This window comes from Asterias rubens, chromosome 20, assembly GCF_902459465.1.
Source record: "Asterias rubens chromosome 20, eAstRub1.3, whole genome shotgun sequence".
NCBI lineage: Eukaryota > Metazoa > Echinodermata > Asteroidea > Forcipulatida > Asteriidae > Asterias > Asterias rubens.
In genome coordinates this window covers 3799955-3857627 of record NC_047081.1, presented here as the reverse complement: position 1 = coordinate 3857627, position 57673 = coordinate 3799955, and the positions used below count along the sequence as shown (strand labels likewise).

General features: G+C 37.9%; 2 protein-coding genes across 4 annotated transcripts; one reads left to right on the top strand and one right to left on the bottom strand.

The window, feature by feature from the left end:
• Positions 1–2770: 2770 nt before the first annotated feature.
• LOC117303890 (calcium-activated chloride channel regulator 4-like) lies at positions 2771–20133 on the top strand. Its single transcript, XM_033788331.1, has 16 exons — positions 2771–3010; positions 3350–3926; positions 7144–7426; positions 9188–9323; positions 10011–10191; positions 10724–10856; positions 11323–11438; positions 12260–12490; positions 13483–13669; positions 14144–14262; positions 14841–14961; positions 15384–15502; positions 16008–16287; positions 17062–17250; positions 18368–18613; positions 19025–20133. Exons 2-16 carry the CDS (start codon positions 3714–3716, stop codon positions 19705–19707), a joined length of 3237 nt encoding a protein of 1078 aa, XP_033644222.1. The 5' UTR covers positions 2771–3010; positions 3350–3713; the 3' UTR covers positions 19708–20133.
• A 10270-nt stretch (positions 20134–30403) lies between these two features.
• On the bottom strand, positions 30404–56215 carry LOC117303613. 3 transcript variants are annotated; one of them, XM_033787828.1, is made up of 7 exons: positions 55712–56215; positions 48313–48447; positions 47364–47393; positions 43768–43932; positions 33240–33404; positions 32112–32187; positions 30404–30995 (listed from the first exon to the last, which is right to left on the bottom strand). In XM_033787828.1, the coding sequence occupies exons 1-7, from the start codon at positions 56030–56032 to the stop codon at positions 30916–30918; spliced, it is 972 nt and encodes a 323-aa protein (XP_033643719.1). In that variant the 5' UTR covers positions 56033–56215; the 3' UTR covers positions 30404–30915. The 3 variants fall into 3 exon arrangements, with proteins under 3 accessions (XP_033643719.1, XP_033643720.1, XP_033643721.1); XM_033787829.1 differs by lacking the exon at positions 30404–30995 and having other exon boundaries at positions 31967–32187; XM_033787830.1 differs by lacking the exon at positions 30404–30995 and having other exon boundaries at positions 32102–32187; positions 33202–33404.
• Positions 56216–57673: the final 1458 nt, after the last annotated feature.

The following is a 57673-nucleotide window of genomic DNA, read 5'->3' as shown; positions in this document are numbered from 1 at the left end:
TTGAGGGCCTCAGTGAAATATATTTCGTATGTCAAAGAGGCATCAACTTAAAGGGAAAGATAGTAGCTCGTTTTTTTTAAACCGTTTGATTATTGTAATCGTAATTATGATATGCACAATAAAACTAGCCTGTGAACAATACATTTCAAAAGGTGGTCATGTTTTCACGAACAACAATGATTCTTAAAATAAGTTTTGTCTTATTAAAAACTGCTGACTTCTAACCGTGTAAGAATGTATTGCCATTTATTTGAACAGTGATTACCAAACGCGAATCTCTCCTTTAACTCAAAACTCGATTGCTTACTGTTTATTTCTGTGAAGGATTTTGAAATTCCAATAACTTTGTTCTTTGTTTGTTACGTTACTGTGGAAGAACTCCAAATAACCTCGAAAAATCAGTTGCATTTTGTCGTAAAGGCACAGACAGACGGTTTATGTCTTGTTTTAACCCTCGGGTCCCAATGTTTTCTTTCTGACGTTCACAATAATTGTTTACATTTTGTCAAACAAAGTAGAATATTTATAGGGCAAGTTTCTGTTTCACGTCGTGCTCGAGCACTCTGTTTAATAAATTACCAACTAGAATGATAAGCAGATGCTTGTGTATTGTTGACTAGTTTCACTGTTTGCTAAAGTATAAGGAACTGACAAAACAGGTATAGCCATTATACACTTTCGGTAAACAGTATTGTCCAAGGCCCACACTTCGTGTATCACAACTAATGTATAAAATAACAAACCTGTGAAAATTTAGGCTCAATCGGTCATCGGAGTCTGTAGAAAATAACGGGAAAACCCACTCTTGTTTCCGCACGTTTTGCCGTGTCATGACATGTGTGTAAAATAAATCCGTAATTCTCGCTATCGAGAATTTATATTGTTTTAATGTTTTCACAAAAAGTAAAGCATTTCAGGGAACAATGTTTCAAGAGAAGTCTTTCACCATTACCTTCTGTAAACCCTGTAAATTATTTGTAAATCTGTGAACTTTTTTGAACTTTCTGTACCGAAAGTGTATAATGGCTTTAATGTTAAGTGTAATCAGCCGAGTAAAAATGTAATTACAAACTTGTGGAGATTCGGGCCTAATCCGTTTTGTGCGTCAGAAGAAAAAAGTGAGGAAAAAAATTGCATTTTTGCAAAATGTCCCTTTTTTCGGTGAACGACCGGATTTTTTTTTTTTTTTTTTTTTTAATTTCTAGATACAGTTTTCTCGACATTACCTATTGTCAAAGGGAAATATTTCACATGAAAACTTCATAATCAGCAAGGTTTGCGACTTAAAGACAGTGGACACTATTGGTAATTGTCAAAGACCAGTCTTCTCACTTGGTGTATCTCAACATATGCATAAAATAACCAACCTGTAAAAAATTGGGCTCAATCGAAGTTGCGAGATAATAATGAAAGGAAAAACACCCTTGTCACACGAAGTTGTGTGCTTTTAGATGGTTGATTTCGAGACCTCAAATTCTAAACTTGAGGTCTCGAAATCAAATTCGTGGAAAAATACTTCATTCTTGAAAACTATGTCACTTCAGAGGGAGCCGTTTCTCACAATGTTTCTCACAATCAACCTCTCCCCATTACTCGTTACAAAGTAAGGTTTTATGCTAATAATTATTTGAGTAATTACCAATTGTCCACTGCCTTTAAATTAAACAATGATGACCTTAACCCTTAGATCAAATGAATTTCCGAAAGGCCGAAACGAATTTCCCAATCGAAATCAATATAATATTATTTAAGCTGTGAAGTTGGATTCTGGTTGCCCATAATAAGAGTGTTGTCCAACTTGCGTTCAAAATGGCTGCAAAACCAAAGGCGTAATTGCAAGAGTGTTTTCTAAAAACAAGCATCCGTACCCGAGCTTATGGTGTAAAATTTGAGTGAATAAAATTTAAAAAGAAAATTTAATTTCAGAGATAGTTTTAGTTTTAAAAAGTTTCCGTTTAAAAACATGACACAATTGGTAATTTGTCAGACCAGTCTTCTAACTTGATGTGTCTCAACATATGCATAAAATAACAAACCTTGAAATTTGGTTCTCAAAGTTGCGAGAGAATAATGGAAGCAAAAACGCCCGTGTCGCACAAGTTGTGTGCTTTCAGATGCTTGAATTCTTGATTTCGAGACCTCAAAATCTAATTCTGAGGTTTCGAAATCAAACTGAAATATTTTAGTGAGAAAATACTTCTTTCTCAAAATCTACGTTACTTCAGAGGGAGCCTTATCTCACAATGTTTTAAACTATCGACAGTTCTCCATTGCTGTGTAAGTTTTATGCAGTTATTTTGAGTGGTTACAATAGCGTCCAGTACCTCTAAGTTGTTTTCCCGTCGTCGATACCACTGGGTCTTTTTGTTAAATGGATTGTTCCGAGTGAAGATCAAGCCACTGTACCAACAGTTCATTTCCACACCACAACCTATTAATTGTAAAAACCAGTTGTGGTTTCCATCGTACACAAAAAATGGTTTTTGAACTTTGGAATTGTACCGACTTAATCTAAAACCACACTTCACGAACTTTTCACAAGTTGTAGTGTTTACTCTCGGGCGGAAATAATATGTCGATGTATTTTCCATTCAAGTAAAATGCCTCTGCAATGCTTACTGAAAGAAGTCACGGCAACCAGTGAAGTATATCACACTATTCCAATGTAACCACCACGTTTGATGTCAACGATTGGTGTATGAAATGTCAGCTCTACTCACCTTAACTTGTCAATCTCGATCTCTTCCCTCTAGCAGTCTGTGCTCTCGGTAGCTGGTGATCAGAACTATACATTTTCCAGATAGGTCTCCGTGTAGTTTTAGAATGTAATGCAATTATGTAGCTAGTACTGCAGAGTTGAAGTGTTGCGCGCTTGTTGAAGAAACTTCTGCCGTCGATGTCACCTAACTCTTCCTAACTTAGGATTTATCTTTGGACTTGGAACGAGTTTACAAGTTCCGTATCCATAGAAAGTTCTGCGGTCGATTTCACCTAACTCTTCCTAACTTAGGTATTATCTTTGGACTTAGAACGAGTTTACAAGTTCCGTATCCATAGAAAGTTCTGCGGTCGATTTCACCTAACTCTTCCTAACTTAGGATTTATCTTTGGACCTAGAACGAGTTTACAAGTTCCGTATCCATAGAAAGTTCTGCGGTCGATTTCACCTAACTCTTCCTAACTTAGGATTTATCTCTGCGCCTTGAACAAGTCTTATTATTATTATTATTATTATTATTATTATTATTATTATTATTATTATTATTATTATTATTATTATTATTATTATTATTATTATTACTATTATTAGAACGAGTTGGACGAGTTACTCGTCCTTTTCTCGAATCAGATAGGATTTATCCCAGCGTTTCGTGAAATTGGCTGCTTGTTCTGATTCTGGTATACACTTCATAATCTTCACATATCGGGATGTACATATGCGGAAACTGTCACTGATGTCCGAGTTTGTGCTGTCCAGGCCTCTATACTTTGGGGTCAGACGTTTGTGAAAACTGAACAAGTTGGCAGAGATTCTTATATGAGAAATACCGTCACGTGTACTTTTCAGTTACGGTACATGAAGAGAACAGCATTCTCTACGAAATGGAACAACAACATGGTGCTCACTCTATGGGCGATTCAGCACGTGGTACAGACTAGTGTTTGAATAATTCCCTGTGCAGATTGAACTATATCTATCTCAACGTTTCAAGATGGCGAAAGTCTCGAATTTACCGGTTGTATTTTGGGTGATGCTCGCATGGATCGTGGTGACGCCAAGACTCCAGTTTTTCCCTGGAGTTTTAGTGAAGGCGTCGTTGACCAAACCAGACAGGGTATCACTGCGGGATAACGGCTACAGTGGAGTGGTTGTTGCTATACATGAAGATGTACCTGAGAATGAGGAATTGGTGACAGAAATAAAGGTATGTTGATTACTTTAAAAGCACTAGACATTATTGAAATATACATAAAAGACATCAGATAATTGATCTTCAAAAAGAAGAAATTTCATTGCTCGCACATGTTTTGAAAAGCACCACAAATATCAACAGGCAGAAACAAAAATAGCCCAAGATACAACGCATAATGAAGAACAAAAACATAAACACCCAGTCAGACCACGTGTACGCATTAACATAAAAATATAAAGACCAATTTATAAAGTGGTTGTTACTCAAAACAGTTGTTACCATAAAAACGTATTTGGTATAACAAGTAATGAAAAGCTGTTGAGAGAAAAACATTGCGAGTAACGGCTCCCTCTGAAGTAACATGTTTTTTTTTTAGAAAGAGGTAATTTTTTACACGGGTTACTTGTCCTAATTCGAGATAGGATTAATCCTAGCATTTCATGAAACCGGCTGCAAATCGTACCTTTAATTATGTAAATACCACTCTGAAAACTCCCTGGTAAGAATTTACCCGATTCCAGGCTCCAAATATGCCCCAATCCGCGGCTGGTGAGGCTTGGTGTACTGAATAACTACTTCATGTTTTTCTAAATTCGGTTATTTACGGAAGCTTAAAGCCATTGGACCCTTTCGGTTCAGAAAAAGAAAAAAAAAATCACAGATTTACAAATAACTTACAGGGTTTACAGGAGGCAATGGTGAAAGACTTCTCTTGAAATATTATTCCATGAATTGCTTTACTTTTTGAGAAAACAGCAAAACAATATAAATTCTCGTTAACGAGAATTACGGATTTATTTTAAACACATGTCATGACACGGCGAAACGCGCGGAAACAAGGGTGGGTTTTTCCGTTGTTTTCTCCCGACTCTGATGACCGATTGAGCCTAAATTTCCACAGGATTGTTATTTTATATATAAGTTGTGATACACGAAGTGTGGGACTTGGACAACACTGTTTACCGAAAGGGTCCAATGGCTTTAAAGGAACACGTTGCCTTGGATCGGACGAGTTGGTCTATAAAAAGCGTTTGTAACCGTTTTTTTATAAAATGCATATGGTTGGAAAGATGTTTTAAAAGTAGAATACAATGATCCACACAAGTTTGCCTCGAAATTTTATGGGAGTCAACAATTTGACTCCTATAAATGGCCGACCGTGTCTAGTCGACGAGGTAAAAGGAAAGCCATTTCCTTTGTATATGGAGATGATGACACAATTCCTCCAATCGGAAGAAACCCTTCCTGAGGACCATACTGAAGGACTTCTGTACACCCGGCCATTGCTCCGGATGCAAGTTTCAAAGTCATTGAGGAGGCGTGCCATCTCTGGTCCACAGACCATCCAACTCTGGAGAGCAGCTGGGGGACTCTGTCAGGCCAAAAGCTCCGCCGTCATCTTTTACTACTGCATTGTTTTGCTCGTGGGCTTGGTCAACAGCCAGTCTTGAGAAAAGAGGGGTTGGTATTCTTGACTGTGAGTGTGAAGTGTCTCTGTATAGATAAGGGATGCCATTGAGATAGTGTCCCCACCATGTCACAGATGTGACACCTTGCATAGTGAAAGTGGTCAAGTGCAAATAACAGTGCTAAAAGGAACACGTTGCCTTGGATCGGTCGAGTTGGTCTTTGAAAGTCGTTTGTAACCGTTTGTTATAAAATGCATATGATTAGAAAGATATTTTAAAAGTAGAATATAATGATCCACACAAGTATCACTCGAAATTGCGTGGTTTTCCTTTACCTCGTCGACATACACGGTCGGCCATTTATGAGCGTCAAATTTTTGACTCCCATAAATGGCCGACCGTGTTAGTTCGCAAAGTAAAAGGAAAACCACGCAATTTCGAGGCAAATGTGTGCGGATCATTGTATTCTACTGTTAAAACATCTTTCAAACCATATGCATTTTATAACAAACGGTTATAAACGCTTTTCAAAGACCAACTCGACCGATCCAAGGCAACGTGTTCCTTTTAAGCTTTGTCAGTGATTCACTTAGACTTACAGCTGAAAGTCGCCAGTCAGGATGGATCGCACAGATACGAGTAGGTTAAGCTGTATATAGCTGAAGTGAACCAGAACTTGAACGTTGGCTGACTTTCCGGCTGTAATTTGCACATATCTTACAGGCTTCTGGTATCAGGGAAGTACGTCTTTCCGAGATAATTATACCAGGGAAAGACGTCTTTCCAAGATAAGGTATCAGGGAAAGACGTCTTTCCAAGATAAAGTATCAGGGAAAGACGTCTTTCCAAGATAAGGTATCACCGAAAGACGTCTTTCCAAGATAAGATATCAGGGAAAGACGTCTTTCCAAGATAAGGTATCACGGAAAGACGTCTTTCCAAGATAAGATATCATGGAAAGACGTCTTTCCAAGATAAGGTATCAGGGAAATACGTCTTTCCAAGATAAGACATCAGGGAAAGACGTCTTTCCAAGATAAGATATAAAAGAAAGACGTCTTTCCAAGATAAAATATCACGGAAAGACGTCTTATTATTAGGGAAACATGTCTTTCCGAGATAATTATCTCAGAAACTTGGAAACATGGATGGTCACTTTAAGCTTCCGTAGTTTCTTTAACAGAAAACTGTATCTGAAAAAGCAAAAGCTGATTTCGGTTGTTGAAGCCAATAATGCTTTAAATTTTGCATGGTTGTGTAGTAAATTCCTTTAAGAATAAATACATCTTTTTTGGTGCACAAAGAAGACGCACGCTTTTGTTCCCTTTTTTCTTTTGAAAACTGCTGAGGCGTAGCGACAATCAGGGGTAGACAGCAAAAGCTCGTCCACTTCACCGTCAGCTCTGGTCAGAGAAGGTTTTGGATTACGAAGACAGTTTTCTTCACTACTATACTATTAACTTCAGCCAATGTAGCAGGTTTGGACTTGGCTTGGTGGTGTTTGCCACTTACAGGGAAGAACCTGCTCATTGGTTAAAGTTGTAAGTCATAGATATTTACTATAATTATTAATTATTTCGCCTGGGCAGTTGCAGGAATGTTTTCATAATTTTAGGCCTCGGCATTTGCAGGCCAATCTAATTTAAATTGTTGGTAACGCCATAAAATTATCTAACTCTTACCACAAAAGTTGTTCACTATTTCCTACTGACTCACACTTTTGTTATTTCATATGCATGGTTGATTGCACAATAGTGTAAAGACTCTCTGCGACTAACAATCCAGTAACATTTCCCTTTTTCAAATTGTTTTCTCCTCAGACAATCTTCACTGTAGCCTCTGCATACATCTACAACGCTACCAGACGTCGAGCGTTCTTTCGAAATATAACAATCATCGTCCCTGAAACGTGGACACGACGTTCCCATTACAGGGTACCTGACTTTTATGAACATGACGTCATCATTGCGTCACCCAATCGTCACTGGGCACCAGATCCCTACACCAGTCAGTACCAGGGGTGCGGGGAGCAAGGGGTTGGTACCCGGATTGGGGTGGAGTTTGTTATGGACCCTCAAGTCGAGGAATTTTATGGGCCATTGGGTAAGAATGCTGATGTTTTTATCGAGGTCATAGTTGCTTGTAAAACATTTTTCTTATTGATACATATGTGGTTTGCGGTAACACCGTTAGACTTGTGGACAAGTCGTTAAATCGGCCCCACGCGCTGAGATAGTGCTCTCGCGAGATCACTGCTCTCGCGCGAACTGATGGCTCCCCGACTTCGACTCCTCATTAACGACTTGTACAAGCTGACAGCGGTACGTATTCAAGTACGAACGCGGTTTACATTACGGTTGCCGCGGAGACAATCGTGCAGACCACTCCATTTTTATAAGAGGGTAGTGATAGTTTCTAATACTGTAAAGCTTGAACCGGAGGGCACCTGTGAATCTTTTTTATTTTGATTAACTGCTTTATTAGTTGATTAGGGCCTAACTTACAAAGTCATCTTCAAATGCATTACTACATATCTGTTTAATATCCGTGAGTTGCCTTATGCAAATAAATAATGCCCACGGTCAATGGTAATGGTCCAATGCAGTCCTTTAACCCGATGTGTACTGCTCGGACTGTGTATAAATTAAACTTGCTATATAAGTCCCTGGACAGTACGTTATGTCAAATTACCAATCAAAATGTGTTTTAATTATGAAAGCTGGACAAGTTGCAACATAATATAGTTTTGTATTACTACCAGTCCCAAAATTCATTATTTGACTTCCCGAACCCATCCAATACAGGGTGTACTGTTTAATAGCTTATACATGTTGAATATTCATAGAATTATCGACATCGACCAATCAGATGCGTCCGTACGATTTCGGCTGAAGTGCCCATAGGCTGTGCACAAACTGCTGTCAGCTTGTACAAGTTGTTAATGAGGAGTCGAAATCGGGGAGCCATCAGTTCGCGCGAGAGCAGTGATCTTGCGAGAGCACTGTCTCAGCGCGTGGGGCCGATTTAACGACTTGTCCTAGATATTTTGACAACTTGTCTTGTTTTTCTTTCTACTACCGCGAAGTAGGTTTTATGGAATTTGGGAGACTTCTCAAAATATCATAATCTGCAAGTAGATATTTGTACACACAAGATGTTTACTGCAAACCAAATAATTGTGTTTATACCTCACCATACATTAACTCAGATCCCACGTAATGTGTTTCTCATTTTGCCACATTATTATATCCACTCTCTTGCGTAAAATGTTTCCAAATTTAGGAACACATTTTAAAGAGTTTGGAGGTTACTTTGTTCCCATTGTTTTTATCTTCATACTAAACTCATTGAGGCGAGGAAACGGTGTGAAACAACTAGACCGAAGACGATGTATTTGTATGAAATATCATCTTCTTTATTTTTCAGCAAAACTTAAAATTAAACAACTTGTCCTATTTTTGGTAATTTTCGAACTTATATGAAAATCAATTAAATGGGACTATCTAAAAAGATGGGGCTAAATTTTGTATTAAAAAAAAATAGTTATGCACTTTGCTGAGACAACTGTAGTACAGTGCTTCCCGAGGATTAACCATTTGAACGGCACTTACAGAGCGCTGAAAAGAACACCCAAACAATACTTACGTAGAAGAACAAAGAACACTGAACTTGATGGTGTGGTTTCCACCACTTCAGCACTTAGGACATTTCATGTGGTGTACCCCAAGGTACAATGCTGGGACCCATTTTGTTTCTTGTGTAAGTGAATTACTCATCACCTGGATGCTGTGGGTGGTGGAATATGTTGACGATGTTACTTTACGGTGAAGTTATTCAGTATTTTGATTGTATAAATACCCATAGGTCGACTGCTTGTTCATGAGTGGGGACACTATCGCTGGGGTCTCTTTGATGAACATCCCAGTGTGAACACTGAACCAAACACCAACCAAGAGGAGTTTTATTTCTCAAGTATAACAAACACATTTCATGGAATCAGGTAAATTACTTTTTGTGATTTTGCTCGTGAAGGGTGTGTAGACTGGTCCCCTGACTTTGTCCGCAAGATAAAGACAAATATTGGTTTTACAGACCCATTGGATACAATGATTTCATTGGATAAACGTGCAGTGACTGAAGCTTTGCAGCTGCACAAACGTCACCTCGGACAAATTAAAACACAAACACGGAAAGGTTAAGTTCTGTCATCAGCAAGTGGCGAGCATGCACGTGTTTTATGTACGTGTACTTGCATGTACATAGTGTTGTTTTATATGTACGTAGGACTTGCTTGCGAATCTCCATGCGAAATGGTAGGTCAAATTTGATTAAGGACGGGGATTGGCGTAGGCTCAAAGCAGATCTCTTGCGTTGGCCTAAGTTACGATCCTCGAAGTGTGACGTCGGATGTTCAGGCTAGTAACCTGGGGGAAAGACTTTTCAGACTACAGAGGGCGTCTCACTCATTGTACCTCAGAGCTCTGCGGTCTCTATGTTGTTCTTAAACGCTGAGCACAACAGACTCATTAATGGTGAGGGGAACGCCCTCTTTCGAGTCAAAAGATTCCAATTGTTGATGCTTTGTTTATGTAGTTTTCGTTACTTAATTGTTTAATTTCTTGTTTACCATGATGACGTGACACTTACTAATTAATAACTGATTGATTTTTGCAACTTTCTATTTTAGTTGCTCGTCTAGTTTTTCGTCGAAGGCTCTCAAGTTTGACCCCGACACCGGCAAATACTGGGCATGCGCAGGAAACGATACGGTCGGCTACGAGGAAGGGTGTGCGCATGTCACAGTGGATAACAGCGCGATGACCAATTCTACGGGGTCAATTATGTATTCACGCCAATTTTATGATAAGGTCAGATTTGATATTTAACTTTTCTGTGCTAAAATTGAAAAAGGTCCAATGGTGAAGTAATAGATGTAAAGCTTTACGGATTTTTATTTTTTATTTTTTTTAACAATCAGAGATCATTCCTGTTTTGCATTTTGTATTTTGTTCAGTTTGACCAAACCTTTCCCTACATCGTTACGGTACCCGCTGCCAAAACATAGGATTCGAACCGCCTCTAGCTACCGGGCAACCTCGGTAGTCTAGTTTGCAAGACACTGCTCTAGAATTGCAAGGGGTCGTGGGTTCGAATCCCACCCGAGCAACATGCCTGTGATATATTTTCACATGACTCGGGTAATAGTGCTAACATACATCGGTGTATGGGTAAAAAAACCAACATTAATATACAAACCTTTCCTAGTAGTAGTGTGTTTGTGTGGAGTTGTGTTTGTTTCATTGTGTGTTTTTCGGTGTAATTTAGACATAAAAATACATCTAGAACTTGATGAGGCGCTTGCATAAACCAATGAGTGCTCACCATTATTTATCTCAGCAGATTGTTAACTTTTGTGACGCAAACGACTCTTATTCTGAAAATCTACACGACAGGGAATCTCCATCTACGCACAACCGACTGTGTGCAAGTCTAAGTTGCTGGCAAATCATGCAACACCACCGGGACTTTAAAGGTTCGACTTCAATTTATTTGCAAGGTCTTCTATAAAAGAAAATAAATGCGCTAAACACCTTTGGTAATTGTCAAAGACCAGTCTTCTCACTTGGTGTATCTCATAAAATAAAAAATCTTTTAAAAATATTGGCTCAATTGATCATCAAAAATGCAACAAAATAATCAAAAAAGAAAAACACACATGTTATACAAATCTGTGTGCTTTTAGATGCCTAATAAAAGGTTTCAGGCCTGAAGTCTTTAAATATTTAAGCGAGAAATCAATCTTAAAACCGTAGGGAGCCGTTTCTCACAATTTGTTTTATTATCAACAGCTCCCCATTGCTCGTTACCAAGTAAGTTTTTATGCTAACCATTATTTTGAATAATTACCAATAGTGTCTTTAATAACAGTAGCCTAGTTCTTATTCATCAGCCTACAAATTAATCTTTGTTTTGTTTTTGTGTGACTGCATCCATCACAGATGGGTTGAATCCACCCCGTGACGTAGAAACGGCTGAGCTGGTGCCCGATTTCCATATAACCCAGGGACGTGCGAGACGGCTGGTACTCCTCATTGACACGTCACGCTCTATGAGGGTAAGTGGTACAACGGTGTGCGAAATCCCGTTAATACAAAGCTAAATGGCAGTTTTGGAACGCTAGGTGGCAGCAGCCATATTAGGTAATCTTCTATGCCCGCTTTTGATGCCACGGCTTGGACTTGTGGCCATAGTTTCACTGGTTCCCTTCTTCTCTTTACACACGATAGCATGGGTCAGGCTATCGGGACCACAGATAAAAACCATTGTCCAATAGACAACCGATGGTCGAAGAGCCCGGGCTCGAGTCAAAATAGTCGACCTTCAGTTAGCCATGGTGCAAACCCGAATTTGCTCAAGACTGAATCCCCAAAGAAACCCCACATTTTGGCAATAAACTGACAGGACTCGAGCCCAAGCCATAGTTTCGAATGCCTGCCTTTTGTTAGGCGTCATCACAATCAAATGTCTTTGGCTACGGCTACGTCCATTGGCTGCATCGATAACGTTGAAGAAAGGAAACTTTTAAGCTATCAAGCCATAGCCGATATCTGAATCCTTCAAACTGAGATACGGTGTCCCAGAGGAATCTGTCTAAAGGAGATTCGGTCCCACATCTGGGAAATTAACACGGGCTGGAGGAGAAGATTCAACAGAGGGCGCTACCAGAAGAAGTTTGTATACAGTTCGCCATATGGGGGCAGAATCTGCCACAACGGCATCATTCTGTGCAAGCACGGTCAATATTTTGAGAACGATTTCCAGTGGAGGGAGTCTCACTAACATTTTTGCCCTGTGGTTGACATCCTTTGATACACAATCATTGCTTTGTAATTGATTTTCTGTTTAATCAGATTGGAATGACATTGTATGTTACAGTATGACAATCGCTTCGAAAGACTGCTCAGCGCAGCCGCACATTTCATCCAATCAGTAGCCGAGAATGGCAGTCACGTGGGGATCGTCCACTTTAACCAGGCTGCGCATGTCTGCAGCTGGCTCGTTCAGATACAATCCCAAGAGGACAGAGACATCTTGTTATCATCTCTACCGGAAGTTTCCGACATATCAGGCTCTCATTACGGACTAGGGCTTCTGTCTTCACTACAGGCAAGCAAATACCTCAAATCTGTATTTGGAAATAAAATTGTATTTTTAAGTTTCTGTTAAAGGCAGTGGACACTATTGGTAATTACTCAAAATAATTATTAGCAGAAAACCTTACTTTGTAACGAGTAATGGGGAGAGGTTGCTAGTCTAAAACATTGTGAGAAACAGCTCCCTCTGAAGTGGAGTAGTTTTCGAAAGAAGTAATTTTCTACGAATTTGATTTCGAGACCTCAAGTTAAGAATTTGAGGTATCGAAATCAAGCATCTGAAAGCACACAACTTCGTGTGACAAGAGTGATTTTTTTCTTTCATAGTTATCTCGCAACTCCGACGACCAATCGAGCTCAAATTTTCACAGGTTTGTTATTTTATGCATATGTTGAGATACAGCAAGTAAGAAGACTGGTCTTTGACACTTACCAATAGTGTCCACTGGCTTTAAAACCACAAGCAAGAAATACCCACACATGTAGTTAGTACTGAGTGGTTGAAAACTTGAAGATTAAGCACACGATTTTGGGTCACTTTTGTAAAATTTTACAACCATACTGAAGTAAAGCAAGGGACCCTTGCTAAAGCTTTTTGGTGTGAAACGGCCGACAACACGTCAAATGTGCACCAACATTAATTATGTTAAAGCCCTGAGATTGGGTGAATAAGTTGCCCTTACTGTGACCACAAATAGTCGAACAATTTGTGTTCATCTACGGCCGCACAATAGTTTGCATTCGCTGTATTTTGTCTTTCTGCTTTCTGTGTCGGATCTTTCTGTCTCAATCAAAACTTTCGATCGTGGCTGTGCTCCGCGGTCATATGGGTTGATGTGGCTGGCAGCCAAAGGCGCCCTTGCATGCCTACTTCTCGAACACGTTGTAGCCACGTCCGTCGCAATTCAGCTTTCAGCTGCGAGTATGGATGATAAGCCCCTCAAATTATAGATACACAGGTTGTTAAACAAAATCCAATTTGATTAACTTTTATTCCTTTCAAAGGTTTTGTCATTAAATGAGAGCGACTCACCGGCAGGCGGAGTGATATTAATGTTCGCGGATGGATCTGATGCGGGTTCGGTTGTTACCCAGCAAGCCCTCCAACTCATCGTTAGCAACAGCGTGAGAGTTGACACCGTAGCGTGTACGCCAAACCCCAAAACCTTTCCTGCTATTGCAACAAAAACAGGTACTGCCACAATTCTTTACTGTGTTTCAAAAGTTCCTTGGTAAAAACACATGCACTTGAACAATCGGTGTTTATCTGCAAGGTATGTGGAACTACGTTTGAATTATGAGACCTACTCTTTTACAAAGCACCATGTAATGGTTTACACGGTGCTGTGGCGCACTATGCTGCCAATCAGACCATGAACACTGGGCAAACCTCCTCTCTTTTTAACAAGTGCACTAACCTAAGGTTTTTTACGTGCATTACACAACACACGGTGCCAACGCGTTAAAACGGCTTTACGTCCCTTCCGAAGGACAAAGCGTCATGGAAGTGTCTTGCTTTAGGGACACAACCGCTGAATACGTGTCTTTTTATAAGACTCTTGAGTTTCTATCTTCTGTCAAAATCCGTCAGGAGAAATTTACTTTGTCTCAGTCGGTGAAAATGGGGCGATTATAGATTTAAAGATGGAGTTATATTGTTTTCCAGGTGGGCGATCCTATAACATTCAGGCGAGAGAGATGAGTTTACTCCCAGTCTTGTACCACGCCTTCGCAGATGCAATGATCAGAGGGCAGGCAGACAGTGACAGGCACAGACGAACCATGGTAACCTTTCATTCTAAGTTAAAGTGGCAATAAGAAGTCAGGGGTCGATTTTACAAAGAGCTAAGATTGATCTCATCTGTAACTCAATCGTTTTCTTGCTTTGTTTTCCATGTTTCTTCCTTTTGCTCTTGTCTGTGTTTGTCTGTGTTTGATGATTCCTTTTCTTGTTAGTGTTTTTTCCGGGTTTTTTTAAGAACCCAACGGGAAAAAACCTAAAGATGTTGTGTTTTTTGTGGTAATCCTTGGATAATATTTGTGCAGTATTTTTGTCTTGTGTTCTTTTTTGGTTAATCTTATTTCATTGTCTTTTCTACCGTTGTTGTGTATGTATTTGTTGACATTGTGTTATCCGGGGAAAAAAGCATTCAATCAATCAAATCACAATGGTGTTACTGACCATTTTAAATATTGAGGTGAAGGTGAAATCGGCCCAGGACAGTTCAGACCAGTATCAGTGTTAATGAATGCCTCCGCTACTCCCTTTTTACTCATCCTTATAAATATTGTTTACTAAATTTTACGTGAAGGTTCGTTCAACGAGGAACCGTACTAAACAACTTCACCTTTTTACAATGCAGGTGTCCAGTTTTACGAAGACGCTAAATGCAAACATGGAATGGTCTTCTAGTTTTATCTTAGACGAGTCGATCGGGAGGAAAACGGAGATTGTACTGACATGGATAGACCGAAATACTATAGGTGCGGTATTTAAAGACACTGGCCACCTTTGGCAACTGTCAAAGACCAGTGTTCTCACTGGGTGTTCCCAACATAACGCATAAAATAACAAAGCTGTGAAAATTTTGATCGAAGTTACAAGAGACCAATGAACGAAAACAACTCCATTGTTGCACAACCTTATGAACTTTCAGAGGCCTAAAAAGGTTTCAAGCCTCAAGTCTTAAGTTAGATTCAATTATTTGAGTGGGATATTACCTATTTCTCAAAAACTAAGTTACTCCAGAGGGAGTCGTTTCTCACAGTGTTGTACAATCAACAACTCTCAATTGCTAATTAGACCTACCAAGTATTTTGTTTATGCCTACAATTATTTTGAATAATAACAAATAGTGTCCAGGGCCTTTAACTCATTATTTGAGTTGTCTTATTTACTTTATCAGATATTGAAGTGAATTTGACATCACCGAGCGGCGAGACCATCAGCAACAGCACATACCCTGGTTATCAATTCATGACAGAGTTTAAGTTAGTCATTATTAGTGTGCAGAACACCGCTGAAGTAAGTAAGGGGCTTATTTTCAAAATTCAGAGAAAAGTGTTTTGGGGCCATTTTGCAGAAAACTCTTGTTTTGGGTTTCCAAAAAAACTTGTTTAAAGATATTTTTATGTAAAGGCAGTGGACACTCGGCAATTACTAAAAATAATTATTAGCATAAAACCAAACTTGGTAACGAATAATGGGGAGAGGTTGATAGTATAAAACATTCTTGGAAACGGTTCCCTCTGAAGTAACGTAGTTTACGAGAAAGAAGTAGTTTTCCACGCGCGCTCAAATTTTCACAGGTTTGAAATTTTATGCATATGTTGAGATACACCAAGTGAAAAGCATGGCCTTTGACAATTACCAATATTGTCTACTCTCTTGAAAAAAAGAAGCTTCATTCATGAATGCAAGTGACCATCAAAAATCATTTCCAGTCGTCCACATATTTGAATGTTGGTTTTATGTTGCCTTCTAATTGCACTTATTAATAACCTTCTCAATTACCAAATTACCAAAATAGGTTGGTGAATGGGAGCTGCGCATGCGTAATCTAGCACCTGCCAGGGTGTCTATCACGTGTTTAGTGACGTCATACGCAAGATCTGATGACGTAGAACCGGTCATCGTCACACCAATGTTGAGTAGCTACGAGATCGACGCGAGTTCGGGAGAGCAACTTCGCATATACACCGCGATCCGACAGGGCTTACGTCCAGTCATTGGGGCTAGGGTCATGGCTTCCATATACCGGCCAGGGGGGTATCCACAGATTGACCTTCCGTTGTTTGATAACGGGGCAGGTAAAATTAAAATGTAGCAATAAAAACAGCCTGCCGTCGATTTCACCAAACTCATCCTAACTTAGGATTAATCCTAGGACTTAGGACGAGTTAAGTTCCGTATCCTTATACGTTAGGACACAATGTGCCCGTCCTAAGTTAAGACGGGTTACCCGTCCTAACTCGAGATAGGACTCTTAATCCTAGCGTTTCGTGAAATTGGCTGCTGGTCTTATAAAGTGTACGTTTCCATAAATAGGCTCTTCCTCAAGGCCCATGAACACAGGTAAAATCTTTTTAAGACAGGTTTTGAAGTCGTTGTAATTATAGGAACGATTTATGTAGCACCAAAGGGTATACAATGTGTACCAGTGCATCACGCAAGACACGGGACCAATGGCTTTACGTCCCATCCGAAGGACAAAGCAACAATAGTTAATTGCCTTGCTTGAGGACACGTCAAGGGAATCTGTTCCCGGAAGTTCTGTTCCCAAAATGGGAAGTTAACAAGGGCTGCAGGAGGGTGTTTCAAAAGAGGGCGCTATTTAATAGTAGTAGCTTGTAAAAAATTCGCTTCATGGGGTAGGGCGGAAATCTCATTAGTTTAGTAATTATTTGTGCCGACCTTCTTGTATTGCTCTTGGTTCGTCCTCAGAGCAAGTGGCATCATCAACAAGAGTTTACCAATTTTATCTCAAAAGCAAAGAGGTAGGCCCTACCAAAGTTAGGGTTTTTCTTCGGAAGGTGAACGTTCGTCCAGAAGATTCCCCTACACAAAAATCTATTCTCTTGCAGGGGCAGACACAATACAGAACGATGGTGTGTATTCTAGGTACTACGTCAATCAGGCCGATGCTCAAGGATTCAACACTATACAGATTACAGTAATGAGTAATGAAAATACAACTGTGTTGAATAGAACATCGCAACCCAGAGCGGTACCGAACCTCCCACCCAGCAAATATGCGGAATACCCCCAGATAGGTGAGGAGTCTGTAAAGAGCACCATGTTAATGCAAAAATACACCCCATCTGCAACAACTGCTGGAGTGTTGAGATTTACTTCATGGGTGTTGTCATTTATAGATACCGAAAAGATAATCAAAATGTACACCACAAGGTGTTTAAATAACACTTATGACTGCCGAAACAATTGCATTGGTGTTAATTTAACACCATGCGATGTTAGTTTTGATTCTTTTTTATACGTGACAACACCCATTGTGTAGTTTTAACACTCCAATTTTTGCAGTACAGGCACTGTGACACCTTTGGTAATTGCCATACCCCAAGTATTCTCACTTGGTGTCTCCCAACACATGCATAAAATAACAAATTTGTGAATATTTTGCCTCAATCGGTCATCGAAATTGCAAGAGAATAAAAGAAGATAAACCCACCCTCGTAGCACAATTAATTTGTGTGCTTCCAGGATGCATAATTAATTACTTCAGGCCTGAAGTATTTTATCATTGAGTGGGAAATTACCTCTTTCTCAAAATAATTGCCTCAGAGGGATCCAATTCTCACGATGTTTTATACTATCAACAGTTCTCCAGCAATTACCTCGTTCTCAAAAAGTATATTTCCTCAGAGGGAGTCGTTTCTCACATTTTTGTTATACTATCAACAGCTTTCCATTGCTCGTTTCCAAGTAAAGTTTTTTTGCTGACAAGCATTTGAGTGTCCAGTGACTTTAAAGGCAGTGGACACTATAGGTAACTACTCAAAATAATTATTAGCATAAAACCTGACTTTGTAACGAGTAATGGGGAGAGGTTGATAGTATAAAACATTGTGAGAAACGGCTCCCTCTGAAGTGCAATAGTTTTCCAGAAAGAAGTAATTTTCCACGAATTTGATTTCAAGACCTCAGATATAGAATTTCAGGTCTCGAAATCAACCATCTAATCGCACACAACTTCGTGTGACAATGGTGTTTTTTCTTTCATTATTTTCTCGCAACTTCGACGACCAATTGAGCTAAAAATTTCACAGGTTTGTTATTTAATGATTATGTTGAGATACACCAAGTGAAAAGACTGGTCTTTGACAATTACCAACAGTGTCCACTGTCTTTAATACCTTGGCTTCGTTTCAGGTGGCTTCCCTATCTTTCCCCCGAACTCACAGCAGGGATATCCTGTGGGAAATAAAGTGACCAACCTAAGGCGTCTTGCATCAGGATTCACAAGTTACTATGACAACTTCCCTTCTTCACCGAGTAACGTTACGCCGCCGTGTCGTGTCCACGATCTTCACGTGAATGACGTCACGAAGTTAGAAGACGAAGGAACTATTGTCTTATCGTGGACTGCACCTGGGAACGACGCTGATATGGGAAGTGGTATGTTGGTTCTGGTTGTGATTGGTCTTAATTAGCGACGTTCGTTTTTTTATTGATGGATGAGGCCGAGTGGAATAAGAGCATCGATTTCAAGTTCTGGTGGTTCGAATCCCGGACGTAACGCTTGTGTCCCTCAAAATTAAAATCTCATTAAAAAGATGCAAGGGTCCTGTGTCGACATTAAACCATTTTTGTTACATGCTGGGCAAAAGGCTTATTTGAAAACGTCACAAGAATTGGTGCCCGGTGTCATGGAAATCGCTTCCCCGAAGATGCTGTCCCTATTATGGTAATTGACTTTGGCTGGCGAACGAGGATTCAAAAAGAAGGCGCTGTAAATGCGTATTATCCCCTGCCACAATGGCTGAAGTCAAATAATTTACACATTGTGTTGTCTTTTAAACCCAACAGCTTATTTGTACGACATCCGGTTTGCCCAGAATGTCTCGACACTAGTCGACAATTTCGAGGATGCACCATCCATAACAGATCTTGAAATCATCCAAGGAAATCTAACTACTCCACAGCCTGCAATGAGCAAAGAGGTATTCATCATACGTGTTCCGCTGAACCAACTAAAAATGACGTCATGCATGACCTTTGCCCTTAGGGCTGCTGATGGCGGGAATAGATTCGGAGTCATTTCGAATGTGGCCCGTGCGACTTTTCGTACGTTCATACCGCCGTCTGCACCGCCGGAACCGAGCATGTCAATCTCAGTCACGCCAACACAAACTGAGCCTAAAACAGCACCGACGACAGGTGGCGCTATTACCCCCAGTTGTCCAACCAGTACAGGGTCATCAACTCAACCGGGAATAAATCTGGGTAAACCAACAGTCGACACATGCCATATTCCAAAAGGTGAAGAACGGAGTGTTCTTGAGTGGTACGAAATTCTACTCATAGCTGTTTGTGGATCGGGTGTTTTTGTCAGCGTAGGATGCTTCTGTAGGAAAATATATGGAAAAAATCCCTCGGCGAGAGACGTTCACCGCAGATGGGGGGACATTCCGAAGTTGAGAGGAAAAACTTCAGCCAGGCTCAAGCCTTCCGCTCACGTAGTAATAGCTGACATTGAAGACTCGTTTTGATATTAAGGCATTTCGTTCAATTACGTATCAATTGCATAATCAATAACAAACCACATAATGTACAGTTTGTTTTACTACCGTATATGCATTGTAAATTTGCAAGATTTGTAAACGTTGAAAGATTCTGTGTTTTGGTGCAAAGAAACGAAAGAGGTATGCTTACCCTCCCCCGGACGGTTAAAACCCATGCACACCTCTTCAATGTAGCTGTTTCTCGTACTACACATAATACTGGACCTATATATTTTTATTTTTTTTAATATACAGGTTTTTTTTACATCGGGATGCGCTTGTAATTATGAGGCAATTAGGTCTGTTGGGGTGGTCCAATGGTAAATCCCACTCTAAAGACCATGTTACTATCTTGATAATAAATAAAAAAGGTTTTGTGGCTTCAGACCGTATCTATAAATAAATTTCAAGGTTCGTTTACAAATGTACCGGTGAAAATGCCTAGTTTATCCATAGATGCTCCAGGTTGACCGTCTAGTGGTGCACCTAGCATTTATATCGCCCTCTCGTGGCGAGTGGTTAGTGGAGCGATATCGGCTTATATCGATCAAAAGTTTCGTGATTACATCTGGAGCGTCTTGGAACCAAGACTACCACGTAGATTGCGTTCATATTTCGTCTGATTCATTGACATTGCAATAGCGCCCTCTTTTAGAGTAGGGCATTAGGGGGCGGAGTCTACCTACAAAAATACTCTCGGCACATGTACACCCATTTGAAGTTCACTGTGAAATTAATATCTGCACAGGTAAAACAAAAATAGAGTGATGTCGGAAGAGTGCATGCAGCAAAGAAACAATTTAGCCGGTTAAAACGCGGCCCTTGACTTCCAGTCACAAATACTCATCGAATACCCCCAAACATCATGCATTTAGTATCATCCTGTATTGTGCCTTATATTGGGCCCATCTTGGACAGTTTCGTGGATAGTTCGAAAGCAACCGAGATTTTCCCAATTCGATTGAATTTTCTTCTGAAATCTTATTGAATTCAAACTATTGTTCATTACAAGTCAATTTGACCAGGTGACAGTGTAGACAACACAAATTAAGTTTTTGTTCAGACCAGATAAGCATAACTCTAGACCCAGGAACTGGGGCGCTGTACTCTTTTTTCCCCGAAATTTTGACATTCTCGGTCGCCACAGAGAATGTCAAAATTTCGAAAAAAGGAGTACAGCGCCCCAGTTGCTCAGTCTAGCATACACTCAGCCTTGTATGCTTCGTCTTTAAAAGGACAAGGGCATCTCTCATAGCACCTTCTCTTCAAGGGCATCCAGGCAATAACCAAAGGGCATGTGGAGTCAATTGCCCTTGTTGCCTCCGTGAAGTGTCAGGCCTGACAACGTTTTAAAATGGCAAGTTTGCCGCATCAAAGACAATAGTGTGCTCCACTCAAAAATCTCCACTTCACATGAACCACCAAAGAAATAAAACAAGTCGCATAGAAAAAAAAGAAACTTCACCGATGTTCCTTTAATTTAAAGGCAGTGGACACTATTGGTAATTGTCAAAGACTAGCCTTCACAGTGAGTGTATCTCAACATATGCATAAAATAACAAACCTGTGAAAATTTGAGCTCAATCGGTCATCGAACTTGCGAAATAATAATGAAAGAAAAAAACACCCTTGTCACACAAAGTTGTGTTCGTTTAGATGGTTGATTTCAAGACCTCAAGTTCTAAATCTGAGGTCTCGAAATTAAATTCGTGGAAAATGATACATTACTTCTTTCTCGAAAACTATGGCACTTCAGAGGGAGCCGTTTCTTGCGATGTTTTATACCGTCAACCTCTCCCCATTACTTGTCACCAAGTAAGGTTTTATGCTAAAAAATATTTTGAGTAATTACCAGTAGTGTCCACTGCCTTTAAGAAATTGAATCAAGTATCGACCCCTGACCAGTGATCCAAAAACTAGGTCAGGAGTAATCTTCTATCCATCAAAGAGTTTTATACCCACTCTGCCATCGCGTCTGCACTCTACAACTACGACCAAGCCACGAGGGCTCCAGAAATAATAAACGACACATGTGTGTCAGACGGAGGTTGTACACCGACTGGTAAACTCATCGAGTGTTACGCTACCACAGTAGACGGTTGGGTACCAATCGGTTAGGTTAGTTTTCAATGCCCGTATTTGGAAAGGAATGCTTGCCGTTGCGTCAAGAGAACGCACTTGTGTCTTGGTTATGTCTTACACAACCACAGACCACTCGTGTACCAAGAGAATAAAATGTAAGCGCTCAGAACTGCTTATCTGAAGATAAGTGATGTTTGGTGCCCCTCTCTTGATCTGTATCTTGTTTAAAGGCACTGGACACTATTGGTAATTACTCGAAATATATGAGAGTCGAGCAATTAAGGCCTGTTGGGAGTATACAACATTGTCAGAAACGGCTCCCTCTGAAGTACTTAGTTTTTGAGAAAGAAGTAATTTCTTACCAGAGTATTTGAATTAAATTCGAGACCTTAGCTGAGGTATCGAATTCAAGCATCTGAAAGTACACAACTTGTGCGACAAGGGTGTTTATGTTCCATTGTTCTCTCGAAACTTTGACAACCAATTTCAAATTTATACAGGTTAAATAGTGGTCTGACCAAACAAGTACCAAACGTGTCCAGTGCCTCTAAAGTCAATTTGTCGGTTATATATTTGTTTGTCGTCTGCATTTATAGGAACACGTTGCCTTGGATAGGACGAGTTGGTCTATAAAAAGCGTTTGTAACCGTTTTTTATAAAATGCTCATAAATGGCCGACCGTGTTTGTTCGCGACGTAAAAGGAAAACCGTGCAATTGTGAGTGATACTTGTGTGGAACATTATATTCTACTTTTAAAACATCTTTCATTATAGCTCCATGATCTTTCTAACCATATGCATTTCATAAAACGGTTTCAAACGCTTTTTGTAGACCAACTCGTCCGATCCAAGGCAACGTGTTACTTTTAATGATAGCAGTACTCCCCAACAAAACTAATGCCCACAATCAGCACTGCAGCCGTTTGTAATGAACATGTAAGTAGACCTTCAAAGTGGTGTGGTTTAGGAGAAAGAGGGGGTTCAAAAACATTTCTATCTTCACAAAATGGTTTTCAGATTATGTATTCCCACTACGGATTATTCTTCCTGCGTGGACATAACCACTCCATACCTTCAGTGATATCTCACAAACGCTTTATCTACCACAATTTGCAAAGAAATTCACTAGACTGAGAAGTTACCTTTTTACTACTTCTAGAAACTTGAGGCTCACATGGAGGAGCCTTATAGTTTCTAGAAGTACCTTTTTACCAAATGTTCTGTACATTTTGTATGATTAAAACAATAGAACAGATCCAAAAAAAAATGCTTTGAAAGTCAATGGCTTCATTATTGAGATTTCTGTGACTTTTGTTCCATGACAAACCAATAAAATAAACTCGTCAATTTCCAGAATAAGAAAGCTTTATTCAATTTACTCGCAAAAATGATCTACGTGGCTTTTGTACAGAGACTCAAGTTAAAAACTTATACAGCACATAGTATGGTATGATTAATAGCTGGTTACCATTTACTATATACACCATACACGTATATTATATCATTACTACGTCTTGCGAACCAGTGGGCTATCAATCACCGACCAACATCATCAATTTGGCCAGTCAAAAAGACTGTTTTGTTTCTCGTATAATAAAAACTACAGCAGCCCTTGTGAAACTGCATAATTGCCATCCAGCGTCAAATTACACAAAATATAAACAGGCAGTACCCACATTGGCTTAATAATAATGTACTATCAAGTGTGTTAATTAACCCAAATGAATTGTGAACCTTGAGCTATGCTGGAAAAAGGACCAATCTTTTAAATGTTTAATTTAATTAGTTGGTTTCACTTTCGCCAGCTGGCGATTCGCTCATAACCCAATTTAACCTTTAAAGCCTTTCTCCAAAAGGGCAAGTCGCTTCAGACATCAGAGATTCTTAAAACATTTGCAACCAATCTCTAAACATTTTCAAGTTGTTACTTTTTTTGGTGACCATTTTTGGATTTGTTAATTTGTCCTATTGTTTTTGTGACTGGACGACCAGATATGGGCTTGACTTAAGAAAAACACTTAGACTCTTTGGAACAGCGTCCAACTTCAAACTCAGTGCACTAGAAATGTTCAACATTATTATTAATATGATTGTTGTTAACTTTATAACGTTACATGTAGTAGCTAAAGTTGGTCCTTCGATAGCTCAAAATATCCATATTCTGGCAAGCTAGATGATGGCGCTTTACAACATGGTCATCCTTTTTCATCAGGCTTACTTTTAAAACACTTTCTAGCGAGCATACAACCTCAAACTACATAGTAGCTTCAATTGGTTAATCCTACACAACACTATAAAAGCACTCCCAAGTTCCGCTTATACACCTGGGTGAAGAGAAGCAATTATGGTTACCTGCTTGCTCAAGGACACAGGTGTTGTAACTGGGAATCAAACCCACGCTCTGATATTCAGCCACATACCATTTTGCTTAGCAAATAATTTTGATTCGCACTTGACATCAGTGCAGTCCAGTAGTTAGACTGCACAACTTGCCATAACAAGGTTATGGGTTTGAATCCTACCCAGCTAACCGCTGAGTTCAAAATGACTAGAATAAGTATTGTCGTCTAGTTACTGAATCACAATTTCTTGATATGTGCAACTCAATCATAGGCGTGAAATCAATGCTCATTGAGATTGGCTGTTGCCAGCTTGGTGTTTATATCCCCTTGTGGGAGGTTGCCAAGTTCCCTTGACAGGAAGATCATCTCAACAAACAATCAAGCAAACATCAATCTTTGTTCTTTGGGAAATCAAGCTCTATATGTTGTGTACAGGTGTGTTCTATACATGCGTGGTTTGAAGTGAAACACATTGGAGTGCATTCAAATCGCAAATACAATAAGCATATTCTGAATACCTCTTATACATTGGAAACAAATACATTCCAATGTAATGTACTTTTTGGTTAACAAGGCTCACAGTTCATCTGGTCTAAACAGTAATGAGTTACATTTATTTCACAAATAATGTTGTTGTCTTTAAAGACAATGTTTGGGTACTTCATAGACTTGAGTGCAATACCACCAACAAGTACTCGTGTAGGCATACTTGGGTACGTATCAAACAAAACAAAACCCTCCCCAATTTGTATCATACTTTGCATGTATTGCTTGAACATTGCAAATTTATGTGGAAGACCTAGGAATGTTTAACATAATGTGAAACATATGACGAGTTCCAGCCTGAAAACTGAAACAATTTTAATGAACAAAATCTGGCCAAATATATTCAGTTGCTACGGATAGATTTAATGGGTTTAGGTACGTTTTGAAGGACACAAAACACAATGTCCACCAATTTATAATAAACTTAAACGGTTTGAAGATAATGGTGGTAGAAAGCTTCCCTTAAAATATTACTTGCTGATGAAAACGAAACTAATTCTTGACTCGGCGAGAGGAAAATTATTTTAGCATGTGCAGCGTACTTACCAGGATTGGTATTTAAAAGCACTGGTTAATACAGTGCACATGCTAAAATAACTTTTGTGACATTGTTTTTACTCATTTCTCAAAAAATACAGCACCACAGCAAGTAACATAAGGAAAGCTTTCTACCACTCTTCAAACTATGCAAGTTTAATGTAAATCTGTTCAAAATATGTTTTGTAATTCAATATAGTACCCAAACCCAAAGGATTGGTCAAGTTGGTCTTTAAAAAGCGTTTGTAACCGTTAGTTACAAAATGCATATAAGAAATTCATTTTAAAAGTAGTAGAATATAATGATCCACACAAGTATCACTCGAGATTGCTTGGTTTTCCTTTTACCTCGTAGACAAATATGGCCAGCCATTTATGGAGTCACATTTTTGACTCTGATAAATTACCAACCGTGTTAGTTCGCAAAGTAAAAGGAAAACCCGGCAATTTTGAGGCAAATGTGTGTGGATCATAGTATTCTACTTTTAAAACATCAATCTACCCATATGCATTTTATAACAAAGGACTACAAACGCTTTTCAAAGACCAACTCGACCGATCAACGTGTTCCTTTAATCAGAGAAATTTCAATCCACTAACAGGGAAGTATACAGTATAACAACCTGAACTACTTATAACAAGTCAACATCTTTGTTCCACCATGATAAACTTCCATGCAAAAATACTGATAATTTAGAAGAACTCTCTGCCTTACAAAGCGATAAAAATTTCCATCAGAGTATAGTGAGAGACGCAACAAAATATATATATTAACACTGCAATCCTTCACATTAACATGGCAAGACTTATTATTATCCAATATCGTGTATTAAGAAACCCAAAGCTGTTTACTATTCAAACAGCATGTTAACATCAAACTCCTCACATTAATAACTTTTTCCTTCTTCATTTTTTCTCATTTTTTTGGTTGGATTAACAAAACAATAATCATGAACATTTAATTGTAATCAACGCTTAATTTTATTAAACCAGTCCTCACAATGGCAGTTTCTCGGAACTAACGCAACCAATTGAGTATACCTCCCCTTACAAACAAATGGAACATCTCAAACGTTAAGATAACATCACTGTTCTAGGACGAACCAAATGAAAACAGGGGGGATTTTCCTTTTCCCCTCAAAATGAGAGATGCAAGAATACAGTAAGAATGTACACTACGCACACAAATTAAATGTAATTTAAGATACAGAATAATATAAACAACAGTGTTATATCAAAGCTCTTACTAAATGTACAGACGGTAAACTTCTCTTAAAATTCCACTATATCAAGATTTATCCAATAACTAAACTGCGACAAAAAACTACAACTTTACATTGAAATCTTAACATTTTGCAGAGTTGATTATTATTCAGTACGAATTTTTAAGATTTAGGTGTAATTCCATATTGGCAATTAATTGGCATACACTGGTGATTGCATGTGTTCACACATGACAATGCAACAATTTTAACACAAGCAATAGGCGATTAAAAACATACTTTCACAAAATATAGACTATGTTTTTTAACTCTCTAAAACCAACCCCTTTATTGTGTATGTCAGCCTAGCAAACTGCATCATTGATGTACTATAAGATGCAGGGTGAACATAAGAAAAAATAGTTAAATATGTTTTCTTATGAAAGTCAAAATAGTATAATGTGTTTTTTTATGGCAGCTGGATTGTCACTATGTACCTCAATCACACTATTATTACCATTTCATTGTACTAAAACTATATTTCCTAAAAAGGCAAATCAGAGTTATCAATGTTTTAAAATGTTGATAATTTTTCTAATACTTTTGAGCCACCGACCCAAAATTTGGACTTTACAATCTGAACCATACTGAAACAGACCACCGACCATTTTCAACCATAAGTTTTTGTATGTGACGTTCTATGATTCCGTATATAAATTGAAACTGAATTTCAACGATCAGGTTTTGGGTGATTTTTATTATCCAACCCACAATTACGAAAAAATATAGAATTTTTTAACATTGATTGTTCTGAATGGCTCTAAAGAGCACAAATGTTAATCACAGCGGGAACAGATTATCCTCAATTTTTACTCTGCCTAAACATTTGGTAGCCTTTGACTAAGTTTTGGACAGAAATGGTTCACCTCAATTTAACAATTTTTTAAGGAAATTTCATCATGTCTGCTGAATTCCCATCATGTCATACTTTTTATACAAAATAACATATAAAAACACCCTGTCTTACTGGAATATGATATTCATCTCTGCCCTGTTTCTCAGTATTCAGCCTTTTTAGAAAAATAAAACCAGATTCAAATATACTGAACTCATTTGTGATACAAAAGGTGACAAACATTCCACTATAAAAACAAAGGGAGTTTCTACTTTTCTACAAACTACCAAGAAAACTGCCAACAATGGGTACTTTTTGTAGGACACAAACAAAATGTCCAAAGATTTACACTAAACTTACAGTTTGAAGATAATGATATGATGGTAGGAAGTTTCCCTGAAAACATAACACCAGTACTGGTTAATACTTTGTACATGCTAAAATAGTTTTTTTTCACCCCAGAAATTATTTCCATTGCATTGTTTTAATAATTTCTCAAAAACTACATTACCTCGGCAAGAATAATTTGAAGGGAAGCTTTCTACCATCATTATCTTCAAACCATGTAAGTTTTAATTAAATCTGTGGACATTGTGTTTTGTGTCCTACAAAAAGTAGCCAAACCCTTATGTTCAAGGTATACACTTTGTTCATTAGTCATTGAAAACATGTACTTATATGAAGGAAAGCAACTAACCACTAACTATTTATACATATATCACTCAGTCTTCAGCTCCTCCACTGGGAGAAAAAATATCCATAAATCTTGTCATTTGTTTGACTAACAATGAGCTAAATACACACATTATTTTATCCTAAAGAAATGAGGACACAACCCTCGCAACACTCTATAATATACACACATAACCCAACAAGATATTAAATAGTGTAAAATTCCGACTGTATATAGATAGAAGCCAATTCTTCAAAATCTTTCGGGGAAAAAATAAAAAGGAGTTTTTAAAAACAAACCTAGTAAAAATAAAAACCTTAATAAAACTAGGTTTTTCAAGTACAACTGTTTAACAAGAAAGAATTAGGAAAGAAATTATGGTGAGTTTTGTACTATTAAAGGCATACCTTCTTCCGTTCAAATATATGCATACAAGTCACTTAAATTGTCATTGACAGTGTTACGTTAGCCCTTTATATTAATACGGATATATAAAAACTTACAACTTAAAAATTAGTCAAAGCGAATACTTAAAAGCATGAATAGTAAATGGCAAAGAACCAATCAAAGACAAATTGCCTAAGAACCTTACAGATGACGGCTGGATTTTGTGGTTTCTTTCAAGAATGACATGTTTCCTGTTATTTCAGGGGCTTTAGGGTTGAGCCACCATGATCAAAGCTGTACATCAAGTAATTAAATCTCACCCAGTTCCTGCACATGCATGCTCTCCACCTGGGCCCATTTTCATAGAGCTGCTAAGCACAAAAATTTCACCTCGGTAGTCTAGTTGGTAAGACACTGCTCTAGAATTGCAAGGGTCGTGGGTTAAAAACCCATCCGAGTACCCGGGTAACATGCCTGTGTAACATGCCTGTGATATTTTTTCACAGGACTCAGGAAAGTTTACAGTGCTAACACACATCGGTGTTTGGGTAAAAACCAAAATTAATACACAAATTTGCTTAGCAAAAAAATAAAAAAGGTTAACCAACCAAACTTCCAGGTGATTTTCAAGATAAGCAAACAACAGCTGAACACCACTTACAAGCAATATGCAACAAACGAAAAATCTGGTTGGTAATCTTGTTTTTTTACCAAGGAAGAAATTTCATGCTAAGCAAACTTTAGTGCTTAGCAGCTCTAGTCAATTGGCCCTGATATTTTGGGGAGGATGCGCACATGCATTAACTGAGTGAAAGTTTGTCATTCTATGTACACCCCCAGGTTTCTAATGATCCTGAAGAACCCCTTTAATACTATGATCATGAAAAACCTCTTTAATAGAAAATAGCCATCTTTATAACTGCAGTTGAAAACTATGCAATCAAATTGATGACATGTCATAAATTGCCAAACACATCATCGCAAACCAACATGAAATAATTCAACTTGAAAGTCACCTATTTCAATTTTAACCAGTATATAAACAAACACTGGATTCTGAAGGTAATGTTTCCGTCAATATTTCAGCATAATGTCCACCAGCCAATGTGCTTTGAATCAATTCATTGCCAAATTAATTACACCTCGTAATAACAACATATCCTTAAAACAATACAGTACATATACATCGTTAACAAATTTACACTTTAACAACTGAACACTATATAACCTTATCCTATTCTAAAACTAATTTCCTAATGAACATGATTATATATTCAAATCAAAATGATCCCAAAATTGATCACTTTTCTCGTGTCAGTCACTTGTTTTGTTTTTAAGGACTAACTATTATACTAGTTAACTTGATTTGTCTACACTTATTCCTTGGCAATTTTTCTTATAAGTCCAACCCTGAATCTTGACATGATCTTGAAATTCTTTTGTGTTGGGCTTTCACACAATTACTCGAAAACCTATAGTGTATGTACAGGTATATACATTTAAGGCAAGAAGCAAAGGGCAGAACAATTCACAAAAGAAAATACTATACTTCACCGCCGATATGATTAAAAGATCTTTAAGGAAATTCTTCCGATCAGGTCAAGAATTCAGTACCAGTGTATACTAAATAGGTAAGGCATGGTTTTCTCACGTATCACTTTATGGTAGTTGCTATACACAGTTTCTCACTTCGACCTGAAATGTAACTTGCTTCACTGTCAGGGAATTAGCCATTTGCGTGTTAGAACAGTGACATACTTGATCACAATTTTGTATTTCTCCGAAAATTGTCAAATTTTTTATTTTTTAACACACCAGGCCACATGGCCACTTCAAGGTGTGGGCTACAACTATTGTATTCCAGAGGCCGTTGCCACCTACTCCTAGGGCTGGATGGAACAGGGTTACCCCCTTTACAGTCCATAAGGATGTAGGCTTGGATATCATCAGTCCGAAGCCTGGCCGGTAGAGCAGAAAGCACTACCTCCCCAATTCTACGTGGCAAGTGTCACGACCGAGATTCGAACCCACACTCTACTGATCAACCACCAAAGCTTGAATCTGGTGCTCTTAACCTCTCGGCCATGACACGCCAAATGAAACAGGTAATCGTTTACAAAGCTACAAAAGAGACAGTGAACACCCCTCTACAATTGAATGAATGTGTATGGCACAGTGGTACTGGGGTTAGCTCATCCGAAGGTAAATGTACAGGAACTAAAATGTTTGGTATAAATCTCTACATTTGTGGCCAATACTTTCAACAAAAGATGTGAGAAAAGGGATAAACATAAACCATGCCTTCCCAAAACAGAATTTTTAGCAAAAATGGTTACACCCCTATGTTTTGACATCCCTATGTTCCGACACCCCCTGGTGTTTTTTTTTTCTTTTTTTCCTTAATCTGAATCCTACCCCTAAATGTGTAAATCATCAGGGATTTCTGGGAACATAAGGTTGTCAAAACATAGGGGTGTCAGAATATAAAGCAGTCACCTTCTAAACAAAATATATCCTGGCTGACCAATCTGACTAGTATTCGTCGACGAAATAATTTCTGGAAGACTTGTTTCTGAGAGGAGGGAATAATGAGCTTCGGATCTCGGAGGAATCTAGTAGGATTGAAGAACATGGTCCAAGGGGATTGATTGTAAGTTTTGGTTGATAACCATACATATATATATATATACAATTCTACAACAAAGTAAGGGTATACCTTTGGTAATTACCCTTAAAACTTACTTGGTAAAGAGCACAGGTGATTAGGGCCCAATTTCATAGAGCTGCTAAGCACAAAAATTTGTTTAGCATGAAATTTCATCCTTGATAAAAATGGGATTACCAACAAAATTTCCTGTTGTTTTATGTTGCTTGTTACTGGTATTCAGCTGTTGTTTGCTTATCCTAAAAAATCACGTGGAAAATTGGTTGGTAATACTGTTTTTATCAAGGGAGAAATGTCATGCTAAGCAAAGTTTTGTGCTTAGCAGTGCTATGAAATTGGGCCCAGGCTGTTGGTATTAAACTTCATTAAGAAACAACAACCTTTGAAGTAATGTATTTTTTTGAAACATGAAAATTTTTCACTAGCAAATTTTAATCTGAGACGGACTTCAGGCATCTGAAAGCTCACAAATCTATTTAAAAAAAGGTTTTTTTGTTTTCCATTCCTTTTTTTCAACTTCAATGACCTCCAAAATGATTCCAAATTTGTACATGATTTTATTTAAGGCATGTTTTGGGATACACCAAGTGAAGCTATTGGTCTTTGACAACTACCAAAAGTATACACTGCCTTTAACAAAAAATAACAACAAATAACTAGTTAAAAAGTTAACTAGTTACGTTCTTTAAAGAAAGAAATGGTTATCAGCGGCTAGTTTTAGATATTATTCTCCAAAACATTGAATGATGAGGAATAGCAACAACTACTATGCAATTTTTTCATGACTTTTTTCCCCAAAATGTCTTTTATCAGCTCAATTATCTGCTCTCACATGATGTGTTACCTCCTTGTCATTCTGAGCCCCCCCCCCCCCCCCCCCCCCAATTTAACAAAAAATAAATATATGCATATATTTATGCTATGTTTTATTGAACTTCATGAAGGGACCATGTTTAAACGAATTGCAACTGAAATGGGCAAGACACACTTCCAAAGTGTTTTCAGTGTGTTAGTTTTTTTATTTTTTATTGAACTCGGCGGCAATAGTAACCCAGGGCCTTACATTTCTCGCAAAGGTGCTGTGGATGCTCCTTGCTTTGGTCAGAGACGTCCAAACCGTCCGGTTTCTCCAGAGGGCGCTGTTTGGTGAAACAAAACAAATTAGTTTATCACCTGAATTGCAAAATTAACGCCGACATATGCGTTAGCACCAACAATCGGATGGCATTTTAAGGCACTGGACACTATTGATTATTACTCAAATTAATTGTTAGCATAACAAATTTCTTGGTAACAAGCAATGGAGAGCTGTTGATGGTATAAACCGTTGTGAGAAACGGCTCCCTCTGAAGTAATATAGTTTTTGAGAAAGAAGTTATTTCTCACTAAAATATTTGAATTGAAATCGAGACCTCAGCTGAGTTCAGGAAGCATCTGAAAGCACACAACTTGTAAGGGTGTTTTTTTCTTCCATTGTTCTCTCGCAACTTTGATGACCAATTGAGTTTAAAGTTTCACAGGTTTGTTATTTTATGCTTCTGATATAAATCTGGGCGGAACTAAGATAATTTTAAATGCCCGTCACATAATAACAACCTGCTCTAACAAAATACATCTTTTTCCACACAGAATTTTTCACACGTAACAACACACACACACCTAGGTAGGCACCAAGGCAATTTGTGAGTTTTCCGACGCATTTATGTTATAGTTGAAAATTATGAAGCAGGCAGCAAGGAATGTTTTGGGTAAAAAAGTTGCTTTCAGTAAAATTCATCGGTGAGTTCTTGCAAAACTAGTCGCTTTGAAACTTGTGGGTTGCGTGAAATCGCATCTATGGCATGAACAATGCATAACCAATGCATAGCATAGCATTGCAAATGCATAGCATAGCGTTGCAAACAAAATCACAGTGTTTGTAAAACAATTGATATTGTTTCTACATACTCAACATTGAGTGTCTTACTTGAACTCAGGTTTTCCTGACTTGGTGGTAGTGCATGAGGTATCATGGTTGATCTAGCATCAAATCACCTTCTTTTTCTGAATTTCTGATCCAGTTTGTAAAAAAACTTGTCTTGATTAAAAAAACTTGTCTTGATTATTAAGGCTGCATGGTGTTTTGCGTAACGGTGGTCAATGCTATGCCTCACCTAGAATGTTAGAAGCGGTCTTTCCAACTCAAACGCACCTGCTTGTGTGGGTAGACATTGATATGGCATTTGATGCACTCCTGCCCCATGTTAGCCCAGCTGTTTCCGCTCATCCACTTCCGTTTGCATTTGGGACATTTGTACTCCCCAAAGCACCTCTTCTTACCCTGGTAGGGTGTCAGGCCCTCTCCTTTTGGACGTGCCTGTATTCAAAAGAAAGTTTAATTTAGATATATTTTTGTTTTACCCTTGCACCAATGTGTGTTGGCACAGCTTACTCAGTACTTTCCCCGAGTTCTCGATATCACAAGCGTTTATTACTGGATTGGAACCGTCTCCTGACGATGACTAGAGCAAGCTAGTCGAAACGTTGAGACCAATTTAAGAACTGACTCCGTGGAAGTGCAGTTAATCACGATCCTATAAGTTTAAGTAGTAGTCCCAGCCTTTTTTCTATACCATCCGCCCTGGTAATAGTTTTTAAAAAAAACAGGACAGTTCATTTCAGAAATGAGAAATCTCCCGAACCCCCGAACATCTACTTCGAGGGAGTACAATAAAGAAAGATTGTTCTCTAATAAGAACAAACTCTATATGGAAAGTAGATACAAACATGGTTTTACCGCAAACCAAATATATATGGATTCAAACCCTTCAAATTCTAGAGCAGATGTCACTATTTACCAAGTAGACTAAAAGTTATTCATAACTCATGGGTTTTTAAGTATCTGCTTCATTTGAGGTGTTATGTTCTTCATTGTAAGCTACAGTAGTCTAATAATTGTTATAGGCCAAGTGAATAATTTTGGTTGGTTGGGTGGCTCAAGACAATTTCGAAAAAGATTGAGGTGTCTGAACATGATTGCTCTGAAATGGATACTTTGAAACACTAGGTGGCAGCAGACATACCAGTCAAACTTCTATTGTTTACGTAGTTCTGAGCCTGCGCACTTACCGATGGTTGCCAGGTAAGTCTGCTGCCACCTAGCGTTTCAAAAGTCACCTATTGGCCCCTTAGGGAGCATGGTTTCAGTATGATTTAAAGGTAGCCTCTAATGTGGTCTATATAAAATGGCAATAGGCTTACTTGAGTTACATAAGCAACAATTAGGCCAAGTGGCCAAATGGCCTATATGGTGTGTTCAATAGTCTTGCAAAATTTAAATATCAAAATTTGTGGTAAATTAGGTTGGTCAAATAACATTTGAGGGACAAAATAGAAGTGTTTACACCATTGATTATCCAGATTGGCCCCCTATACCAATGAAAGTATGAAATACAATGCTAAGATAACTTCAATGTCACTTCGCCCATACAAAAGGTTTAAATTTATCTTGGTCAGTTGTTATTGAAATATGATAGAATTAATGGCTGCATGCTGTAATAGAATGTAGTTGGATACAATTCCATAGTATCCTTGTGACAGCAAAAAGAGACTTTTCAACTCTATTAGAATGTTGAACTTTTCTAGCATTTTGATTAGTGACGTTAATTAAAAGATCTTGCAGACTTGACTTGTGTGAACTGTGAAAGGCAAAGTCATTACTTTGGATCCCTTGCTAAGGATATTGAAGCTACAGTCGTTGCAACATTTTTGCTAGTTCAGAAGAATTTCTTAGGCTGCTCAGGTGTTGGAAAGTGCACCAATTGCACAGAAGAGTTTGAAAATTATTTACTTAAATAAAATACTCGTCGATTAAAAAACCAAGGTCATGTAAACACAAATCCTGCAGAAATATTACTGTCGAAGTCTTGAAGAAGGCAAAACCAAGAAAACAATTCTTTTAAATAGACAAGGATTTTTCCCCCACAAAAATAGGAAGATCAATTTGAAGTATTTACAGTCTGGCCATCCCTTGGTGTAGATTGGTAATTTAACATCCTTGTAAAATTGTCTACCAAAAAACATATGTAGTTTCCCTTTGAAGGCACTGAACACTATTGGTAATTGTCAAAGACCAGTCTTCTCACTTTGGTGTACCTCAACATATGCATAAAATAACAAACACTGGAACATTTTAGCTCAGTTGGTCATCAAAGTTGCGACATAATAATGGAAGAAAAAACACCCTTGTCACACGAAGTTGTGTGCTTTCAGATGCTTGATTTCGAGACCTCAAATTCTCATTATGAGGTACCAAAATCAAATTCGTGGAAAATTACTTCTTTCTCGAAAACTACGTTACTTTAAGAGGGAGCCGTCTCTCAGAATGTTTAATACTATCAACAGCTCCCCTTTACTTGTAACCAAGTAACCAATAATTATTGTGAGTAATTACCAATAGTGTCCACTGCCTTTAAAGATGAATAAATTGTGTTTGTTTTTAGAATGACTTATGGATATGCCCCTATTGAACTATGCTCCAGTGTGCGGGGGATGAAGTGAACTTTTTGGGTTTGGGTTGTGTGGGGGGGGGGGGGGGGGGGGGGGGGTAGTGATCTAGGATTTACAAAACCCCAGAGGAAGTTTTGAGGATCTGAAAAGCACATACAAATAAACAGTTTACAGGGCTCCTACAGTAGGTGTGAGCATGGAACCTTCCTCCATGGTGTGAGGCCCCTTCAAGGTTGTCTTTTTATAGCAGTCAAATAATCCACTGGGGGGTTCAAATACTCTCATTGTTTTGCTACTTTATTCAAAGTTTTTGATTCAAAGATGAAATGAAAAGGGTTAGTGCTTAGTTACGAAAACTAATCCCAGCGCTCGTCAATACAATTTTAAGCAGTGATAATTGTTCAAGTGAATGCCAAGTAAAGTGGTCTGCATAAGTTGCAACAGTAATTCAACAGGATCACCAGGGGGAAATCTCAAAGCTCCTTTTGCTGAAGCGGCACAACAGCGATCTATTTTCCATATGGGGATACAGTTGTACAGACCATTTACAATTTAACATCTATTCCTGCAAGGCCTGTGATACTTCACAGAGTCGATGAAGGCAATTGCCTTCATTGTCCCCTAGTCATTGCCTTGGTGACCTTAAAATGCTACAGTCAAAAATTCACAACTTCCCTGATAGGGTGCCCTTTACCAAGGACAAACATGCCTTGGTGCCCTTGCCCTTTCTAAGACGACGCACACAGGCCTGACAAACCATTTACAATTTAACTTGTATTCCTGTTTAAGTGTTAGTATATTTTGAAGTTGCAACAGTAACTCTCCGGAATCATGAGGGGAAAATTTCCTAGCTCTATTTGCTGAAGCAGCACAACAGCGATCTGGTTTCCATATGGGGATACCATTGTAAAGGACCAACAAACTAACATGACCTTTAAATGACTTTCTTGAATCTCTCCCTCTATTAAATGCTACCACAGCCTGAGGGGCTGGTGGTGGGGGAGGGGAGACCCAGGCCAGATTCAAGGAGACTTACAAAACACAAACTTCTTGGGACCAGACTTCCATCAATCTACCATCTGGCGCTGGATGCTGAGAACTATCAGCTGTGGGGGAAAATTCCTGTAACCCTTGGCAACAAACCTAAATACCAGCAGTAAGTCCCAAACCCTGTGGAGTCAGCCATCTATCTATGTCCAACTGCTGTTTTATGTTCCATTTATTTGGGAAAAGGGGTAATCTTGGTGCTAATGAAATTACCTTTGTTCAGTTTAACAGTTAAGTTGAAGACATAACAACAATGCAAATATTAATGCCTCTTTTCGGAAAATGTGTTTTATATGTTATAACTGATTCAATCTTTCTGAGATATGTGTGTGTTGCTACAATTTAAAAACTTTTTTAAAGAACTTAAACAGATATGATTATGAATGAAAACAGAACATTGGAGCCTAACATAACACAATCATCTTTTAAATATTAACAACTTTTCTGTTGAAATTTCACAACAATAAAACATAATTATGAGAAAATTATGAGAAAACTGCACTGCGGTTAAATAACAAATTTTGGGGAACAAAATGCAAGTACAATTCCTCACAAGTTGTTTTGTCAAGTACATGCCAATTTTTTTTTTATAAAGAAAGTTGATATGCCCATTCATCAAATTAAATCAAAAATTAATCACAATCAATTTCACAGTCAATGGTTTTTCTCCCTTATCAAATTTGGGTGCAGACAACAAATAGCCAATGGCTAATTTTCAGCATACCAAAATGACCTCCACAAGTGACCCCTTGGTCTGGTTACTACTTGAGGGTTTTTAGGGGGTGGGGCTTACCAAGTAAAGCTCATGTTTTGATGACTTTCTGGTAAACAACAAAGGTTGCCACATAATCAAGATGGAACTTTAAAGGGTTTGTATAATGTTTGGTTTTCAGAACCCTTTGAATGTTTCATTCCTACATACGATAAAACTAACCCCAGAAAAATTTACTTCAAAAGGTGGATGTATTTGTGAGATATCGCTGTAAATCCAGAGTGAATAAAGGAGTGAACTAAGTCACTGCATGAAGAATAATCCTGAATAAGTAATACACATAAACTTAGAAACAATTATATATCAAGGATTGCTTTACTTGTCATAACCCATCTCGCCCTAATCTTCGCTCTTCTCCAGACCCATTTTTGCTTACCATTCCTAGGACCCATAGCAAATCTGGCGATCGCACATTCACTGTTACTGCATCCACAGAATGGAACAACATCCCTTCTTTCATTAAAGCCGCTAAATCCACTGACCAATTAAAAAAAGTTCTGAAAACACATCTCTTCCCTGTTTAGGCTTTTCTCTTTTTCTCATGCATGCTTTTCAAACATTGTGTATGTAGCTTTTTTGATAAGTTTTTGTAATTGCTTAATTGTGCTTTTATTTTTCAGTTTTTGTAAGCGCTGTGATATAGTTTTCTATGGGGAGCGTTTCTAAATACCTGTTGTTATTATTATTAAACAATACCAGTAATGCTTTGAAGTGAAAGAATTCTCAAATTGCATTTATACTGTCCTAAGCTGCTGTACTTCTCACCAAGTTAAAGGAACACGTTGCCTCGAAATTGCATGGTTTTCCTTCTACTTTGCGAAATAACACGGTCGGCCATTTATGGGAGTCAAAAATTTGACTCCCATAAATGGCCGACTGTGTTTGTCGTCGAGGTAAAAGGAAAACCACGCAAACTCGAGGCATCTTTGTGTAGATCATTGTATTCTACTTTTACAACATCTTTCTAACCACATACATTTTATGCCAAGGCATTGTGTTCCTGTAAGTTCTTGACAATAATGTTCAGTAATTACTAAAAAAGTATTCATGATCTTTAAGTTTGCAAAATTGGGTGAAAGAACATCCAAATCCTATCAACTCAAAGGGAATCAATCCTTTCTCAAAAAATGTTATCATTCAACAACTTCAGTGCATGCAAGTAAGATTTTATGGTCCTTTACCTTTGCTTTGAGACAGCTAATCAGCTGTGAAGTCGCATGCCTACTTCCTGGAGTCTAAAGAAGTCAACATTTGTTTTTACTCATAACAAATTACCTGACTTCTTTATAGCCATTTCCACTTCATGTTCTCCCAACCACACAAACAGTTTTTTGTCTTCCCACCGAATCTCATTTGATGCCAACCAGAGATAAGTACAACAATATTTTACCTCTTCAAATGTAAAATCTAGAGGGATCCCCAGTGGGAAAACCTTTAGGGATCCTGGATCATGAGCTTGATTGATGCCAGATCCCATCAGACCTCTCAAAGCATTCTCTTACAACCCAACAATAGACCCATTGTTATACACTTTAATGTGGATGTTATTGTCACTTGAATAATTAAAGATGATTTACTAGTCTGGATTAGACATTTAGACAGGCCACCCTTGTTGACAAGTCCTCTCTGCAGCTCCTCTGAGGGCCCTCTTCCTGTCTGCCCCCCTGTTTCACTAATCCAATTAAACATAGGGTCACCTGTAGGTACCTGCCTAATGATCAGAAGGCTTTGTAGTTGTGTTAGGGCTTTAATTGGTTCCAAATGAACAACTCTTGCACTGTGGTTAATACCAGATGGTGTTAATGTGGCTAGTGTACATCACAGTCTGTCAATTTGGGGAGAGAAAGACCAAAGGAAATCCTGAGTGATAGGAGCTACAAAATAATATGAACTGAAGAATGTCTCACTGGTCCTAGCTCTATGGTCTCACCAATAATCAAAATTCAAACCATACTCCAATCTTGCAAAGTATCTTGGGAATACATTCAGTTTCATTGAGTTTTAAGAAAGACCTGATGTTTGAGGGAAAAAACCTTTAATTTATCTACATTGTACATGTACATAGGGATGTTGTACATGGGGGAGGAATATTTGTACACTTCAATTTCACAATCAATTATTTTCTGAAACATTTGAACAAAAGTGAATCAATAGGCGGAGATAAAGTTATTGTCTTAGAGGAACACGTTGCCTTGGATCGGACGAGTTGGTCTATAAAAAAAGCGTTTGTAACCGTTTGGTATGGTATGTAATAAATATGGTCGGAAAGATGTTTTAAAAGTAGAATACAATGAATGATCCACACAAATTTGCCTCAAATTTGCGTGGTTTTCCTTTTACTTTGCGAACTAAAATGGTCGGCCATGACTCCCATAAATGGCTATCCATGTTAGTTGACAAGGTAAAAGGAAAACCGTGCAATTTCGAGGCATGTTTGTGTGGATCATTGCATTCTACTTTTACAGCATCTTTCTACCCATATGCATTTTATAACAAACAGTTACAAACGCTTTTCAAGGACCAACTAAACCGATCCAAGGCAACGTGTTCCTCTAACCCAGACCAGGCAGACCAGGCCTACAGTTTTCACTTTCCTCTTCTCCTATAACCATCATACCAAGTGAGACAAAGACACCCTTACCTGACAATTCATTTTCTTTTTCTGTGCTCTAGAGATCTGTATCCCCCTTCCTTTTTTATTTTACCAACCCAACCCTTTTAAGGGTAAGTTTCCAGTCAATCATCATCTGGAATAAACAATCCCTTCCAACCAGCAGAGTGTGAGGTGTGAGGGACCCAACCTTTCACACCAATCACAAACTGCTGTGAAGCTGTTTTTCTCAGCCAATTAAGGCATTATCTTGGATTGCCAGTTCATTAGGGGCCCAGCTAATGAACCATATCCAAACATCTGATAAAGACTAAGGTTAGGATTGGGTGTAGAGGTGAGAGCGAACACGTTTATTGCCACTGACATAAATAACCACTAAACCCCAAAAAGGAAGTTCAATAAACTTAGCTTCAAACAATAAGAAGAATTTGTAAGTAAACTTAGAATTTCTTTTTTTTGAGAGGGCAAGGCCATTTCCATTTTTGTAAAGGTCACTCATGTTGGATTTTTGTTAAAAGGCAGTGAACACTATTGGTAATTACTCAAACTAATTATTAGCATAAAACCTTACTTGGTAACGAGTAATGGGGAAAGGTTGAGTATAAAACATTGTGCAAACGGCTCCCTTGTCACACAAAGTTGTGTGCTTTCTGAAGCTTGGTTTCGAGACCTCAAATTCTAAACTTCGTGGTAAATTACTTCTTTCTCGAAAACTACGTCACTTCAGAGGGAGCTGTTTCTCACAATGTTTTATACCATCAACCTCTCCCCTTTACCCGTAATCAAGAAAGATTTTATGATGATAGTAACCAATAGTGTCCACTACCTTTAAGCTGCTCAATGAAACTGAGCCCAACCTACATTAATTTTCATGAACAAAGATTTAGACACCTTTATAATGGTGCATATGTTTATAACATGAGAATGCCTGTATAATACGTATTAGTTGTTTAAAATAACTTCACAGTGTCACTATTCTTAAATAAAAGCTATTTGTTGTTTTTGGTGACTCTGATTTAAAGGGTCTATGTACTTTTTGTAGGACAAAAAAACACAATGTCCACAGAACTACACTAAACTTACACAGTTAGAAGATAATAGAAAGCTTCCTTGAAAATATTATATGCTAAGGTGCTGTAGTTTTTGAGAAATGAGTAAACAATGTTATGAAAATAATTTGTGTCTCAGTGAATGGAGACAAATTATCTTAGCATGTAAAAACGTATTTTCATGACATTGTTTTACTCGTTTCTCAAAAGCTACAGCACCTCAGCAACAAATATTTTCAGGGAAGCTTTCTACTATCATTATCTTCAAACTGTGTAAGTTTAATGTAAATCTGTGGACATTGTGTTTTGTGTTACAAAAAGTACCCAAATCCTTTAAGGGTGTAATGTATGTTGTCAGTACACATGACCATGTGGCACATACAGAGGAACCTGTCAATTAAACAACACACTAAACGTTGTCACCATTTCTTTTTGTAAACGGATGTTCTTTAAAAGTTTTTAATTTTAAGCATGTATCACGAAGCAGAACAACTAACAGGTGGAGGCTAAAAAATAGTGATTTTTTTTAAATAGGTATGAATAAATAAATGATTATTTCATGGTCCACTTTTATAGAGCTGTTTTTTCAAGTTAAACAAAATCAATTGCTCAAACCACAAAACGCTTTATCTGAGCAGTTTTTTGACTGGTAACTGTAAAGCTCTTGTAACTGTCTGTTTCATGAAACAATATTAGTGAATGCCTACCAGCAAACATTTTTAGTGTTATCCAACCCTGTTATTAGTGTTAGTCATCATGCAGGTCCTCATGCAACTAATAAATAAGTTTGCGGTTGATTCAAAGTGAAGAATTGGTGGCCTGTTTAATTTGAAATACTTAGTGGCCATGTTGAAAAAAATAGTAAGTAGTAAAAAGTATTTAAGTACATATTTAAGATCTGTATAAATATACTGAAACTTCTGAAAGCATGTGCACACTTTTTAAACGCTCAGAAGGATATAAGCTAAAAGCGCATGGCCTGGCAGGATTGCCAGTTTTGCGGCAAAACTTTGCCAGCTTCTAAACGGATGCAGACATATTGTTTTGGTTACGGTTTCATGATGCAAAGCTTCCTAAGTTTATTCAATGCAATGTATTTATGGGTTCTTGTTGATGCATAGCTTTCAGACAGTTCAAGGGCATGACTAGTAGAACGCCCTTCCTTCAAAACTGTATCAACTATCATGATTAAAAGTTGGTGTCAATGTTATACAAGGTAGCGATAAAATATCCAGTCAAAATACTACACACTTTGTACAGACACTGTGTATGTCTTATGGTCAATCATCTAAACATCTTCACTTAAAGGCACTACAACTACACTACTCAAAATAACTATATTATAAGCATAAAACCTTACTTCCGGTACTGAGTAATGGGGAGCTGTTGATAGTATAAAACATTGTGAGAAACGGCTGCCTCTGAAATAGCGTAGATTTCGAGAAAGAAGTAACTTTCCACGAAATATTTGAGACCTCAAAATTTAGAATTTGAGGTTTCGAAATCAAGCATCTGAAAGATTTTTTTCTTTCATTATCTTGCAACTTCGATGACCGCTTGAGCTCAAATTTTCACACGTTGGTTATTTTAAGCATATGTTGAGATACAGCAAGTGATTAGACTGGTTGTTAACGATTACCAATAGTGTCCAGTGTCTTTAAAGGCACTGGACATTATTGGTAATTACTCAAAATAATACCTCATTTCTTAAGATTAAAAAAGAGCAAGAAATAAACAGATTTCGAACATGTTAATACACACATCCTCCCATGGTTGGACTGTCATTTTTGTAAGGATTGAACAGGATTTTAACCTCGGCCAATGAATTGATACAAACACAGTTAATACTTGAATCAGCTGTTGAGGATAACTTACTGTGTAGCCCTATTTGGGAATACAGGCAGTGTCACTGATGTTAAATATACTACATGTATAGCATGCATTCTGCATGACTCAGTCCCTCGAATTAAGCTCAGATAGGAAATCATTATTCAGTGATCTCCGGAAAGTAAAGGCATCCGGCAGCCAGTCAAACGGGGAGGGAACTCCTTCCCAGGAGCTGCCACAACCAGGGTACATTGGTGGGATAGAGGATATTTGTTATTTTTAATGACAGACTGGCATTATGGGTATTCCCCTGTCTGCCCCATTAGGAAATGCCTGTTTCCATTTGGCTGGCTGTAAGTAGATGGGTCATTGTTTTGACAAATGGCGATGGAGCCATTCATGCCTCATGTTCTTCCTCTGTCAGGAACCAACTAATTTTCAGAGGATCCGTTCTATAATCCTTCATAAAACTGTTGAATTTTCCGCTTACTCGAGAGATTATTGGCCTTTTGGTCGAATTGGTGTGCTTTTCTATTCTTTACATCTCTTAAATACAGACCGGATGTTTTCTAAGAAACACTTGTGATCACCTAATGTGTTTTGAAAAAGTATTGCTCAGTGATCACCTAACGTGTTTTGAAAAAGAATTGCTCAGTTAATTTCACTGATGATATTTTGTTTAGTGATGGCCTACTGAGTCAGAAACACCCTACAGAATAACTTACCTAATGATCAAAGCTACCAAAACCTCATTTAAGTCTTACAAAATGGATTGTGAGAAGATGCTACCCTAGTTTTGGTGCTGGCAAGGAATGGTTTGGGAAAGATCATAGCGTTTAATTTATATTTTGGTTGAAAAACAAAGCAAGTTATAAAAGAAGACAGTAGGTCAGTTGAATCGACGCCCATGTTTTTGGAACCTTACCTGTGGACAGTCCTTGATGTAGTGGCCCTTGTTGAAGCAGAGATGGCAAAGGTAAGTTGGGGGCGGTCTTCTTCCCATCTTACGATCGATTGGTGAGAGTGATAGATCACTGAATTGATCTGCAATATCGCCAATACTGCCATATGGGGAGGTCATCATCTTTGTCTGTAGAAACCAAAATAAATACTTCATCATCATCATGGCTCATATGATACATCAGCAGGGCTAGTTTAGTCCTATATTGGACTAGCCAATTTGGCCAATGGTTTCACAGTGCCGGGGCCAGTAAACTTAAAACAACAGGACAAGTCCGGTAATCATGTAATTTGTTTTCTTCAATTCTACATCTTGTTCTCAAAAGTATCTTCAAATGTTGAGTTTGAGTCTTAAAGATATCTTTCAATTTGTTTCATCACCCATCAAAGGCAGTGGACACTATTGGTAATTACTCAAAATAATAATTAGCATAAAACCTTACTTGGTAACGAGTAATGGGGAGAGGTTGATGGTATAAAACATTGTTAGAAACGGCTCCCTCTGAAGTGCCATAGTTTTTGAGAAAGAAGTAATTTTCCACGAATTTGATTTCGAGACCTCAGATTTAGAACTTGAGGTCTCGAAATCAACCATCTAAACGCACACAACTTCGTGTGACAAGGGTGTTTTCTTCTTTCATTATTATCTCGCAAGTTCGATGGCCGATTGAGCTCAAATTTTCAAAGGTTTGTTACTTTATGCATTTGTTGAGATACACCAACTGTGAAGGCTAGTCTTTGACAATTACCGATAGTGTCCACTACCTTTAAACAGAAGAGATCATCTTCTCTTCGTGCATGTCTGATACTTCACGGAGGCAACATAGGCGATTGCCTCCATGCCCTTGTTTTTAAAAGGGCAAGGGCATCAAGGCATTTTTTACTATGACAAAATTTTTAATTTCTACTGGAGCATTTCAAGGGCACCACGGCAATGACCAGGAGGCATGGAGGCAATCGCCTCATCTATCAAGCTTTCATGTACTCTCTATTCCTTCTACTTCTACTGAGTTGCGTTTCTGTATGCAAACAATGAGGCAAAAAAAGAAAATACCAGTTGATCGTCCCCTCCCTCATCCTTTTTTGAGGCCGCATCCTTTTTTGTGTGATTTTTTATTTTACTTTTTTTTTTCAAAAGGACCAGTTTTCTGTGTAAAGGACTTACTAATCTTTTAAGAACTTGTAACTACATAAAGTTGGTGGTGACTCTAAACTGAACAATTGGTGGCCAATTTGAAATAAAATTCTCGGCAGCCACCTTTGAAAGCAAAAAATAATAAAAAGGCCCTCATCCTCCTCTTTTTGGAAAAAAACCCGGACAATCAACTGATTTTGTTTTCAAGTAGATACTTGGCCTGACTAGTTACTCCAGTGTAAAATGCTTAGTGTATGGGTCAGATAAAAAAAACTCAAGCCAACAAACTCCTTCATAAAAATTTTTTTAAGTTGATGCAGAAAGATCATTACACAAAAAATCTTAATATATTCGTTGAACCATTCCTTCCCTGTAGCCTATCCAAACATGCATCCTCAGGAAAGACAACTAACCTGCCCATTAAAATCAACAGAATAAAATCCTGAGCATGAAATCTATACTTGTTTCCAACCAGTTATCCCATCTGTAATTCAACACTTTCAAAATATCCTGGTTGACGGAGTGGAAGCAGCGAATCCACCACCCCTGTTTTATCAGCTAATTGCCACAAGAATATTTGTCAGAAAAACTTTAGTAAGAAAATTCCTTGGGTTCACCCAATCATAAGAGGTTTTAACAAATGCAGCTGGCTAGCTGGGCAGTGTTTTTAAATTTCTTAAGTGGTCTTTTTCCCCACCATGTGTTGTTTAAAAGTGTGAAATTGCCTATACCAAGCTTAACAGCCAATTCAGTTTGTTTACAGTTTGGAATCACAGCTGGTTTTCAAAGGAAACTGTTGGGCTAGTCGATGGGAATAATGCCAGTAGCTTGTATGGGTTTTTGGGGCAGTAATTCATGGTTAATTCCTGTGGGGCACAACCAGTATCTAGTTTTGGAATGCCACCAAATCACAAATTAGTCTTATGTTTCAAATATCTTGCATTTTCAAGTAGGTTTCAGTTGTGGCACTGGCAGATGCATTGGGTTTGGTTTAATCATAGAGCAAGGGTTTAAATATGGTCTGCTTTGAAGCACTTCTTTAACTAGGAAAATTTGAATTTGTATTGGAACTTTTCAAAGGGCGCCCTGGCAAAAACAAAGGGCAGCAGGGCAATTGCTGTGGGTGCCAAAGATCATTTTGAGCACTGTACATTCATTGCCAACCATTGATAATAAGCACAGTGTAAACCAAACAACCTTGCAAAAAACCATCAAATTCAGAAGTCAACTAAATATATTTGAGAAGACTTTGTAATCATAAGAGTGTAAGCAGATGATATTTAAGTTGTTCTTTGGCATCAAGCTGCCAAATGGATATCTCTCGGAATACCAATCCAATCAATGTGCAGCCAAACTTACGCGTCGAGGAAGGAAATACAACAATTTTTAAGTATTCCTGTTTAAACAGATAGCAAGAAACTGATTGCGTTTCAACCCCATGGAGTTGGCAGCGCGGCAATTGCAAACTCGATAAGGAAACACGCTGAACACTTAGACAACCAAGACCTTCATTTGGCCATTGCTTCCTATAAGTTGCAAGATCACTCTGCAAAAAAAATAATTTCATATTTTCATGTAGGCCTACATGTCCACTGATTTTGTATAAGATCATTTTATTTTATTGGAAAATTATATTTACCAACCCCTGCTGTTTGTAATTGTACAAGTTTAGTCACCTTGTTTTGCTCTACCCCGACTCTTTTGAAATTTACCCAGTCAGTTTCCCTTGCGGTTTATTACTTAACTTTACAACTACTCCGGGTTCGCCCATCAATTTTTGTTCAGTGCCTATCCAGCATGACCAGTTTTGTGTCCACTGATTTACATTAAACTCACACCATTAGAGGATAAAGGTAAAAAGCTCCCCTTAAAATAATACTTGCTGAGGTGCTGTAGTTTTTGAGAAATGAGTAAAACATGCCACGAAACTAATTTTTGGTGCTGTAGTTTTTGAGAAATAAGTAAAACATGCCACAAAAATATCTTTCCTCTCACGATTTAAAACGTGTTTTCATGGCATTGTTTTACTTGTTTCTCAAAACCTACAGCACTTCAGCTAGTAATATTTTAAGGTAAGCTTTACTACTATTATTTTCTACAAACGGTTTATTGTAAATCTGTGGACATTGTGTTTTGTTACCAAAAAGTACCCACAACCTTTATGGGAGAATGCTGATACAAAGTTTCTAGTTAAAATTTTAATTAGGGGCTCCACTTTTCAATTGAACAAACAGAATAAATGGAAAGAAAATGATTGAGAGACATTTGGGGGAAAGCAATTTCTATTTCCTCATTTAAGTTCATCACGTCTTAATTTCGGTATTGAAAGACATTTGGGGGAAAGCAATTTCTATTTCCTCATTTAAATTCATCACATCTTAACTTCGGAATAATATTTAGCAAATAAGAAATGTAATTCAACTTACCATGGTTTGCTGCAGCGGGGTCATTTGGTTCTGAAAAGAAAAAAGAAAGGCAAAGTGGTTTTTGGTTGATTGGTTTAACTCTATATAAATGTAGATATTATATACAACAACAACAAATTAAAAAAGAGCTGATTTTTCCAATAGCATAGAAAAATAAGGGTTGCTTTTCAAAAAGATCCCAATTTCAGAGACACTTCTTATTAATTTAATGTTTAAAGACACTGGACACCTTTGGTAGTCGTCAAAGACCAGTCTTCTTAACATATGCACACAAAAAACAAATCTGTGAAAATTTGAGCTAAATTGCTTGTCAAAGTTGCGAGATGATAATGGAAGAAAAAAACGCCCTTGTTGCACAAATTGTGTGTTTTCTTAATTTAATGTTTAAAGACATTGGACACCTTTGGTAGTCGTCAAAGACCAGTCTTCTTAACATATGCACACAAAAAACAAATCTGTGAAAATTTGAGCTAAATTGCTTGTCAAAGTTGCGAGATGATAATGGAAGAAAAAAACGCCCTTGTTGCACAAATTGTGTGTTTTCTTAATTTAATGTTTGAAGACACTGGACACCTTTGGTAGTCGTCAAAGACCAGTCTTCTTAACATATGCACACAAAAAACAAATCTGTGAAAATTTGAGCTAAATTGCTCGTCAAAGTTGCGAGATGATAATGGAAGAAAAAACGCCCTTGTTGCACAAATTGTGTGTTTTCAGATGCTTGATTACAAAACCACAAAATCAAACTCTGAGGTCTCGAAATCAAATTCAAATATTTTTGTGCAAGAAACAATTTCAGTTTCAAAAACTACGTTACTTCAGAGGGAGCCGTTTCTCACAAAAATTGTGTTATACTATCAAAAGCTCTCCATTGCTCATTACCAAGAAAGCTTCATGCCAACAATTATTTTGAGTAATTACCAATAGTGTCCAGTGCCTTTAAACTCACCTTATTGTTTCTGAAGTTAAAGTTGGCCACTTCTTCGAGCCTCTGCGAGTGTCTGGCTGTGTTCTTTTGGAAGTATGGATGTTCTCCATTCTGCATCATCAGGAAATCGGAAAGCTGACTGGAGAGGTCAGGATTCTGTTGGGGAAAAAAACATTAACATCAGAAATGTTTGAAATGATTTAAAACAAAACATCCCTGTATTACAGGTCAATTTCAGTTCAGAAAAGTTTGACATTTACACTCCAATTTTCTCCAGTAGTCCTAGTCTGCAAGATTTGGCACTATCACCACAACAAAATGTGTTTTATAGGATTTGAGGAATTGCATGGTGAGGTATCTATGTATATTTTGTTTGCGGTAACACCATGTGTGTATCTACTTGCCAGGTAGAGTTGTTCTTAGGTAACTGTCTTGCTTTATTCTACTGCCGCGGAGTAGATAATCGGAGGTTAGGGAGACTTCTCAGTTCTGAAAAGAACTGTCCTGCTTTTTAACAAAATGTGTTTTGCAGCTATATATGAAAAAAGCATTGCCATGCCATTCCTATACCAAGTAGCCCTTCTATACAGGACTGACATATATACCACAAGGAAAAAACAACAATTCAAGATTTGCATTATTTACACAAATTAACTTTCATAATAGAATGAGGTTACCAGCCAAAATACCATTTCACAAGAACCATTTGTGATTAGTATCCTTCAAAGTTTAAGCAATATTTTCTGATTAAGCAGGTGATGTGAAAGAGTATTAAATTATTATATAATTTCCATTCTAAAAGACTTTTGAGTAAAACCTTCAACATTTGGGGGCATAACACACAAACAAAACAATGAGAACCAAAAGTGAACTTCCAGGCACTTACCCTTTCATAAATTATCACTTTAAATTTTTTAATTTTTCAAGTTTTTTTTAGCGGAAGGTGTTTTACTGTTTCCCAGACATATATCATAAAATATTGACCCTGTTTCACCTTCCCTTGGGATAGTGGAACTAAAAATACTTTTGTTCTACCACTGAAGCAGTCACGGTAATATTCATGTCCATCAAATCTTTCCCAAGTTGCTATGGAAAGGAACTTATAATGTATACAACTGATGACAGGGGTCACTAGGGTTAGAGATTTAATGACCTGGGTACAAATTGTTGTGATGGGATCCCCTTGACAAAGTTTGAGCCTTATCTTTCCTTTGTTTATACGACTCTCTCTATTCAAAAGTCATTCTAATTTTTAAATGGATCGCGTTTCCTTTTCCTCTTCATCAAAACGAAGATAAAGGGGTTATGTTGCCTTGGATTTAATGTGTTTGTTATGAAATGAATATGTCAGACAGATGTTTTATAAGTAGAATATACAATGATCCACAGTAGCTTAAAAATTGTGGTTTTCCTTCATTTTGTGAACTAACAAGGTCCACCATTTTATGGAACCACATTTTTTTCTCTACAAAAAGGCAGACCCTGGTTAGGTAAAGCAGGCTTAAACCTTAGGTTTTTGGAAGAATTCGTTTGTGTTAATCATATAGGCCTATACTGTAAATGAAAATATACAATAAAACTATTCCTCTGAAAATTTCATTTTAAAAGGTGACAGCATATCTGCCAGAAACCTGGAATGGTTATTCCTTGCATGTAGAGTAATCCGTAGGTGGAACACAACCTGAGAAACGTTTTTTATGCAGAAATGTTCTCAGTTTAAAAAAATTTGAATCCCTCTCTGTAAAACTAAAATCCTTTGAATTTGAAATTCAGTAGGCTATACATTAAAGCCATTGGACACTTTCGGTACAGAAAAACAAAAAAAGTTCACAGATTTTCAAATAATTTACAGGGTTTACAGAAGGTAATGGTGAAAGACTTCTCCTGAAATATTATTCCATGAAATGCTTTTCTTTTTGAGAAAACATTAAAACAATATCAATTCTCGATAGCAAGAATTGCAAATTTATTTTAAACACATGTCATAACAGGGCGGAACGTGCGGAAACAAGAGTGGGTTTTCCCGTTATTTTCTCCCGTCTCCGATAACCAATTGAGCCAAAATTTTCACAGGTTTGTTATTTTATATTTTTAGTTGTGATAAACGAAGTGTGGGACTTCATTAGTGTGCATTCTTTACAACAAGCTGCCGTGCTTCTTGCCAAGTATGTTTTTCAGGAGGTAAATAATTTTTGGAGTAATTACCAGTAGTCTCCCTTTCATTAGTTACCTTAGTTTAATTATGAATAAAATGTAGGGACAAATTCAGTAAACATCATGAGCATTTCTTCGACATGAATTTCCTTTAAAAAAAACAAGTTGATAATTGAACATATGAAAATGTGATACTAAACATATGTAGCCTATATGAATTTTAACGCATACAGATCAACACCATGCAAGCAACATTCAGGAACATGATCAACAAAACTACCTTCACTGATTACATGGAATTGTATAAATTCTATAAATAAGACTTTCAAAGGATCTTCTAGTTTTCATTGAACATAAAAGTAGCTCCGATTCTGCCTAAAAAGTGTTTAATTGGATAGTTTTATTATTTTCTTCCTTGATTTAGCAGTGTCAGTCTCATTTCATTGACGCCAAATCCTGCATGTACATGTATGACTTCAACCTGCATTGATATGAGGTAATCCAAGATGGCCACCACAGAGCTGAAGGCTGGCCTGTAGTCTACAGTGTACAGACCTCGCTGTGATCGGGATAGTGATCCCACTGACTGACAGTAATGCAACTCCTCTGAGTCACACAAACATTTATGATTACTCCTCCCAAAATAGACTACAGTTTTAATTTTGAAATGTCAGACAATGTTTGCATCTTCTTTGCTAACATATCAAGGCCTACGTAGATGTTCATTACAAAAGAATATAAAGAGCCTTACAACATAATAATTAATGGCTTGATTGTATTTTAAAAATAACACTTAAAAATGTTGGCTCATTAAGGCCATTATACACTTTCGGTACAGAAAAAAAAAAAATCATAGATTTACAAATCATTTACAGGGTTTACAGAAGGTAATGGTGAAAGACTTCTCTTGAAATATTGTTCCATGAAATGCTTTACTTTTTGAGAAAACATTAAAACAATATACATTCTCGATAGCGAGAATTACAGATTTATTTTAAACACATGTCATGACACGGCGAAACGTGTAGAAACAAGAGTGGGTTTTCCCGTTATTTTCTCCCGACTCTGATGACCGATTGAGCCTAAATTTTCACAGGTTTGTTATTTTATATATAAGTTGTGATATACGAAGTGTGGAACTTGGCCAATACTGTTTACCGAAAGTGTATAATGGCTTAGAAAGTGCATAATTTGCTCGAAAACTACGTAACTTCCTGTTTTATACTATCAACAGCTCCCAATTACTCTCTACAAGTAAGGTTTTATGCTTATAATTATTTTGAGTAAGTACCAACAGTGTCCAGTGCCTTTAAAGCCATTGTACACTTTTGGTAAACAGTATTCTCTAGTCCCACACTTCCTGCATCCTAACTTATAAATATAAAATAACAAACCTGTGAAAATTTAGGCTAAATCGGTCATCGGAGTCGGGAGAAAATAACGGAAATAACTCTTCTTTCCGCCTGTTTCACCGTGTCATTATCTTAGTCATGACATGTGTTTAAAACAAATCCGTAATTCTCGCTATCGAAAATTGATATTGTTTTAATGTTTTCTCAAAAAGTTAAAGCATTTCATGGCATAATATTTCAAAAGAAGTCTTTCACCATTACATTCTGTAAATCCTGTAGATTATTTGTAAATCTGTGAACTTTTTTTTTTCTGTACCGAAAGTGTATAATGGCTTTAAAGCTGCTTTTTTGTGATTTTGCTTATTTGTATCTTGTATCTTTCTCTCATTGTTTATTTAATTGTTTCTCTTTATGCGCTTAGAGGCTTTTTGCATTAGGCGCTTTACAATGTCTTATTATTATTATTATTATTATTATTATTATTAAATACAATTCAGACCTCCAGAGGGCTTTGTCCTGGATTTCCAATCCTTCTCAATCCCTAAAAAATGATAGCCATGTGTTTCAAATCAGCACTGCTCACCTAGCTACCAGACAGCCTCTCTTAACAGAGCCCCACAGTGCTCTGCCAACAAAACAACTTGCTAATGGAAAATCCATTAATGACCTGACCTTCAAAGCTAAAGTATCATAAGCATGGGGCTGTTCTGTCCATCTAGGGAAACTATCTACCATCAAGGGAATCCATCCTAGGGATCTACATGTACATGTACATGTAAATACATGTACTGTACATGTGAGGACAGTTTCACAGTTTTGAGCAAGTTGATTTTGATTGACCTTTTACAAGTGACCTGAATTTTGAATTCGAATATTAGTGGGAGGTAAAAATGTACTTTAAATGTATCCCACTTTTAAGTATAAATGTGAAATGTTTCCGATCAGTAGAAAATGTAAGTAACTGAAGTTTCCACTTGTTAGTAGTGTAGGCCTACTAAGAATTTTAGAGTATGGTTGTTTTCCTTATCTTACACAGGTCAATGTGAACAGGGAAACAAATTGTTGGACTGTAAGTGTTAAGGATGCGATCAACAATATGATTGAACAACTTTTCAAAGGGGTTCCCATCAAGTTTTTAGATGTATTTTCATCTGAAGGAGTTTCAAGCTTGTCTTTCACATCCCACTTAATTGGATTGTCCAAGAACAGATGCAGACATCATAATTTAACCCCGAAAAAGCTTTGCAGTAAGTTTCAAACATGATAGTTAATAAGCTTTTTAAATTTTCCTAAGCAGTCAGTTTATCTGTTTCATTTTGAAATGTCAAATTGAAGTCATGGTAGGCTTTCAATGTTTTTGTTTTTTTTAAATACAAACATACTTTTTCATTTGTCATGACTCCTGTTGTATACTTTAGATGAAGTTATGAGAACTTGACAAACACTTCTTAATTGATAATCAAGGTTGCTCATTATTGTATCACCAACTGCTGTGTGTTCTCCAATTTATTTCTTGAAGTGTAAGACAAAGTTTTCATCCTGAACTTTGCAAATTCCTCCTGCTGCTTCTGAGTCGGGCCAAGTTCACTGACCCAAGATGAAGAGGTCTTTAACCTCCCCATGATCTCAACAAGATGCAAGCCAAGCCAATCCCAGTCTTGCACCCAGTCGCTCATTATAGTGAATGTAAATTGAACACGTTTATGACAGGGGCACTGACATCAAATACCGTCTGCCAAAGTTTCCAGTTTGTTTTACCTTTTCAAACACTAAGTAAAGTATTGCTTGATTTACGTTTTGATGAATTGAAGATTTACCCTGTAACAATTTGCGAGGGGTCAAAAGGCAATTTGTTCAATAGATTAACGGCAGTTAAGTCGTTCGGTCAACACTACATCACAAGAAAATTGTCAAATGAAGCCGCACGCACAAAGGTTGCCCTAACCTCTACAGGACAACAAAGGTAGCGATTTCTAAATAGGTTTTTATTAAACACGGGCTTGTCAAATAAAAGACACTGCACGCGCGCGCGGCGGTTTTAGTTCAATGCTGTTTTGCAAACAAACTTTGAAATTGAGAAGTTTGCTACACGTGAAGGGTCGAACACTTTGAACAAAATTGTGAAACACATTTTTGTCCAAAGAAAAAACACCCATGAACATTGTGAAGAAAAGATTAATTCAGTATGCAATTTAGACTGATACATTCATTTTTGAATGGTAGCAAGTCGTGGTCGATATAAAATTATGTTGTCTGGATGTGTTCTTACTTCCGGTCTATGGTTATTTGGTGACATTTTACACACACGAACTAGTCACTCCTGTGGTTTTTGTGTTGGGGTATCTCGCAGTTTACCAACAGGATCTGACAGTTTTTCTTCGAGATAAACACTCTCATTGAAATGTGTCCTTGGTGTCACTGTTTTTCCTCACCCTTCAAGCTTCCTGCTCTTTCACTGACTGTGTTTACACCCGAGTCAAACAGATTATAATTTTCAGAGAAATGTCTTGCAATAATCTAAATTCGTTTTTCCTGCAACCTACATGATGAGTGAGTAAATTCAGTTCGGTAAACCGACCTGCCGGTTTCGCGGCCATTGAAGCCGAATGTCAAAGTTCTGAAAGGTAACCCTCTTTTTCTCACAGCTTCGCACACAATTCTAGAAAAATCTTTACTTTGGTCTAAGATTGTGTTTAGTAAGCAAGTTAGATGCTCATGAGACCGAAACTGTTTAATTTTAAGTAGTAGCGCAGTGCCGTGGGACTGCCACGCGGCGCGACCTTGTTCACCCCGCTAGCTGTGGTGGGGGAAAAACTCGGCATGTACGGCCGGGCGCTTGAGCAGTGATCGTCCGTGTTTTTCGTACCAGCATTCAGGCAACAATAAAAATACATACATTGAGTTGAGCATCTAAGTCAATAAATATGGCTTAGCGATTCAGTTTGCGCAAATATTTACCTTATATAGGATATAGAATCATCTCACAGGAATCTGCTGAACTGTCAATGCAGTTTTTGGCCTATGTAGCAGTTTACAAACGTTATCAAAATATCGAGAACGAAAATCTTGAATCGAGACAAAACATGGCCGGGGAGACTGTCTACACCCGACTCCTTGGTCGGAAGTTAAAGCTGAAATGGCCTTTTCACTTTTTAAGTTTCACAATCATTTTGAGGTGATGTCTGTTGTCGCAAGGGTGTGCTAAAACAAAGATAACAACACCAACACTGGCCATTTATAAATCAATAAGTGTTTTGAAAAAATATGAACGAAAGCAACATGAACTAACATACATTTCCATTTCAAATTGAAATCGTTGGTATCCAATATATTTGTGTGAAACTCATGATCTATTTTGTATCAACCAACGAACAAACACCCCTTTAATTAAACTTAGGGATTTATTTAAACCAAGTGAACTGAATAAGGTACCTTTCGTAAAACAAATACGAATTCCCATTAATCAAACCTCACAGGTCAACCTCTTTTCGATGAAAACAATTACCGTTCATCAAATACAAGTTGTAATTTTTGCTAAATTGCAATCTTCGCCACGATGATCGCAACGAAACTCAGTGTCTAAAATATTACCTCAGAATGTTAATTAAATATTCAGACAGCCATTGTTTTAGCCAAGAGTTTATCCATGAAATTTTTCAACGTGTCTGGCAATGGCATGAATTAAACGCGTCTCGCTTAGGACTTTTGCTTGACGCGAAGTGCACGATAAATTAAGAATCCCCATTTTAGCCACCAAACCAACGAATAAAATCATAAAATCGTTAAAACCAGAACGTGTTGTTCATATTTGTACTGAATGATTTCAAAACGATAGTTTGACTGATTAATTTGTTTACAAACGAAAGAATATTAACATGATGAGCGGTATTGATGTAAATGAAAAAGTGACAAACCTCTTGTATATATTTCTCGGACCATGTCCCGGAGAGCCCGAGCTGATCTGCCGCCGAGGCACTCAGGCCGTTCGGCAGCTGGTGGTGGCCGCCCTTCGGTCCGATCATAGCTGCTACGTTGTTTCCCTGCTGATCTTGCTGCTGTTGCTGTTGCTGCTGCTGAAATTGGGGCAAGTAAGCCATCCAGTTGTTGAACAACTGCTGCGATCCTGGCGGAAAACCCGCCGAATTTGCCATGTTTGTCGCGTTCATATCCACAGCGCCCATGGGGGAAACTTCCGCCATGTTGCCAGCCAAACCGATCTGGTCCGTATGCCTCATTCAAAACAGAAATCCTTCGACTCTCAGCTTGGGACCTTTTCACTTTAGCAGCCGCCTACCCCCCTAAATATAAACTCGGTAAACGAAATGGACTTAAATCTACCAGCCAAGGAGAGTACAAGGGGCCCCAGTGTATTCCGTAAAGGCGCTTTCGTATTGGGGCTCCAGTCTTGCTTATGTCGATATCAGACGCGACCCGTATGACATGGACATCAAAATTCTTAGCTGGGAATGCCAATCACTAGACCAGCCAATAAGCTCCAAGCACGGCTCGTCAAGTCAGAAAGCAGATGTAGAAAAATATGACGGGGTCGTAGGGCGATAAGGTTTTAAAGGGCACCACACGAGGGCTCGTCCATTGTTTTGAACGGGGAACGTAAACAAAACACTGTTTATGGGCCGATTTACCTTCAGTAATAAACTTTTCTGAAGTTTTTCGGTTGTGGGTTATCCTCCATGGTTTTCCGTAACAAAGTTGATTTATCTGCGACCGGTAAAGCAGCCACGTTTTGTTTAGCTGAACGATTGACAACAACAAAATGTCTTTATGTCTCGCCTTCAAGGTTCGGTCCTTTGATCTTGATGTTGCTTATCTAAGAACATGCGCAGTTCATTGTGTATTACTTGTTTAGAAGTAAAGCGAATGAGCAGACGTGTCGGTAGAGGTTTTTTTCTTTTCTTTTTACTCTCCATTTAAAAGTTATTGCATGAGTAATAAACGGAGCACATATGGTACGTGCCCCCACCCCCCCCCCCCCACCCCCACCACCACCCATTGGATTCACAAATTAATTATAAGAGTAACATGTTTCTGTGTATTCAAAATGTGATAATTTCAATGTTTTGCAGACAACTTTTCCATGAACACACGTTTGTTTTAAACCCACGTCAGATTATTCTTGTGAAAAAAGGATGTGTCTAAATGGTAAAACAAGAACGTTGGAAAGGGGCTTGCACACGAAAACTACCAGAAGTGCCCCCCCCCCCCCACCCAATATTATATTAGAATAAAAAAATGATGCACCCCTATGCCCTAAAAGGTTTACCCTATAGTTTCAGCGCTGCCATTGGTTATAACTTTCCTGTGCGCTTTCGGTGTGCGGTAAGATAACATAAAGTCTTCTTTTTACGCCAACGCCGCTAATATATCTTTACCACTCAGTTGCCGCTCAAATAAGTCAACAACTAAAGTGAAAGTTTGCAAGTTGGTTGGCTGTCAACAAAATTAGTTTATTTCTTTCTTGTTTTAAAAAAAAAAAACAGGGAAAACCAGCAGTCTTGGAAAACACTTTCAGAATTAGAATTCAACTTTATTTTATTCCAATAAACAAAACAGTTTGTCTACTTACAACTGTTTTCAATTATTACAAACATTTAGCCTTTGGCCACGCAACCTCTGACATCACTTGTCACAGGAGCCACAGAGCCTGAACTTCCTATATTTTGCAGCAGACATAATCTGTCACAGCCCAACGGAAGATAACATAAAATCTTGTACTTTCTTTATTTGCACTGTCAAGTTTTTATCAACTTTTGATATGAAGACAAGGGCAAATCTTGAAAAAAAAACTTCTGCCGATTTTTGTGGAAAATTAGACAAAATGTAGTGACCAAGTATCTTGTCCGGCAGAAAAACACAGG

What these genes read in the sequence shown, in the direction of transcription:
- LOC117303890 (XM_033788331.1), top strand. Translation starts at nt 3,714, where the DNA reads ATGGCGAAAGTCTCGAATTTACCGGTTGTATTTTGGGTGATGCTCGCA. An exon ending in ACACCACCGGGACTTTAAAG is followed by an intron (nt 10,857 to 11,322) that starts GTTCGACTTCAA and finishes CATCCATCACAG; the next exon opens with ATGGGTTGAATCCACCCCGT. An exon ending in TGCGGAATACCCCCAGATAG is followed by an intron (nt 17,251 to 18,367) that starts GTGAGGAGTCTG and finishes GCTTCGTTTCAG; the next exon opens with GTGGCTTCCCTATCTTTCCC.
- LOC117303613 (XM_033787828.1), bottom strand. Translation starts at nt 56,032, where the DNA reads ATGAGGCATACGGACCAGATCGGTTTGGCTGGCAACATGGCGGAAGTT. An exon ending in CCGAGAAATATATACAAGAG is followed by an intron (nt 48,448 to 55,711) that starts GTTTGTCACTTT and finishes TTTCCCCAACAG; the next exon opens with AATCCTGACCTCTCCAGTCA. An exon ending in ATGTCTACCCACACAAGCAG is followed by an intron (nt 32,188 to 33,239) that starts GTGCGTTTGAGT and finishes TTCACCAAACAG; the next exon opens with CGCCCTCTGGAGAAACCGGA.